At 45.5% G+C, this 72,089-nt stretch overlaps 1 protein-coding gene across 1 annotated transcript; it reads left to right on the top strand.

The window, feature by feature from the left end:
- Nucleotides 1-19,606: 19,606 nt before the first annotated feature.
- Nucleotides 19,607-36,257, top strand: LOC120998905 (vomeronasal type-2 receptor 26-like). Its single transcript, XM_040429784.1, has 3 exons — nucleotides 19,607-19,699; nucleotides 23,266-23,389; nucleotides 35,338-36,257. The coding sequence occupies exons 1-3, from the start codon at nucleotides 19,607-19,609 to the stop codon at nucleotides 36,255-36,257; spliced, it is 1,137 nt and encodes a 378-aa protein (XP_040285718.1).
- The last annotated feature ends 35,832 nt before the right edge of the window (nucleotides 36,258-72,089 follow it).

Here is a 72,089-nt window from a genome sequence, read left to right as displayed (position 1 = left end):
CCTGTCTGCCCTGAACGTACAGGTGGATCAGTGGCTGACCTCGCACCAACTGGAGATCGGCAAAGTGGTGTGTGACAATGGAAGCAATTTGTTGGTGGCATTGAATTTGGGCAAGTTGTCACATGTGCCGTGCATGGCACACGTGTTGAATCTCATCGTACAACGCTTTGTGTCTAAGTACCCAGGCTTACAGGACCTCCTCAAGCAGGCCAGGAAGGTGTGTGGCCATTTCAGGCGTTCCTACACGGCCATGGCGCACTTTTCAGACATTCAGCGCCGAAACAACATGCCAGTGAGGCGCTTGATTTGCGGCAGCCCGACTTGTTGGAATTCAACACTCCTAATGTTCGACCGCCTGCTCCAACAAGAAAAAGCCGTCAACGAGTATTTGTATGACCGGGGTGCTAGGACAGCCTCTGCGCAGCTGGGAATTTTTTTGCCACGTTACTGGACGCTCATGCGCAATGCCTGTAGGCTCATGCGTCCTTTTGAGGAGGTGACAAACCTAGTCAGTCGCACCGAAGGCACCATCAGCGACTTCATCCCATTTGTTTTCTTCCTGGAGCATGCCCTGCGAAGAGTGCTGGATCAGGCTGTAGATGAGCGTGAAGAGGAAGAGTTGTGGTCACCATCACCACCAGAAACAGCCTTGTCATCATCGCTTGCTGGACCTGCGGCAACACTGGAAGAGGTGTGTGATGAAGAGGAGTCAGAGGAGGAATGTGGCTTTGAGGAGGAGGAAGACCAACCACAGCAGGCATCCCAGGGTGCTCGTTGCTGTCACCTATCTGGGACCCGTGGTGTTGTACGTGGCTGGGGTGAAGAACAGACCGTCAATGACATCAGTGAGGACGAGGAACGGGAAATGGGTAGCTCGGCATCCAACCTTGTGCAAATGGGGTCTTTCATGCTGTCATGTCTGTTGAGGGACCCTCGTATAAAAAAGGATGAAGGAGAACGACCTGTACTGGGTGGCCACGCTACTAGACCCCCGGTATAAGCAGAAAGTGGCGGAAATGTTACCAACTTACCGAAAGTCAGAAAGGATGCAGCAGTTCAAAACAAAACTAAAAAATATGCTTTACACAGCTTATAAGGGGGATGTCACAGCACAACGGGAATCTAACAGGGGAAGAGGTGAAAGTAATCCTCCTCCTACCACGGCGGCAAGGACAGGACGCTTTACAGATGTGTTGTTGATAGAGGACATGCAGAGCTTTTTCAGTCCTACACATCGCCACAGCCCTTCGGGATCCAGCCTTAGAGAATGACTCGACCGACAGGTAGCAGACTACCTCGCCTTAACAGCAGATATCGACACTCTGAGGAGCGATGAACCCCTTGACTACTGGGTGTGCAGGCTTGACCTGTGGCCTGAGCTATCCCAGTTTGCGATAGAACTTCTGGCCTGCCCCGCTTCAAGTGTCCTGTCCGAAAGGACCTTCAGTGCAGAAGGAGGCATTGTCACTGACAAAAGAAGTCGCCTCGGTCAAAAAAGTGTTGATTACCTCACCTTCATTAAGAAGAATGAGGCATGGATCCCGAATGGACTGACAGTGGGGGATACGTTTGACTAACAAAGGGCCTGATGACATGCCTTGGCCTCAAAATGGTCCCCACGCTGCTGTATTTAATGTCTGCATACCGGATGACTTTCATGAATTCTCCGCCACCAACTAGGGTTCAAGCCGCAATGTTTTAGTCACCTTTCTGCCTTGAAAACATAAATTTTTCTGGCCGCTGCTACAACAGTAACATTATTTTTCAGGCATGTGTACATGCCTAATTTTTCTGGCCTCTGGTGCTGCACTGTGGCTGCAAAAACAAAACAAACAAAAAAAGGCACATACAAGTGTCAATTCCCCTTCGTGATCGTTACCTTGTTGTGGTGAAGGGGCTTGCATATCACAATGAAGCGATCATCACCTCTATGAGTGTGTTGGCAATGTTGCCACACCCCAGATGATAAGGCCGTTGCTTCATTATGATCAGACCAAAAGCGATCGGCTGGATAATTTTTCATAAAAAAAACATACATTTTTTAATATATTTTTTTTAAGTTGTATGGGTGGGTTTTTAATACATAAAATAAAAAAATCATAATAAAGTCTCTTAATAGTTTATTAGAAATAATGCAGACAATTTAAAAAATCTCCATCAATTCCAATACAAAGCAAGTACAAAGCTCAGAACTAAATTATTCCAGGATGTCGTAATGGTTCGTTAATTCGACAATGGTTAATCAATTCGACACACGTCCCCGGATAGGGGACGTAACAGGGATTAAACTGATAGGAATAGTACTAGTTAAGACACCACTCATATAGGGTGTCACAGTACATTGCTCCGTGCACTCGCAGTGCCCGAACTTGGGACTGAGTAAGAGGACCGACCAAGCTGCTTTTTCCATCTCCCGGTTCCTAAAATCAATTCATTTTGGTGTATCAGAGTTTGGTCTGTGAAGGCAGTCGAAGGTACCCGGCCTAAAATTTTTTTTAACAAAAGGCAATCCCACCCTGATATGGGACGTAACAGGGATTAAACTGATGAGAATAGTACTACAGAAAATAGCACTCATATCGGGTGTGACAGTAAATTGCACGGCGCAGACGCAGTGACCGTGGATTCAAACAAAGAGGAGGGAGCCAGCATTTGTTTAACCATCTCCCCGTTCGAAAAATCTATTTAATAAATTGACCCCAGATTGGGGACGTAACAAGGATTAAACTGATGAGAAGAGATAACTACAGAAAATACCACTCATATCCGGTGGGGCAGTAAATTGCACGGCGCAGACGCAGTGACCGTGGCGTGGATTCAAACAAAAGGGAGGGAGACAGCATTTTTTTTAACCATCTCCCCGTTCGAAAAATCTATTTAATAATTTGACCCCAGATTGGGGACGTAACAGGGATTAAACTGATGAGAATAGTACTACAGAAAATACCACTCATATCCAGGTGGGGTAGTAAATTGCACGGCGCAGACGCAGTGACCGTGGCGTGGATTCAAACAAAGGGGAGGGAGCCAGCATTTTTTTAACCATCTCCCCGTTCGAAAAATCTATTTAATACATTGACCCCAGATTGGGGACGTAACAGGGATTAAACTGATGAGAAGAGAGAACTACATAAAATACCACTCATATCCGGTGGGGCAGTAATCTGCACGGCGCAGACACAGTGACCGTGGCGTGGATTTAAACAAAGGGGAGGGAGCCAGCATTTTTTTTAACCATCTCCCCGTTCGAAAAATCTATTTAATAAATTGACCCCAGATTGGGGACGTAACAGGGATTAAACTGATGAGAAGAGAGAACTACAGAAAATACCACTCATATCCGGTGGGGCAGTAAATTGCACGGCGCAGACGCAGTGACCGTGGCGTGGATTCAAACAAAAGGGAGGGAGACAGCATTTTTTTTAACCATCTCCCCGTTCGAAAAATCTATTTAATAATTTGACCCCAGATTGGGGACGTAACAGGGATTAAACTGATGAGAATAGTACTACAGAAAATACCACTCATATCCAGGTGGGGTAGTAAATTGCACGGCGCAGACGCAGTGACCGTGGCGTGGATTCAAACAAAGGGGAGGGAGCCAGCATTTTTTTAACCATCTCCCCGTTCGAAAAATCTATTTAATACATTGACCCCAGATTGGGGACGTAACAGGGATTAAACTGATGAGAAGAGAGAACTACATAAAATACCACTCATATCCGGTGGGGCAGTAAATTGCACGGCGCAGACACAGTGACCGTGGCGTGGATTTAAACAAAGGGGAGGGAGCCAGCATTTTTTTTAACCATCTCCCCGTTCGAAAAATCTATTTAATAAATTGACCCCAGATTGGGGACGTGACAAAGATTAAACTCATGAGAATAGTACTACAGAAAATACCACTCATATCCGGTGGGGTAGTAAATTGCACGGCACAGACGCAGTGACCGTGGCGTGGATTCAAACAAAGGGGAGGGAGCCAGCATTTTTTTAACCATCTCCCCGTTCGAAAAATCTATTTAATAAATTGACCCCAGATTGGGGACGTAACAGGGATTAAACTGATGAGAAGAGAGAAGTACAGAAAATACCACTCATATCCGGTGGGGCAGTAAATTGCACGGCGCAGACACAGTGACCGTGGCGTGGATTAAAACAAAGGGGAGGGAGCCAGCATTTTTTTTAACCATCTCCCCGTTCGAAAAATTTATTTAATAAATTGACCCCAGATTGGGGACGTAACAGAGTTTAAACTGATGAGAAGAGAGAACTACAGAAAATACCACTCATATCGGGTGGGGCAGTAAATTGCACGGCGCAGACGCAGTGACCGTGGCGTGGATTCAAACAAAGGGGAGGGAGCCAGAATTTTTTTTAACCATCTCCCCGTTCGAAAAATCTATTCAATAATTTGACCCCAGATTGGGGACGTGACAGAGATTAAACTGATGAGAATAGTACTACAGAAAATACCACTCATATCCGGTGGGGTAGTAAATTGCACGGCACAGACGCAGTGACCGTGGCGTGGATTCAAACAAAGGGGAGGGAGCCAGCATTTTTTTAACCATCTCCCCGTTCGAAAAATCTATTTAATAAATTGACCCCAGATTGGGGACGTAACAGGGATTAAACTGATGAGAAGAGAGAACTACAGAAAATACCACTCATATCCGGTGGGGCAGTAAATTGCACGGCGCAGACACAGTGACCGTGGCGTGGATTCAAACAAAGGGGAGGGAGCCAGCATTTTTTTTAACCATCTCCCCGTTCGAAAAATCTATTTAATAAATTGACCCCAGATTGGGGACGTAACAGGGATTAAACTGATGAGAATAGTACTACAGAAAATACCACTCATATCCGGTGGGGTAGTAAATTGCACGGCACAGACGCAGTGACCGTGGCGTGGATTCAAACAAAGGGGAGGGAGCCAGCATTTTTTTAACCATCTCCCCGTTCGAAAAATCTATTTAATAAATTGACCCCAGATTGGGGACGTAACAGGGATTAAACTGATGAGAAGAGAGAACTACAGAAAATACCACTCATATCCGGTGGGGCAGTAAATTGCACGGCGCAGACACAGTGACCGTGGCGTGGATTCAAACAAAGGGGAGGGAGCCAGCATTTTTTTTAACCATCTCCCCGTTCGAAAAATCTATTTAATAAATTGACCCCAGATTGGGGACGTAACAGGGATTAAACTGATGAGAATAGTACTACAGAAAATACCACTCATATCCGGTGGGGTAGTAAATTGCACGGCGCAGAGGCAGTGACCGGGGCGTGGATTCAAACAAAGGGGAGGGAGCCAGCATTTTTTTTAACCATCTCCCCGTTCGAAAAATCTATTTAATAAATTGACCCCAGATTGGGGACGTAACAGGGATTAAACTGATGAGAAGAGAGAACTACAGAAAATACCACTCATATCGGGTGGGGCAGTAATCTGCACGGCGCAGACGCACTGACCGTGGATTCAAACAAAGGGGAGGGAGCCAGAGTTTTTTTAACCATCTCCCTGTTCGAAAAATCAATTCAATTCACCTTTCGGGGACCCTTGGTGTTGTACTTGGCTGGGTGGAGGAAGAAACCTTCAATGACATCAACGGGACATAGCTAGCTTGGTATCCAACCTTGAACAAATGGGGAGTTTGCGGTTGGGCAAATGGACTGTTTGCGGTTGTTTGCGGTGCATTAAAAGGGGAGTTTGGTCTGTCAATGTCTGTGAAACGGGCGTAACCCTTACACTACCTGATCGATACAACATCATACCTGATCGTATACACACAGTGGATGTTTTAAACCACGTTGTTAAAAAAAAAATTGAATTGTTAGGTGATTTATGCCCTTTATGGATTAAAATCCAACTCTGCGTCAACTACATAATTTTCCATGGGAGTTTTGCCATGGATCCCCCTCCGGCATGCCACAGTCCAGGTGTTAGTCCCCTTGAAACAACTTTTCCATCACTACTGTGGCTAGAAAGAGTCCCTGTGGGTTTTAAAATTCGCCTGCCTATTGAAGTCTATGGCGGTTCGCCCGGTTCGCCCATTCGCGAACATTTGCAGAAATTCGCGTTCGGCGTTCGCGAACGGAAAATTTTATGTTCGCGACATCACTAGTCGTGGGCTGTCTTCCGAACAGGCTTGAGCAGATTCACATGATAAACCTGCTCCGGCTTTCGCCTCCCTGGCTGGTGTACCATGTAATCTACCTCTCCGATTTTTTCAAGTACCTCGTAGGGCCCCTGCCACCTAGCTAGGAACTTACTGTCTACAGTCGGTACCAGAACCAACACATGATCATCCGGGTTAAAGTTACGGACCCGAGCCTGCCGATTATAGACCCTACTCTGGGCTAGCTGCGCTGCCTCCATATGCTACCTCACCAATGGTAACACTGTTTCCATCCATCCTTGCATCTGGGTGACGTACTCGACAACACTTTTGTGCGGTGTGGGTTGGTGTTCATACGCCTCTTTGGCGAAGTACAACAGACCGCAAGGGTGTCTACTGTATAGCAGTTCAAAGGAGGAGAACCCAGTAGAGGCCTGGGGCACTGTGAACATTAGATAGGGCAGAAGAAGGTCCCAGTCCCTCCCATCCTTAGACACCGCTCTTTTTAACATATTTTTGAACCCCTTATTGACCACCCATACGAGTTTTTACGGCGGTCACTAAGGGGCCTTGGGCTGGAGCGCCGCCTTTTTACAGTGGCACTTCAGCCCAAGTAAGCGATAAAATCAAGCACTGTAGCTCAGTGCCCGCAGCTACCAGAGGTAGCTGAGGGCTCGGGGCAATGATCAGAGACCATTACAAGCGGTCTCTGATCACGTGATCGCCGTTATACACTTTATCACGGAGATCACAGAAAATGACGGCAGCGGAGCTGCCCTCACTAAACTTTCTCCCTCCTCTCATGTAAGAGAGGAGGGAGAAAGTCTCCGGTGCAGCGATCGGGTCCCCCAGCGTTTCTGTCCCTAAGCTGGGTCCCGATCCTCACCCCCCAACCCCCCCCTTACCCTCAAGAAAGATGGCGGCGGTGGCCTGGCGCATGCACAGACTGAAAGCCGTCCGCCGCCGCTCACCGCTGCTCTCAGTAAGGTCTCTCTCCTCAGGAGAAGAGAGAGAAGTTCAAATTATGCCCCAATCGGGTCCCCCAGTACCCCGATCGGGGCAATATGGCCCCCAGATGTGTTAAATAAAGTTATTAGGGCGCCCCCCCACATCTAAATAAAAAATAAAAAGTTAAAATTTTTGTAAGCGCAGCCAAAATAAAGTAAAGATGTGGAAATATATTTCTGATAAAAATATTGAATAGTATTTATGTATGTACAGTACAGACCAAAAGTTTGGACACACTTTCTCATTCAAAGAGTTTTTTTTTTTTTCATGACTATGAAAATTGTAGATTCACACTGAAGGCATCAAAACTATGAATTAACACATGTGGAATTATATACATAACAAACAAGTGTGAAACAACTGAAAATATGTCATATTCTAGGTTCTTCAAAGTAGCCACCTTTTGCTTTGATTACTGCTTTGCACACTCTTGGCATTCTCTTGATGAGCTTCAAGAGGTAGTCCCCTGAAATGGTTTTCACTTCACAGGTGTGCCCTGTCAGGTTTAATAAGTGGGATTTCTTGCCTTATAAATGGGGTTGGGACCATCAGTTGCGTTGAGGAGACGTCAGGTGGATACACAGCTGATAGTCCTACTGAATAGACTGTTAGAATTTGTATTATGGCAAGAAAAAAGCAGCTAAGTAAAGAAAAACGAGTGGCCATCATTACTTTAAGAAAGTAAGGTCAGTCAGTCAGCCGAAAAATTGGGAAAACTTTGAAAGTAAGGGCTATTTGACCATGAAGGAGAGTGATGGGGTGCTGCTCCAGATGACCTGGCTTCCACAGTCACCGGACCTGAACCCAATCGAGATGGTTTGGGGTGAGCTGGACCGCAGAGCGAAGGCAAAAGGGCCAACAAGTGCTAAGCATCTCTGGGAACTCCTTCAAGACTGTTGGAAGACCATTTCAGGGGACTACCTCTTGAAGCTCATCAAGAGAATGCCAAGAGTGTGCAAAGCAGTAATCAAAGCAAAAGGTGGCTACTTTGAAGAACCTAGAATATGACATATTTTCAATTGTTTCACACTTGTTTGTTGTGTATATAATTCCACATGTGTTAATTCATAGTTTTGATGCCTTCATAGTCATGAAAATAAAGAAAACTCTTTGAATGAGAAGGTGTGTCCAAACTTTTGGTCTGTACTGTATGTGAAATATTGCAGTTGAAAATAGGAAAATATGCCAATTTTTACAAATTTTCATAAATTTTCACTTTTTTAATAAAGATACGCATATTTTATCAGTAGAATTTTACCACCTAAGTAAAGTACAATATGTGACGAGAAAACAATGTCAGAATTACTTTGATGTGCAAAACCGTTACAAAGTTATTCTAAGCCAAAATTACACATGTCAGATTTCCAAAATTTGGCTTGGTCATTAAGGCCCAAACAGGCTTGGTCACTAAGGGGTCAATGTTTGATTAAACCTTTCTACCAGGCCATCCGTTTGCAGATGATACACGGACGTCCGTAACTGTTTTATGTGGAGCAACTTACAGAGTTCCCTCATAACCTTGGACATAAACGGGGTCCCTTGGTCAGTCAGAACCTCCTTAACCAGACCCACTCGAGAAAACATCTCCATTAACTCCTTAGCTATTAGTTTGGCTGATGTATGACGCAGTGGCACCGCCTCCGGGTACCGAGTGGCGTAGTCGAGGATGACCAAGATGTGTTGATGCCCTCTAGCAGACTTCGGTACTGGGCCTATGAGATCCATAGCGATCTGCTCGAATGGAACCTCAATAATCGGGAGAGGGACCAGAAGACTACGGAAATGTGGCTGGGGGCTGGTTATCTGGCAGGTTGGGCAAGACTTGCAATACTCTTTCACCTCTCTGAACACACTGGGCCAGTAGAACCGCTATAGAATCCGGTCCTGTGTTTTCTGCTGGGCCAGGTGTCCCCCAAGAACATGTTGGTGGGCTAACTCCAACACGAGCTTGCGATACGCCTTGTGCACCACCAGCTGTACAATATGCTCACCCCGTAGTTGATTTAACTGGTACAGCATCTCCTGTTGAACCACAAAACGGGAGAACATAGACTCGGCCCCCTGTTGTTGCGGCTCACCCTCAACTACTACCACATTCTCCCAGGCTCGGGATAGAGTCGGGTCCTGGTGCTGTGCTGTTTCAAAATTATCTCCGGAGACATTGAGGTCTGCCAACTTCGGACCCGGTGGCTAGTCCTCCACGTCTCCCACCATCACATTTAAGAGCGTTGTCTCCCCCTCTTCCACCAAAGTGGCGGTCACCCCTACCGCTTGCCCTTCGGACTTAGGTTCCCAGGGTTCTAGTCTCCCCCCTGAGCCGCGCTACTCTGCTAGGTTTACATCTGTCTCCCGGGTACCGATAACTTTCGTATCCTGCCATAGTGCCGGGAAACCGGGTAATTCTCTCCCAATTATGAGTTCATACTGTAATTTTGTGGTGACAGCAACCTCATGAGTCCACCTGCTGGCCACCGTTGCTAGAGAGACCAGGGCGGAGGGATGAATACACACTAGGCCAACCTTTCGGCTCCCTGAATCCAGCAGAGCCACCGCCAGAGTGTCCCCCACTTCCATCTGACACAAGTGGCTATTGTTTATAGTCTCGGAGGTTCCAGTGGCACACAACTTCCTGGTATACTGTATAATGAGTGGCGGTAGCTATAGTTTGTGTCCATGGGTTCAACCCAATGTGGACAATTGGCCCTTATGTGTCCAGGATCCTGACATCGCCAGCAGACCACCGGGGCTGGGTCTACAGGGGGTACATCCCGGGCAGGTTTGGCTGGCACCGGCCACCGGGTCTGGAGTGGATATTTCCGAGGTTTGACTCCCAAAAGAACCCCCCTGTAGATTTCTGGTGTCCTTGTAGCGCTGCACCATATCGACCAGCTCCAAGGCATTACCCGGAGACACCTGGCCGATCCAGTGCTGGAGGGGGTATGGCAAAGCCCTCCAGAACACATCCGCCAAGAGACAGTCCAGCATAGCAGTGGGGGTCAGTACGTCAGGGCATTTACAACCGCCTCCATTTTGTCAGGGGCCTCGGATCGCAACTTTGCCAGCTTAATGTAAGGCATGCACTTGTGCCCGGAAAAACAAAAACTTTTCGGCCTTCAGACCTGCCTCACTGCATCATGCACGCATCCTCCACCAAATGTGGGGATTTGCTCTGGCAGGCAGATTAGCAGACGCAATACAGAGGCAAAAACAAAAGTCTTTAACTTAAACAGTGCAGTGTTTATTCACACATAAACAAAAATGACATGACGGATCAGCTTTACAATAGTATCAGTCAGCACTAGCAGGGCTGGCCTTAGGTGTTCAGGCGCCCTGTGTGAGCTAAGTGCAAGTGCAAACAAGTACAATCATACCCAGTGTAACCCATAGCCAGTCTCCTGCCCATTAATCATACCCTGTCACCTTTATCCAGTCCCCTGCCCTTCTTAATCATACCCAGTCCCCTGCCCCCTCAATTAGACCCTGCCCCCTTAAATTAAGGGTGACAGACACTGGGTATGATTAAGGGGGCAGGGGACTGGATAAGGGTGACACTGGGTATGATTAAGGGGCAGGGGACTGCTCTGGGTGACACTGGGTATGATTAAGGGGGGCAGGGAACTGGGCAAAGGTGACAAGGTTTGATTAAGTGGGGCAGGAGACTGGATATGGGTGACAAGGGGTATGATTAAGGGCCTTATCCCCCAATGTGCCAGTATCATAGTGCCATCTCCCCCCCAATGTGCCGGTATCAAGTGCCTCTCTTCTTCCCACCCCCCATGTGCCAGTATCATAGTGCCAAACCCCCCATGTGCCAGTATCAAGTGCCAAACCCCCCCATGTGCCAGTATCAAGTGCCTCCCCCCCCCCCCCATATGTCCCAGTATCATAGTGCCATCTCCCCCCCACAAAAGTGCCAGTATCAAGTGCCTCTCTCCCCCTATGTCCCATTATCATAGTGCCATCTCCCCCCCAAAAGTGCCAGTATCAAGTGCCTCTCTCCTTCCCCCCATGTGCCAGTATCATAGTGCTATCTCCCCCCAATAAGCCAGTATCAAGTGCCTCTCTCCTTCCCACCCCCTCATGTGCCAGTATCATAGTGCCATCCCTCCCCCCAATGTGCCAGTATTAAGTGCCTCTCTCCTTCCCACCCCCCTCATATGTACCAGTATCATAGTGCCATCTCCCCCCTCCTAATGTGCCAGTATCAAGTGCCTCTCTCCTCCCCCCATGTGCCAGTACCATATTGCCAACCCCCCCATGTGCCAGTATCAAGTGCCTCTCTCCTTCTCCCCATGTGCCAGTATAATAGTGCCATCTCCCCCCTCCCAATGTGCCAGTATAAAGTGCCTCTCTCCTTCCCACCCCCCATGTGACAGTATCATAGTGCCAACCCCCCATGTGCCAGTATCGTGCCTCTCTCCCCCCCATGTGCCAGTATCATAGTGCCATCTCCCCCCTCCCAATGTGCCAGTATCAAGTGCCTCTCTCCTTCCCACCCCCCCATGTGCCAGTATCATAGTGCCAACCCCCCAAGTGCCAGTATCAAGTGCCTCTCTCCTTCCCACCCCCCCATGTGCCAGTATCATAGTGCCAACCCCGCCCCCCAATGCCAGTATCAAGTGCCTCTCTCCTTCCCCCCTATGTGCCAGTATCATAGTGCCAATCCCCCCATGTGCCAGTATCAGGTGCCAACCCCCCTCCCCCCATGTGCCAGTATCAAGTGCCTCCCTCTCCCCCCATGTGGCAGTAACAGTCGGGTATTTAAAAAAAAAAAAAAACACTTCTACTTACCTCCATGTCAGCGATGCGATGCAGCCTCTTCCGGCCTGTGTCCCGCGCTGTATGTCCATATATGGAGTCAGTGCTTGTGTATTCTAATTTTGCTTAACCACACAGCTATAAGAGCTGCATAGCCACTGACTGAAAAAATATGAGACTTCTACTGTAGACTCGTTTATAGCTTTGATAGCTAGTGTATATCCATACACATGACAGCTGCTCCAGCACACTCAGCTCTACTATATCTCTTTATATGATAGCTGCCCCAGCACACCCAGCTCTGCTACATCTATACACATGACAGCTGCCCCTGCACACTCAGCTCTTCTATATCTATACATCTCTAAGTATTACTATACAGTAGATAGATATATAGAGATATAGCAGAGCTGAGTGTGCTGGGGCAGCTGTCATGTGTATAGATGCAGCAGAGATGGGTGTGCTGGGGCAGCTATCATATATAGAGATATAGCAGGCTGAGTGCGCTGGGGAAGCTGTCATGTGTATGGATGTACACTAGCTATCACCATGGTGATGGGTCATGTGATGGACCATGTGATGAGCGCAGTGATGTCATCACAGGTCCTTTACCCAGGTCCTGAAGAAAGAAGACAGAAGAGAAGTCGGGCTGCGCTAACAAGTGGATTAAGGTGAGTAAAAATGTATTTTTATTTTTTTTAACCCCTCCAGCCCTATTGTACTATGCGTTCTGTATTCAGAATGCTATTATTTTCCCTTATAACCATGTTATAAGGGGAAATAATACAATCTACACAACCTTGAACCCAAACTTGAACTTCTGTGAAGAAGTTCGGGTCTGGGTACCATATTCAGTTTTTTATCACACACGTGCAAAACGCATTGCACCCGCGCGATAAAAACTGAACAACATAGAAACATAGAAACATAGAAACATAGAATGTGTCGGCAGATAAGAACCATTTGGCCCATCTAGTCTGCCCAATATACTGAATACTATGGATAGCCCCCAGCCCTATCTTATATGAAGGATGGCCTTATGCCTATCCCATGCATGCTTAAACCCCTTCACTGTATTTGCAGCTACCACTTCTGCAGGAAGGCTATTCCATGCATCCACTACTCTCTCAGTAAAGTAATACTTCCTTATATTACTTTTAAACCTTTGCCCCTCTAATTTAAAACTGTGTCCTCTTGTGGTAGTTTTTCTTCTTTTAAATATGCTCTCTTCCTTTACCGAGTTGATTCCCTTTATGTATTTAAAAGTTTCTATCATATCCCCTCTGTCTCTTCTTTCTTCCAAGCTATACATATTAAGGTCCTTTAACCTTTCCTGGTAAGTTTTATCCTGCAATCCATGTACTAGTTTAGTAGCTCTTCTCTGAACTCTCTCTAGAGTATCTATATCCTTCTGGAGATATGGCCTCCAGTACTGCGCACAATACTCCAAGTGAGGTCTCACCAGTGTTCTGTACAGCGGCATAAGCACTTCACTCTTTCTACTGCTTATACCTCTCCCTATACATCCAAGCATTCTGCTGGCATTTCGTGCTGCTCTATTACATTGTCTTCCCACCTTTAAGTCTTCTGAAATAATTACTCCTAAATCCCTTTCCTCAGATACTGAGGTCAGGACTGTGTCAAATATTCTATATTCTGCCCTTGGGTTTTTACGCCCCAGGTGCATTATCTTGCACTTATCCACATTAAATTTCAGTTTCCAGAGTTCTGACCATTCTTCTAGTTTTCCTAAATCCTTTTCCATTTGGCGTTTCCCTCCAGGAACATCAACCCTGTTACATATCTTTGTGTCATCAGCAAAAAGACAAACCTTACCAGCGAGGCCTTTTGCAATATCACTTATGAAGATATTAAACAAAATCGGTCCCAGTACAGATCCCTGTGGAACCCCACTGGTAACATTACCTTGTTTTGAATGTTCTCCATTGACTACAACCCTCTGTTGTCTGTCACTCAGCCACTGCCTAATCCACTCAACAATATGGGAGTCCATGCTCAATGACTGCAGTTTATTGATAAGTCTTCTATGTGGGACAGTGTCAAAAGCCTTACTAAAATCTAGATATGCGATGTCTACTGCACCTCCACCGTCTATTATTTTATTCACCCAGTCAAAAAAATCTAGAAGATTTGTTTGACATGATCTCCCTGAAGTAAACCCATGTTGTTTTTCATCTTGCAATCCATGGGATTTTAGATGTTCCACAATCCTATCCTTTAATAGGGTTTCCATTAATTTGCCTACTATTGATGTCAGACTCACTGGTCTATAGTTGCTCGATTCCTCCCTACTACCTTTCTTGTGAATGGGCACGACATTTGCCAATTTCCAATCTTCCAGGACGACTCCTGTTACTAATGATTGGTTAAATAAATCTGTTAACGGTTTTGCCAGCTCACCACTAAGCTCTTTTAATAATTTTGGGTGTATCTCATCAGGCCCCTGTGACTTATCTGTCTTCACCTTAGACAGCAAACTTAGAACATCTTCCTCTGTAAAGATACATGCATCAAACGATTTATTAGTCATCCTTTCTAGTGGAGGTCCTTCTCCTTTTTCTTTTGTAAAAACTGAACAGAAGTATTCATTAAGGCAGTCGGCTAGCCCTTTATTCTCTTCTACATACCTTCCGTCCTTTGTTTTTAATTTAGTTATTCCTTGTTTTAATTTCCTTTTTTCATTTATATATCTGAAGAATGTCTTATCCCCTTTTTTCATAGACTGAGCTAGTTTTTCTTCTGCCTGCGCTTTAGAAGTTCTTATAACTTGCTTGGCCTCTCTCTGCCTAATCTTGTAGATTTCCTTATCTTCATTGCTCTGGGTTTTTTTATAATTACAAAATGCTAGCTTTTTATTTTTAATGATTTGGGCCACTTCTGCTGAGTACCACATTGGTCTCCTCCTTTTTTTGCTTTTACTGACAAGTCTAATGCAATTTTCTGTTGCCTTCAATAATGCACCTTTTAAGTAGTCCCATTTCTCCTGGACTCCATGTAATCCGTTCCAGTCTGATAAGGACTCATTTATGACTAATTTCAGAATGCAATCGCAGTCAAAACTGACTGCAATTGCGTACCTACTCGCGCGGGTTTGCCGCAACGCATCCGGACCTTATCCGGACACGCTCGTGTGAAAGAGGCCTAAGAGTTGTTGTTTACGTCCGCTTACCAGAATCATTGCACCATTCTTGGCTCATTTAGTCTGAGGGGTAGTTGCTTAGAGGGTCATTTACTTTCAACCTCTGGGCTTTGAATAAATGGATCCCCGGTTTGAGTTAATATATGAACAAGATTATTTGGTGTGAACAAACAATTGGGTTTTTATTCACCTATTCCTATATTGATTACTGGTCAATAAATATTTTTGTTTTGTCTTTTTAGCATCCCCTGATTTTGTAATTAAAAATATATAATAAAAAATAAATAAAAAGCAATCAATTCATCATAGTGAAAAAACCATAATGTAATCTCATTATGACTACGAAAACCTCGTAGCTCGTCAGATAACAATGAAAAGATGCTTAAAACTAATTTACACCAAAAACTATATTCATGATGTCCATATTCCTGTAAAAAGGGATAGCTCAAGAGGATGTAGATGTCATCAAAGTTTTCCCGTAGGTCTAGAGCTATATTTCGAATGAAAAATCAATTTGTTATAATTAGAGATGAGCGAATCGAGGTTGACGAAGTGGAATTCGATCCGAATTTCAGGAAAAATTTGATTCACACCGAACCCGAATTTCCTCGCGCTTCATGGTAACGAATCGCATTTTTTTTCTAAAATGGCTGCTGCACGTGTTAGGACATGGAGCAAAGAACTCTGGGAACGAGGGAAACCCACAATGCCATGCATGCAGCCCATCAGCAGCCAGTCAGCCCCTGTGCCCTATAAATAGCCTCGGATTCTGCAATTTTCCAGCGTACTTAGTGCAGGGATAGATGTGACAGGCGCTAGGGACAGTGCTAGGAAATACTTTATTGTGCTGGAAAAACAATTTAGAAGCTCAGGGAAAGATTATTCAAGTTGTGGAGAAAGGATGGGGAGGAATAATCTACACTATAAAAGGGGAACAGGGTGCAAAAGGGGAGTGTACAGCCTGGGTAATAGGAGCGATTCTATCACACCTTGCTGCACTAATTGGGGATCCAAATTGCACTAAATGATAGCTCAGTAATTCCAGCAAACCTTGCTTGTTATTGGGGTGCAAGTGGTGGGTGATACAATCATTTACGGGGTGTATTAATAGGAAATATACGTACGTCCTATTAGCCTGTCACGGCCTTGGGTGATACAATCATTTACGGGGTGTATTAATAGGAAATATACGTACGTCCTATTAGCCTGTCACGGCCTATGGTGTACGCCGTGACACTGTTGCCACGCTCGCTGTTGTCGGTGGTAACATGTTGCTGTTTTGGCATGTTGTGGCAGTGTCGCGGGTTTTGCTGTGTGCACAGTGACTTGCTGGTCATGAATGGGTTATTGTGCATTCCCCCGGGGCCTACTTACTCCACATAAAACTCCACCCTTTTTACCCCCCAACCTCTCACACCCCTTAAATGAATACACACAGTCCGAGTTGGATTAAATCGGCCACAGCAGCCGTTTATTAATAAATAAATAAATACATAACATATATAAATATATAACCATAACTTTTCCATACCCCCTGACGAGGGAGGTCATAGAAGCCCCAAATTTCTCACATATATGTATAAACACGGCACTTCCATCTTGCCTCCAGCCGCAAAACTCCAGCTCGGAGACACCAACTGATGGACGCCTCTCTGAACGAACCAAAAATGCCCCAACTATGAGAGTCCAGCCCCCCCTCCTGGGGGCCCTCCCATTTTTCACACCATTCAAGACCACCAGCTTCTATGAGCTTCCCCCGCCAACAACGCGCGGCTTGACTCCTCCCTGAAGCCCGCGCGTTCCACCACATGCAAAGCGCCCTCTCGATGCCTCCCTGCAGGCCCAAAGACCACAAGTCAATCCCCACCGCGTTCAAATGAACACCATCAGCCCTCCAAAATCCTCCTGTACCCGCCTCCAACTCCACATGCCGAACCACCACCGCCCCATTCCTGGCCGCAAACTTACCCACCGCCCTGTTCACCTTCACCCTCGTCTTATCCACCCTCTAAAACGACCTGGCCTCTCACCATGACTGCCTATACACCATATCCGACCAAACCGTGATCATACCAGGAAACAAGGACCACAATCGCAACAAGTCAAACTTGATATCCTTGATCAAATCCCGACAAGACCTCACCCCCAAGTCATTACCACCCACATGCAGCACCAGAATATCCGGGGCCCTATCCAACCTCGCATGTCTATGAACCTCACCCATCACACTCCCCCACAACATCCCCCTGCGTCCAATCCATCTCACCACCGCCTCATCCCTTCCTATCCCCAACTGCCGCCCGTTAGGCCTCACATCCGCCCGCAAAGCACCCCAAAAAACAAACGAATGCCCCAGGATCCAGACTAACGCCGCCTCACCACCTGCAACAAGAAAAAACGAGAATGAAAATACGAACAAGAAAAACCACTGCGCCCTCCAACCCCAACTCACAAGCCCCCCAGACGCACATACGACTTAAAACGGGCCGACTCCCACCGCCCAATCTTCTTAATTACCTCGTCACCCAACCCCAATCTTACAGCCTCCATCGCCGCCCCAATACGAAAGGAATGACCCGTAAAGCCACTAGAGTCCATTCCCAGCACCGCCATACACTTCTTGAATACCGCCACAAACTGGAACCTTGACAAAAAATAACCATCCTGATGCCTCAACAACGGACCCCCCCACCCAACCCCCCCCTCCCTATATACCCTCAAACAATTTACTGGACAAACCAAGCACCCCGCCACTGCATACAGACACACGTTCCGACCCCTTCCTTCCCTGTCCGTCTTAAAAATCCTAATCCGTACAACCACCCTATCCTCGAATAAATCCACATCATCACTCGCCAAACCGCCTCCACACACCGTACTCTTACTCACCAGCTCCCCCAGCCGAAAAGCCCCGAAAAAAGCCAACGCGAATGCAAGCCTGAATAACTTGACCTCACTCTCCGAGCTACAAACCGACTCCACACAAACCCCCACTCTCAACAGCAACTCAAAGGACACCGGCCTCCGCCCGTCCGCCGCCTGGCCCCCACGACGAAAACCCTTCAGTACCTGCTTAACCAAAAACGATTTGGTAACATCCGGAAGGCCCCTCAACCTAAAACCAAAAACTAAACCAGCAAAACACCGGTTAACCCTCGCCACTGACCAACCCTCCTCCACCATATGTCCCAAAAACAACACCAATGGGATCTCCCCCCCATCAACACCAACCCCCATACTCACACACCACTGTTCCCAAGAACGCCACGCCTTACCATAGTCAGACCAAGTACCTTCACTCAAATACCTCCTAAACAAATCCGCTATAGTACCTCCAATAAGTCCCAGAGCCATGCCGGGCACTCCAACCCCTCCTCCACCGCCTCTGGAGCCAGCTGACGAAAACGCTCCCACTGCAAACGAGAAAGAGAGTCAGCCACCCCGTTATGAACCCCCGGCACATGCACTGCCACAACCCACGTATTCAAAGGCAAACACATCAGCACCAAGTGCTGCAATAACCTAACTACTGGAGGCGAAGATGCAGTCAGACTATTAACGGTCTGCACTACACCCAAGTTATCGCAATGCCACCTCACTTTCCTATCCTTAAACTTGCCCCGCCACAGCACCACCGCCAGCACTATCGGGAACAATTCAAGCAACGCCACGTTCCTAACCCAACCCCTCTCAAACCAACTCACCGGCCATTCACACGACCTTCACAATACACCCCAAAACCCACCCCCCCAGCAGCATCTGAAAATAAGTTAAAACTTTCCACCACATCCCCCATAACCAACGTCCTGCCATTAAATTGTCCCAAAAAAAGTCCCAAACCTCCAAGTCCCTCCTCAATTCCTTCCCCAGCCGAATAAAATGGTGACCCGACACCACGCCTGCCGTCGCCGCCAACCTCCTACAAAATATTCTGCCCATCGGAATAATCCTACAAGCAAAATTCAAGTTCCCTAATAATGATTGCAACTCCCTCAAACGAATCTTCGGCCCCACCCTCGCCGACCGCACCGCAAACCGCACATCAATCAATTTGTCCTCAGGTAACCTGCATTCCATCCGAACCGTATCCAGCACTATACCCAAAAACATAACTCTGTAGTGGGGCCAACCGTCTTCTCAGCCGACAACGGAACCCCGAACTCTCTAAACACCGACTGCAACGAGGCCAACAGCAACCCACACACCCCGGAACCAGCCGGCCCCAAACAAAGGAAGTCATCCAAGTAATGAATGAGCGACTGACACCCCGCCACCTCCTTCACCACCCATTCCAAGAAGGAGCTAAACTTCTCAAAATAAGGGCAAGAGATCGAACACCCCATCGGCAAACACCCGTCCACATAATAACCCCCCTCCCAAAAACATCCCAACAAGTGCAAACTATCCGGATGAACCGGTAACAAACGAAAAGCGGCCTCAATGTCCGCCTTTGCTAACATCGCACCCGGCCCCAACTTCCTAACCCAACTAACCGCCGTATCAAAAGAGGTGTAAACAACCGAACACAATTCCGGATCAATCCCATCATTCACCGATGACCCCTTTGGGAAAGACAAATGGTGAATCAGCCGGAAAGCATTCGGCTCCTTCTTTGGAACCACCCCCAACGGCGAAACCACCCCCAAAGGTAACTCCACAAAAGGCCCGGACATTCTCCCTAAACTCTAGCTTAGCTAGCTTCTGAGACACCACTTCCGGGTGCATCAAAGCCGACCTCAAATTCTTACATCTCCCACCCCCAAGATCCCCATGACCAGACGGAATCACAAACCCCTCCTCAAATCCCCTACGCAACAGCTCTGCCCCCACCCTATCCGGGTACCTACTTAAATACGGCCCCATCGCGTCCACCCTGACCGGAGTCCGCCCCTTTTCCAACCGTCTCTCCCCCCCTTTGCCTATTACCCTGGAAACACCTGCTGACCCCGTGGCTCCCCCCCACACCCCGAACACTCGTGCTTAAACTTGCATTTTTGGCCGAACTTGCAACTCCCCTCATTGAACAAAAAGCACAAGCCCTTTGCCGAGGCAGCGGCAAAACCCGACTGCCCGCCCGGGGTCCAGGTTGTTTTGGGGTGGTTATTCCATCTTTGCTGCGGCATGTAAGTGTTTGATGTTCCGTTGTTACATTGTGTTCTTACCTGCCGTGCAGTTGCTGCATTGTCTTTCTCCCTGTCAGCTACTGGGCCGCTGGAGATGCCTTTCATCCGTGGTGATGGATAAACAGGAGGTCTCTTCCCTGTCACGATGTTGAGGGCGATGCAGGGATTCCTAGACTTCTAGGTTCGTTGGTATGAGCCCCCTTACCATTGAAGGCGGCTCATACAGCCAGGAGACTAGGGCTATTTTAGGGAAGCTTTAGGAGGTGACCAGCTCCCTTTTCCCTGCCTATGGCTTAGTACATGGTGACACTGTCAAGGTGGGGAGTGGTGGAAACTCCCCACCGTACAACAGTCTGCAAAAAATGTAGGCAACCCACTGTACTTCAGTGCTGCAGTTCTGCAAAAAAAAAAAAAATAATAGTAAAAAAAAAAGTGTTACACTTGTCCGTTATGTAGAAAAGGATAGGACACTCCTATAAAAGGGAGAAAGAACATGATGACATGTACAGTACACTAGCTTTATGCATGTTTTCAGGATCCATAGTTTGTGGACCACAAAACACATACGGTCATGTGCATGAGGACTAAGTCAAGAACTTTGAAAACTGAATACCTGCTGCATACTGCACATTTTGTAGTCTTGCATGTCTCTTGCACATCTCCTTTACCAGTGTCCGGCAGGCTGATCCGGCAGAAAACAGATTGACAGTCCCATTAACTACAATGGTATCCAATGGAGATCTGACTGCTACCCAGCACATATACATGCAGTGTTTGTCTGAACAGTGCTAAAAACCAACTGACAGCACAGTGCATTGGTGATACCACCATGGAGGCATGTGAGAGTCAGACTGTGAGTTGGTTTTTAGCACTGTTCAGACCTTGTTCACACACCACAAGTAGTTTAGTGGTAGGACCCCATACTTGCTGAGTCACCGTGATGTGGTGCATGAGGGGCTCCGATATGTTCCTGGCTGGAAGATATTGGCAAAGTTCTCAGCTTTTAACATCGGCTTGAGGAATTAGCTAGTATTGTCAGTTGTGTATTTATGTAACTCACAGAAATTGGGACCTGCTTAGAAATCTGCACTCATCTAGTCCCCATTGCTCAGTTCTGACTCTCTCGCTCCAGGGCTCTTCATTGGACTTCTGGTCTCTATATGTCAACTTCCTGCATGGACAGGGTCACTTTCTCCTCTGCTTCCACTGACTGGCCTCAAAGATGACATATCTCCAAGCAGTACATCACCCAGCAGTGATGTGCTACTTTGGGACATATCACTGTTGAGACCAGTAATTGCCTGGGACCAGAAGTGCAGTGTAGACAGCTTGGATGTCAGAGGGCCATAATTGAGTAGCAGGGACTGGATGAGTATGGATTCCTCTACAGGCCCCAATATCTGGAGTTTATACAAACCGGATTCCAAAAAAGTTGGGACACTATACAAATCGTGAATAAAAACTGAATGCAATGATGTGGAGGTGCCAACTTCTAATATTTTATTCAGAATAGAACATAAATCACGGAACAAAAGTTTAAACTGAGAAAATGTACCATTTTAAGGGAAAGATATGTTGAATCAGAATTTCATAGTGTCAACAAATCCCAAAAAAGTTGGGACAAGGCCATTTTCACCACTGTGTGGCATCTCCCCTTTTTCTTACAACACTCAACAGACGTCTGGGGACCGAGGAAACCAGTTTCTCAAGTTTAGAAATAGGAATGCTCTCCCATTCTTGTCTAATACAGGCCTCTAACTGTTCAATCGTCTTGGGCCTAGTTTGTTGTACCTTCCTCTTTATGATGCGCCAAATGTTCTCTATAGGTGAAAGATCTGGACTGCAGACTGGCCATTTCAGTACCCGGATCCTTCTCCTACGCAGCCATGATGTTGTGATTGATGCAGAATGCGGTCTGGCATTATCTTGTTGAATAATGCAGGGTCTTCCCTGAAAGAGATGACGTCTGGATGGGAGCATATGTTGTTCTAGAACCTGAATATATTTTTCTGCATTAATGGTGCCTTTCCAGACATGCAAGCTGCCCATGCCACACGCACTCATGCAACCCCATACCATCAGAGATGCAGGCTTCTGAACTGAGCGTTGATAACAACTTGGGTTGTCCTTGTCCTCTTTGGTCCGGATGACATGACTTCCCAGATTTCCAAAAAGAACTTCGAATCGTGACTCGTCTGACCACAGAACAGTCTTCCATTTTGCCACACTCCATTTTAAATGATCCCTGGCTCCGTGAAAACGCCTGAGCTTGTGGATCTTGCTTAGAAATGGCTTCTTCTTTGCACTGTAGAGTTTCAGCTGGCGGATGGCACGGTGGATGGCACGGTGGATTGTGCTCACTGACAATGGTTTCTGGAAGTATTCCTGAGCCCATTCTGTGATTTCCTTTACAGTAGCATTCCTGTTTGTGGTGCAGTGTCGTTTAAGGGCCCGGAGATCACGTGCATCCAGTATGGTTTTACGGCCTTGACCCTTACGCACAGAGATTGTTCCAGATTCTCTGAATCTTCGGATGATGTTATGCACAGTTGATGATGATAGATGCAAAGTCTTTGCAATTTTTCGCTGGGTAACACCTTTCTGATATTGCTCCACTATCTTTCTGCGCAACATTGTGGGAATTGGTGATCCTCTACCCATCTTGGCTTCTGAGAGACACTGCCACTCTGAGAAGCTCTTTTTATACCCAATCATGTTGCCAATTGACCTAATTAGTGTTAATTGGTCTTCCAGCTCTTCGTTATGCTCAAATTTACTTTTTCCAGCCTCTTATTGCTACTTGTCCCAACTTTTTTGGGATTTGTTGACACCGTGAAAATTGGAATCAACGTATTTTTCCTTTAAAATTATACATTTACTCGGATTAAACGTTTGATCTGTCATCTACGTTCTATTACAAATAAAATATTGACATTTGCCATCTCCACATCATTGCATTCAGTTTTTATTCACAATTTGTTTAGTGTCCCAACTTTTTTGGAATCCGGTTTGTATATTATAAAAGGGACAGCACCGTTATGTCTCAAAAGGCAAGCATTAAATACGGTATATGTTTATATGACTTTTCCAGACACCGCGCTCCACCTGTAGTGAGAGTTGCCTCCATGGATACTGGAAAGTCCTACTGGAAGGAAAACAGAAATGCTGCTACTACTGTGCCCCCTGTGCAGAAGGCGAAATCTCCAACCAGACTGGTGAGTAGGGACAATTTCACATGAAAGTACAAATCTACAAGATGGGCATTAGCACCGATCAGACAACATTCATTTTGAGCTCATGTCTTCTAATGTAGCCAACATTATCCTGGCTCCAGGCATGCCAGGAGGGTCACTGTAACATGATCACTGTAATACCATTTTGTTGCATTCACACGTTAAGCCAGTCAAGATAACATTGGCTACATCTGTATGTCGGGTAGATCAGTCATATTTTGGAAGGGGCCATTTTGCTAGTTTCCATTCCTCCAGGTGTTTAAGGCTACATTCACACGTCAGTATATTTTCTTTCCAGATTTACGTTCCTTTTTTTTGCGGATCCGTGTTCCGTTTTTTTGCAGATCCGTGTTCCTTTTTTTTTCCAAAAGTGCATCCGCATCTTTTCCGTGTTTCCGTGTTTCAGCAAAAATTAGAAAAAGAAGGCGGAAAAGATGTTGCTAGGGTACCATAGAAAAAAAAAAAAGTCTATAAGAACAGAGGACATGTGCTTGTACAGTCACAATTTTATTGTGCTTTTGGTGTCGTTCAGAGCTGTGTAAGAAACCTCTGTTTGGCTGGCATATTTTTCTACCGATTTCTCAGCGATCATCATGGCAGAAGACATGGATAACGTACTATTTTACTGGCTTCTCTCTCGGCGATTCAGACGGCCGCCATCTATGCTGGATGAAGAACCGGGGAGGAAGAGGAGACGGCAGTGGGTCCATCCCATTGTTGCTCAGCGCCTTCAGAAAGGACAATTTCATAAGTTATACAACGATCTGCGACAAGACCCTATAAAGTTCAAAACCTATTGCCGGATGTCCACGGAAGCATTCGATCATCTGCTGGTCTCTCTACATCCTGACCTTAATTTCCTGGACACCAGCATGAGGCGCTGCATATCTGCTGAACAACGCTTGCTTGTCCCCCTGAGGTAAGTGAATGTGCCATTTTTAGATACTATATATCAGTGATGGCGACCCTTTTAGAGATTGAGTGCCCAAAACCGCAACCCCAAAACCCTCTTATTTATCGTAAAGTGCCAACGTGGCAAGTTAACCTGAATCCTACAGTCCAATGTAGTATATCTTTCATGTACTTTATCATGTAGTAGCTATAATAGCCTGTCTACATTCAGTGCGCTGCCTGTGCTGTTCATGATGCGTCCTGCGCTGATGAATGGCAGGAAAGGTCATATTGGTACAGTCAGACTTTTTCCAGGGTGTGGGTGCCCACAGAGAGGGCTCCGAGTGGCGCCTCTGGCACCCGTGCAGTAGGTTCACCACCACTGATATATATTCAATATCAATATATTATAATGAAAGTTTGAACTTATTTTTCTTTCCTTTTTTGTATTTTTCAGATTCCTTGCTACTGGAAATTAATTCGCTTCGTTGCATTTTGAGTTTCTGCTTGGCATCTCTACAATCTCTGGGATCGTCTGTCATACCTGTACAGTTATATGGCAGCGTCTCAGAGAAGCGGTGATGCCCACCCCCCAAGGCGGAAGATTGGCTACGGATTGCCGAGGGATTTTACCAATCTGGGTTTCCTAACTGCATTGGGGCGCTGGACGGTAAGCATATCCGTGTGAAGAAGCCGCCTCACTCAGGGTCCCGGTACTTCAATTACAAGCAATATTTTTCTGTAGTGCTGATGGCCTTGGCTGACAGTAACTACAGGTTTGTAATTGTGGATATCGGGGCCTATGGGAGCACTTCAGACAGCCGCATCTTTAGTGCTTCCAGAATGGGTGAACGGCTTCACACAAACCAGCTTGCCCTGCCAGAACCAAGAAGACTTCCCGGATCTGCAGGTCCGCCGGCTCCATTTGTGATCGTGGCAGACGAAGGATTTGCATTGGCACCCCACCTGATGCGGCCCTTCCCTAGACGCGATCTGGATGACAGGAAGCGCATTTTCAACTATCGATTGTCTCGCGCCCGTCTGTATGTGGAGTACGCTTTCGGAATACTGTCCACTAAGTGGAGAGTATTCATGTCATCCATACAGATGAATCCGGACAATGCCACCCTGGTGATACAGGCTTGTGTACTGCTGCACAACTTCACCAGGATTCACGATGCCTCAACAGATGCAGATTTGGGCCTAAATATGACATCTTCAGTCAGTTTAGACCTGAGCCGGCCTGGACGCCCTGGATCAGCTGGACTAGCTGTTCGGGAACTCTATGCCGACTACTTCTGCAGTCCTGAGGGGGCATTGTCGTGGCAGTTGGATGCCATCCGTGGAAGATGCTGATTTCAGCTGGAATCTGGTTTAAATTTTTAAAAAATGGAAATTACTTAGTTTAGTTAGATCCCCTGTTGTTAGTTTAGATTAGGGACTCGCAAGATAATGAGGACCCTTGACGTGGGCTTGCGGGCTGGGGTATTGTGCCAAATCCAAATTTTAAGTGAAATTTGGGGTAAATACCTTCTAATACCTCATCTCTAATTACGTGTATAAAAAAATTTTGGGCAACTTTTACATTTGTTCATGTCCTCACAGCTGAATACGAACATGTCCCATTTTTAATAATAAAATGGTATATGTATGCGTTTAGCTTTCAACAAGGACAACAACAGACGTAATCAGGGCCGCAATCCACAGAGCAAATCCTTCTACGCAGAAAAGGTAAGTATATTACATCATAATTTCATCCATGTAGACACTGCGATGTGAGAATTGGAGCATTTCATACTCCAATGCTCTCATTTGCACATCACTTGATCGGGCATGGAAATGGGTACCTTGATGCTTCTACCAGGCACTGTGTTTGGTGATGTCAATAGCACTAATATGTGTGCCTTCTGCGCTGACCTGGTCCGTTAAAAGGCTAGGGCTGTGCGAGTGCCAGCCCATTAGAGCTAGTGACATCTTTAAAAAGACTACTTGCCAGAAGCATCTGCATAACTTTTTAATTTTTTAAATAGTCATTTCCATGCACTAGCAAGCAAATAGCAATGGAGAATATTTGACCATTAAAAACCTCTGATGGTCACGCAGGGTGAGCATGGATGAAAATATGGATCCAAATATTATTTTTTTAGCAAATGACCGTAACCTACTCGTTGCAGTATTGCAGCCCTCACGATACAATTTCGCAATACACGGGCACCTGTCCCTGTGGTCTTCACTGATGTGGATCCATTCACTTGAATGGATCCTCAATCACTTTGATGCAGAACGGACGGATCACGGACTCATTCAAGTAGAATGGGTCTGGATCAGTCCCGACTGCTGAACTTTAGTTTTCTGTGTATTGGGGACCACAAATTGCGGTACCAAATGCATGGAGCAGAAGCATCAACTTTCGTGTGCATTAGACCATTTTTAATACAAATGACCTAAATTTATAATAGGTCATCAATATTAATTTTTTATTAAGAACAAACCAAAAAAAAATTAGAGGTCATATAAATCCCTCATGAAAGGGCCTTGAGGATGGACCATAGGGGGATCAGGACGGTGACTTGAATAAGGAGTGACCTGAAGCATGGCATTTTGGGAATTCATCATATAGTCCATCAGATGATGTGGCTCCTGGGGGCCAGAAAAAAGGTCCATAAGCATTGCAATAGCCGAAACGGCAACGTGTTTGCCGTTCTTCAGGCACATGGCGGAAGCAAGGAGCCAGCCCTTTTAATGTAATTTCTTCCTTCCCGTCAGACCGATTCCGGTTTAGATACTCCATCACCATCATATCTACTCGTTGACGGAGATCTACACCGGAATCGGTATTGACTCTTCTAGCTCGTCTGCCCGAAGAACGGCAAACGGGTTCCTCTGCTGCTTCGTTGCTGGGAGGGATTTGTGGTACTTCCACATTTTCTGAGGTTGGTTCTTCTGTGCTCAGAAGCTGAGAACATGAGGTTTCTTCAGTGCCTTCTTGTTCTTCCATCACCAGTGGTTGGTCCTCCACCATTGTTGAAGTGTGTGGCCTCTCAGCCACTTCTCCAGATGTGGTTTGCGAACCAGAATTTTCTGTTAAGTTGTCTACCGTGCTATATTAAAAAATAAAAACATAAATTAACAAATGACAAAAATTATTAACATAGTACCTTTCACCAGTTAAAACTCTTTAAATGTGGTACCTCACACTGTAGCACATGTACCCTAATGCCAGATAGAAGAATCACCCTGTGAGAAAAGCAGATGTCTCCTCCTCCCTGTTCCCATGCTAGGTATTTACATACAGGGCGCATAAATCTAATGGGGACTACTGCACCGCAACGGAGGATATAATGAAGATTCTTTACTACATGACATGTAGGGCACATGTGCTACTGTGTAAGGTTCCACATTTTAATGAGTACAAACTGGTGAAAGGTGCACCCAAAAAATATATAACTTAAAAACTACTTACGGTCTTACGTCCATTATTTGCTTGAGAAATTGGAGCTGCCTCGTAAACATATATGGCTTCTTGCGTTTGGCTCCATCAACGCTCTTTTGGGAACTATTGAGTTCTCTCCGGAACTGATCCCGGCATGTGTACCACCTTTTTTTTGTTTGCTCAACTGTAAAAAAAAGAAAAAAATGTATTCATTAAATAATCTAAAATTGTGCTAACAAAAATTTAAAAGGACATTTATCTCATGTACACAGAATCAGTGTTTTTCTTGGACATATGGCCGAATCACAGACCATGTGACTCAGACGCATACGGTCATGTGTAGGAGTGAAAATTCAAAACAAAAATGAGTATTATGGCACATGCACATGACCGTATTGCGCCCAGCATATGGCACTCCACAAGGCCATTTCCAGGAGCAAGAATAATCATTTCTGACAAAGAGGCCTATTAAAAATTAATATATACGATAGTTTTAGTTAGAAACTTTAAAAATTTGATATGGACTTTGTTAAAAAAGACAATTTCGGAATAAGCCTTTTGGACAAAAACAAAAAAAAGTGATTGAACATCTGTCATGTACAAGCATAGACTATGTGCAAAATTATACAGTCTCTGCTGTTCCAGGACATATGGCGCACTCATGGAACAAGTCGTGACGCACACATCCCTGGAGCACGGTCCATGTATAGGCAGCCTGCCATGCTCTGAAGTACAGGAGCCCACAGCGTCATAGCAAGTAATGAGGCTATGCACTCCTGCACGCCAGTGCATGGCAGGCTGCCTATACACACACCATGAAACATGAATGTGTGTATTAACCAATATTAAATACACATAACTTTAAAGTAAAGTAATTACTCACGCATTTTAATTTGCTTGTCTTTTGATGCAGAGGTCCATGCAGTGGACAGCAACTCTACGCATACTTCATTCCATGAACGATCTTTGATGTTCCGTTCATGGTATATTTCAGTCCTGGAGTCCCACAGGGCTGGCCTCTCTTGTATGAGGACTATCAGTTTTTCCACTTCAAAATTGCACATACTGTCTGCAGATATATGTGCTGGTCGGCTCAGAAGATGAATCCTGTCTTCCTCCCACCTGTCTCCCTGGAGATTCAAGTCACATTTTTCTATTTCCTGCAGATCTGCAATTCACGATCCACAATTGCGGATGACATGCGGATGACATTTGACATCTTTCCGCATGTCATCCGTTTTTTTGCGGACCCATTCACTTCAATGGGGCAACGGTCCGCAATTTGCGGACAAAAGTAGGACATGCAGTACTTTTTTGACGGATCCGCATTGCGGAACGGTACGGATTTGCGGATGCGGACAGCATACTGAATGCTGTCCACATCTTTTGCGGACCCATTGAAATGAATGGGTCTGCATATATTCCGCAACTATTCCGCATTTTTGCGGAAAAGATGTGGAGAAAAAATGCGGACGTGTGAATGGAGCCTAATATGAATATCATATAGAGGAATCCATATTTTTATCATTCTCCATAGAAAGTTTTTTGTAAAAGGGATAAAAGTAGTGAAGATGGAATTGATTGTAAATTATTCGATATAAACTTCACAAAAATTCTTCTGCCAAACAAATCCGTAGTTCAGGCAATTTGCTTTTTAGGAATTGCCAAAACTGTGGTTGAAATTTTACTGTTAAAATGCAAGAGAAATAGAGCGGGGAAGATGGGGAAGACAGATCACATGACTCTGGGGGAAACCCTGGCTGGCGGGCTTTGCAGACAGCCTATCATGGGGCTTGATAGATATTGTCCCATCAGGCTCTGTGGTATGTCTGAAGCACAGATGCCATTGTGAACTTGTGTCACATGAGTCTGTCTGACTGGTAAGCATCCGACTGTATAAGGAGGGTTATTAGGGACTGATGGTCCCCCCTCCCCTTTCCCCCCTTAGGGCGTTTAGGGAGCTGGCCCCTTTACATTAGTGCTTAAGAAGGTGGTTGTTTAGGGCCATTAAGGGTTAATGCACTGGGGAGCCTTCTTAGACAGGATGTGGGCGGTTCAGGGGATCCTGGAGATACTTATACTCCCTCCCGGTGCTGGCACTTCCTCTCTCTGTGGTGATCCTTGGGAGACAGATCAGGGTTCGGGGTTATGTTTGGCTATGGAGACTTGGTTATTCTGTTTTTGTTTTTTCTATTCTTAAGAATCCACGCTGGGAGTCCAGCATTTTGGACATCGCTCCGATGATTACGGCTTTGGAGAAAGACGGTCAAGTTTATGAAGTCACAGCTGGCGGCATTTGAGTTCAGCAGAGATATGGTGGTGGCATATGGCGTACGTGCCCGCTGGGAGTCCAGCGTTTGGCATACCGCTCTGATGATTATGGATTAACTTGCCCGCTGGGAGTCCGGCGTTTGGCATACGGCTCCGATATTATGGTTTATTAAGGTTTGCCGCTTTAATAAAGAAGCTGTGGCCGATCACCATCCAGCAATAAAGTGACACAGTTGTCAGTGTTTTTGTTATGGGTCAAGGTCGGGTAAAGGGGCCAGAGGTGAGTAAATGGTGGTCCCCTTCCCCTTCTTCCCTAGATACCAGCAGTCTCGGCAGACCCCAATTACAAACTCAGGCCAGCCATCTTAGGGTATTGCAGGGATAGTATAGGGACATACTTAGTTTGGTAGATTGAACTAATAGGTAGAGAAATGTCAGGGTTTTATCAGTAGAGGAGGAGAACATAGGGGCAATGTTCTGTGTGATTACCTTACAGTGAGGGCATCTAGAGCTGTTCATGTAATGCACTGCAATCACAAAAATCTTGCAGAGCCTCCAAAAAGATATGTTTATTCTGTGCATGAGTAGCTAGCCTTTTTATCTTTATTCATAAAACCTCACCATCAATAGTTAGTGTTTTATAGTCCTATGCACAGTACCCCCAGCAGCACACGTTTTACTGGATATTCTGTGCAGTTGCACTTTTTTATTTTTTACAAACCAGTTGATATTTTGCTCCTGTTCAGCACATTTCAGTGCATCAATATCAGTGTGTTTCTAGAAAGGCCTTCTCCCCACCCACCCAAGGCTTCTTCCCTGCATCACTGTGATGTCGGGGGAGGCAGCCTTGGGAAGTTAGGGGAATAGCAGACAGCGGGGAAATGTGGCGGACTTAGGCACTTTCAAAAGGAAAGCCTGCCCAATGGGAACTTGGAAGCTGCTTTTCATAGGAATAAAAGTGCTTTTCCTGGACATGAAAACACATCCAGATGACATAAAGGTATGGTTATAATGTTTTTGCAATGTTCTGATGGCCATTGCTGGTAGCTATATTAGTGACATTTACATGACAGACTCAGTTAGTAGGTGGGGACAAACATGGACAGTGAGCCCTTAGGCTAGAACCCAGCCCGCTGTCCCTACCTACTTGCAGTAGAAGACCTATATAGCTAGACCGCAACGGGTCGACAGTCCCTACGCTATTTAAGTGCAGAGATGCACTAACAAACAAGACAGACAAACAAAATACCAGAGTCGTACATAGATGGGTCAGAACCAGACAAGCTATGGAGTACCAAACCAGATACAGAGAGTGGTCAGAAGAGTCAGAGGAACGAGCAATCCAATAAGCACAGAAACAAGGAACCAGGGGCACAGCTAGTGAGTCAGAGACTATCACTGCACTGGTGTATGGTAACTTCTAGCCATCTGTACAGTTTTATGTACATTCAAATTGTTTAAAATTGTCTCGTTGTCTACATGACTGTGTGTGCCCTTCCTCCAGCACATACTCTGTTACCATGCAGTCGGTGTGGATCCATTTTACCAATGAACCGGTTTGGTTAGGAGTAACACTAAGGCTGAGTTCACACGGGCGTTGCGGGAAAAGGTGCGGGTGCGTTGCGGGAACATGCGTGATTTTTCTGCGTGAGTGCAAAACATTGTAATGCGTTTTGCGCGCGCGTGAGAAAAATCAGCATATTTGGTACCCAAACCCGAACTTCTTCACAGAAGTTCGGGCTTGGGATCGGTGTTCTGTAGACTGTATTATTTTCCCTTTTACTGAATACAGAATGCATAGTAAAATAGCGCTGGAGGGGTTAAATAAAAAAATAAAAAAATTTAACTCACTTTAATCCAATTGCTCAGGCAGCCCGGCATCTCTTCTGTCTTCATCTTAGCTGTGTGCAGGAAAAGGACCTGTGGTGACGTCACTCCGGTCATCACATGGTCCGTCACATGATCTTTTACAATGGTGTTGTATCATGTGAAGACCGGAGAGACGTCACCACAGGTCCTTTTCCTGCACACAGCTAAGATGAAGACAGAAGAGATGCCGGCTGCGCGAGTAATTGGATTAAGGTGAGTTAAATTATTTATTTATTTTAACCCCTCCAGCGCTTTTGTACTATGCATTCTGTATTCAGAATGCTATTATTTTCCCTTATAACCATGTTTTAAGGGAAAATAATAATGATCGGGTCTCCATCCCGATCGTCTCCTAGCAACCGTGCGTGAAAATCGCACCGCATCCGCACTTGCCTGCGGATGCTTGCGATTTTCAGGCAGCCCCATTTACTTCTATGGGGCCTGCGTTGCGTGGAAAACGCACAATATAGAGCAAGCTGCGATTTTCACGCAACGTATAAGTGATGCGTGAAAATCACAGCTCATGTGCACAGCCCCATAGAAATGAATGGGTCCAGATTCAGTGCGGGTGCAATGCGTTCACCTCCCGCATTGCACCTGCGCGGAATACTCGCCCATGTGAACTCAGCCTAAGGGCATGATCCTGTTAGTCCTGTGGTCTTCACTCTTTAACCCCTGGATCCGGACTTTGCTGAGGAGGAGCCACCAAACTACTACCAATTAAGATAGTTCTAGTGCATTTGGTGGCTGACCAACAGGGTCGGACACACCAGTGAAAAGCACTGAAGTATCAGGTAATATGTGTAGTCAGGAGATGGGCCGAGGTTAGAGCAGGCAGCATACAAGGATATCCGTGAGACAAGGCTGAGATCAGGACAGGTGGCAGTAGGGTAATCCAAGAAACAGGTTTAGGTCAGGGAAGGCAACTAGAAGTCAGAGTCGGTAGTCAGGCTGGAGAAAGGTAAATGGGTAGTCAGACAAACCTAAAATTCAAGCTCCCTTTCAGAGGGGAGGGCAACTTAAATACCTAGGGAGAGGGTGGGAAAGGGTTTGGACGTGCGCATGCTGACCTTTCAAGAGGCTGAGAGTAAGCATGCATGTGCACTATCGAGCAGGCCTGGAAGCCTTTAAAGGGTTTCTACCACCACATTTTGACCTAATTAGCTGTCAGACACTAGCGATCTGCTAGTGTCTGCTGGACCTAACCATGCTATTGTAATTCCTTTCTCTGCAGCGGTTACCCTAAAAAACGTAGTTTTATTGGTATGCAAATGAGCCTCTAGGTGCTATGGGGCCGTCTTTTCAGCACCTAGAGGCTCCGTCCACTCACCATTTCTGCCGCCCAGCGCGCTCCAGCCCGCCCCTCTCCTCTAGATTGACAGCCTACTCGCGCCTGCGCCGTGTGCTTCTGTATTCGGCGCAGGCGCAGTGACTGTTGGACTGCTCCCTGCGCCAGTAATCGGCGCCGGAGCAGTGAAGATGCCGGCGCAGGGAGACAGTCACTGTGCCTGCGCCAAATACAGAAGCACACGGCGCAGGCACATGTAGGCTGTCAATCTAGAGGAGAGGGGCGGGCTGGAGCGCGCTGGGCGGCAGAAATGGTGAGTGGACGGAGCCTCTAGGCGCTGAAAAGACGCCCCCATAGCACCTACGTTTTTTAGGGTAACCGCTGCAGAGAAAGGAATTACAATAGCATGGTTAGGTACAGCAGACACTAGCAGATCGCTAGTGTCTGACAGCAAATTGGGTCAAAATGTGGTGGTAGAAACTCTTTAAAGTAGGATTGGCTCGCAGAAGACCATGGTGGGTGGTACCAGAGCTGTGGAAGGACGAGGAGTGGGGCCACTGTGAGTAGGGCAGTGTCTGGGCCTACAGGAAGGAGTGAGGCAGCGGTGGGCAAAGGATATCAGTACAACACTATTTCCTGACCCCATGGACTTCTGGGGAGGAAAATTGAAACAGTGACTAGAAGTTGCCCACTTTGCTATTGCTGAATTGTCTTGTCAATACTTCACTGTGATTTCAGAGAGAGGTTTCAGCTCAGCAGGTGCCGTTATTACACCCAAATAGGCAACATTGTCCTGCACCATTGTCGAAAACATTACCTTTATCAAAATGAATCCGACACATGGATGCCTGAGGATTTGCACACATTTTACCATGATGACAATGAATAATCTGCTATTGTTGACAGTAGATGTTTATCACCAACCTAATGAAGCAACTGCTGATAAATGTATATGTATCCTAAGATAAATGTGAATAAATGGGCCAGTTGTTCTAACACCATAACATGTCAGTATAAAAACTGGCCATGAAATACAAAGAAATTGTAATCAAGGGAATGTTATGGCAGTTGGTGTGGAAACACTGTACCAACCAACCGGTTTGACTTTGGGCTAGATCTAAGGGTGTTATTCAGCCAGTCCGCAGGTATTCACCCTTTATCCCCAAACAGGGATTTAGACTTCACTGCAGGGAACCACCAGGCCGCTACCTTCTGGAATAATCCCAATGTGGTTGGGTAGCTGACATTTTGGGAGTCAGAGACACTGGTGCAGGGCACCGAGAGATCAATCAAACTCATAGTCAGTGACAGGCCAAGGTCAGGACAGGCAGAATCCATGCAAATCTGAGAACCATAACCAAGGTCACGGCAAGCGGCTCTGGATCAATATGAAAAATCCTGCACAGATCAGGTTAGGCAACAGAGAAACAATCAAGAAACAGGCAGAGGTACGCACCACTACCAGGGAAGATACCTTAAATATCTACTGGTTGCTAGTCATTGGTTGGTGAAGATTAGGATGTAAAGCAGCAGCAGTGAGCTTGAGCCGCCCGTGTAACAGGGGAATTATCATATAATTAGGTTTAGTAAAAATTATGTATAGCTATTGAAGGTCCGCAGTGCAGTGTCCAGATGTCCTCTCCAAATATCACAACAACCAATTACATACTATCAGAACACTTGTATATTTCATTATAGTCATAAAATAAGTATCACAATTAAAATTTCCTTTTGAGATTAAAAATAAAAATACATGTAATGAAAGGATATTTAATCCAGCTCAGCACCATGGGAAAGTTCATCTAATCCTATTAAAAAACAAAACCTCATGAAGCTTTATAAGGGTAAAGGTTCAAAGAATCTGGAGCCCCAATGCAAAGAGGCAAAATGAGAAAACCTGGCTACATCCTCAAAGGATACAAAATGTGGGTCATTAAAGGGGTTCTGTAGCTTTTTATTACTGGTCATGTATCCTTTGCAGAGATCATCAGCATCTGATCGGTGGGGGTCCGACACCGGGAATATTGCCGATCAGCTGTTTGAGAAGGCAGTGGCGCTGGATGTAGCACCGCGGCCTTCTTGCTGTTTCCCGCAGGCCAGTGATGTCATGAATACTACTATAAATTTACATTTCCGCCAAATTTACAATGGTAAAATATAATCATTTCTTGATTGCAGATATGGGAACATGCTTAGTGTGTCCTAACGATCACTGGTCAAATGGAAGAAGAGATTCCTGCGTACCAAGACCGATTGAATTCCTGTCTTATGGAGACACACTGGGGTCATCTCTAATTATTATAAATCTTACATTTTGCCTTGTGACTATAGTTGTGTTGGGGATATTTATAAAAAATAAAGATTCTCCAATTGTGAAAGCCAATAACCAGAATCTCAGTTTCATACTTCTCCTCTCACTCATCTTCTCATTTTTATGTCCTCTCTTATTTATTGGACGTCCCTCAGATATATCATGTCTCCTCAGACAAGTGGCTTTTGGAATCATTTTTAGCCTTGCGGTTTCTTCAGTCTTAGCTAAAACAGTGACTGTAGTCTTAGCTTTTCAAGCCATTAAACCAGGCAGGACATTGAGGCAGTGGATGAAGAGACACCTCTCCACATCCTTACTTGTTATATGTTCATCTGGAGAAGTTTTGATCTGTGTCCTTTGGTTGTTTTATTCTCCACCATTCCCAGATTATAACACTGGACTAGAGGTTGGAAAGATAATCTTACAATGTATTGAGGGATCTGCCATTGCTTTCTACTTGTCCATCGGCTACATTGGATTTCTGGCAATGATGAGCTTTATTGTAGCTTTCTTGGCCAGAAGACTTCCAGACACCTTCAATGAGGCTCAGTACATCACTTTCAGCATGCTGGTGTTCTGCAGTGTGTGGATCTCCTTCATCCCGGCCTATCTCAGCACCAAGGGGAAGTACATGGTGGCTGTGGAAGTTTTTGCCATCTCATGTTCCAGTGCTGGACTTCTGGGCTGTATCTTCATTCCCAAATGTTACATTATCCTACTGAGACCAGAACTCAACACAAAGTCCAATATAAGGGTCATAAGAAGACATTGTACAGGAGAATTTTGATTTGTGTTTCAATGTACAGTTGTAGCCGAGCTAAACTTGACTCTGATAACACATGGCACAGTCTTATCCTGGTTTTCTCGTGACAAAAGCCATTGAAATCCATTGAAAAGTTAGTTACATTTCTCTTCCTATTATTTACTTAATGCGTTAACCATCAAGTTTAGCTCGGCTGCATCTGTATTTATTACTTTTTTAAATTTGTATTATTTAGTTATATATCTACTCTCGTATCGGTCTGGATCTTCCTCAATCAATTTTTTTATTAAAGGAGTTATCCGAGTTAAATCAATATATGTTAAGGTGGCTTAAAACATTATTAAAAACACATTTCTAATGTACATTCATTATTTATTCTGCTGTGTTTCCACACGCCCGATGCGGGTCACGTGACCCCTGACGTCACTCACCAGGCTCCGGCGGTGATGTCTCGTTTACAGGCTTCTCCCTGCTTGAGGTAGGGGCCTGGCTCTGTAAAGGAAACGTCAGAGCCTTTGGTGCCCGCCCCGTGTCTCTCTGTATCTGGCTGCCGCGGCTCCTGTGCGGGATCGCTCATGTGCGATCCTTATCAGTGCCGGCAGCCGTGAAGAAAGATTCCATGGATTCCAAAGCTCCCTCCCTCCGGTCCACCAGTGTGCCCGCTGCCCTGCGTCTGGCGATCTTTACTAGCCCCAGCTGGTAGCTCAAAACCACCCCCAGGAACATCACAGAGGAAATCATTGTCCATAATATAGATATTGCTGTGATATAGCTTAGATACATGTAGGTGCCATATAGTTTAGATACATAAAGTTGTCACAGAGCTTAGATACATATAAGTGTCATAAAGCTTAGATACATATAGCAGTCATATAGCTTAGATACATATAAGTGTCATAGAGCTTAGATACATATAGCAGTCATATAGCTTAGATACATATAGGTGTCACATAGCTTAGATACATATAGGTGTCGTAGAGCTTAGATACATATAGGTGTCATAGAGCTTAGATACATATAGGTGTCATAGAGCTTAGATACATATAGGTGTCATATAGCTTAGATACATATAGTTGTCACAGAGCTAAGATACATATAAGTGTCATATAGCTTAGATACATATAAGTGTCATATAGCTTAGATACATATAGCCGTCATATAGTTTAGATACATATAGGTGTCATAGAGCTTAGATGCATATAGGGGTCATATAGATTAGATACATATAGCCGATATATAACTTAGAAACATATAGGTGTCATAGAGCTTAGATACATGTATCTGTCATATAGCTTAGATACATATAGCAGTCATAAAGCTTAGATACATATAGCTGTCATAGAGCTTAGATACATATAGGTGCCATATAGCTTAGATACAAATAGCAGTCAAAAAGCTTAGATACATATAGGTGTCATATAGCTTAAATACATATAGGTTTCATATAGCTTAGATACATATATCAGTCATAGAGCTTAGATACATATAGCAGTCATATATGACCCCTATATGCATCTAAGCTCTATGACACCTATATGTATCTAAACTATATGACGGCTATATGTATCTAAGCTATATGACACTTATATGTATCTAAGCTATATGACACTTATATGTATCTTAGCTCTGTGACAACTATATGTATCTAAGCTATATGACACCTATATGTATATGACTGATATATGTATCTAAGCTATATGACACCTATATGTATCTAAGCTATATGACACCTATATGTATCTAAGCTCTATGACTGCTATTTGTATCTAAGCTATATGGCACCTATATGTATCTAAGCTATACGACAGCTATATGTATCTAAGCTTTATGACTGCTATATGTATCTAAGCTATACGACAGCTATATGTATCTAAGCTTTATGACTGCTATATGTATCTAAGCTATATGACAGCTATATGTATTTAAGCTATATGACACCTATATGTTTCTAAGTTATATATCGGCTATATGTATCTAATCTATATGACTGCTATATGTATCTAAGCTCTATCAATGATATATGTATCTAAGCTATATGACACCTATATGTATCTAAGCAATATGGCTGCTATATGTATCTAAATTATATGACACCTATATGTATCTAAGCTATATGACACCTATATGTATCTAAGCTATACGACTGCTATATGTATCTAATGTATATGACTGCTATATGTATCTAAGCTCTATGACACCTATATGTATCTAAGCTATATGAGAACCTATATGTATCTAAGCTATATGACACCTATATGTATCTAAGCACTATGAATGCTATATGTATCTAAGGTATATGACATCTATATGTATCTAAACAATATGACAGCTAACATTTTTTATTACTCATTCCAAAAACAGTGCATCTTAAGAGTCCTGTATTGGTATTTATCGCCACTTGCTCCACGAGTCGGGAGTGTGTGATTTGCCCCCCACCCGCTTGCCTTCCTTGGATGTGATAGCCGTTTCTCAGGATCCCTCTCCGGAATTAAACACTGATTCCCCGTTAGCCGTAGTTTACAATGGTTTTGAGCAGACAATTACATCGAAAGTTGATAGGCCTGACGTCCGAATAGATCGTCACCGTCACGGGGACGTGCCATCGGCACCAGGTTAACTAGAGTCACCAAAGCGGCAGCAGGCCCTCGCCCCTAAGGTTTTAGATGGTCAGATCAGCAGGCCCTTACTCCAAATGTTTTTGAGGGTCACCAGCAGGCCATCAATCATAACATTTAAAGAGTGTGTAGGGTGCCCTCCTTTATGTGTAACTAAGGGTGTATCGGAGTGCCTCTTCCTTGTACTTGCACTTTATATTCAGGAAAGAATGTTTTCTATCAATTTTTCCTCTAAAATCTTTTTTTTCCCCCTTGTTTTTGTGCGTATTATTGTCATTATGTAAAAGTGGCGTACTATTTGGACAACATATTTCCCAGCAGCGACCAGCGAGTCCCAGATGCATCCATACATCCGCCCCATGCTGTTACAGAACCATTTCGGTGGTGTTACCAACAGTTTCTGACATTTTCTTATGAACCAGGCCCCCTCCCCTCTTCAGAGCAGGGGGTACCTGGTTTAATGCTCGGGTTCTCCCATTGACTTCCATTATACTCAGGTTCTCGGTTGAGCACCTGAATATCACGATGTGTTCGCCCCGAGCCCCGAGCACTAAGGTGCTCGATCAACACTAGTAGTTATATCAGTGAAATGTGTATGACAGAAACCCTTTAAATTTGTCTCCTTTTCTAAATGATTATGCCCTTTGTCTGGCACATACCCTGTTTCCTCACCCCATGGACTTCTGGGGAGGCATTGTCTTGTCTTGTCCAGCCTCCATTGTACTGTCGTAGAGAGTATTCAGTGAGGCAAATGGCATCTTCCACCAAATGTAATGAATTATTAATAGCTGCAGGTAAAGATTGTCTCATTTTTTAAATATTGCCCAGTTCCATGTCTTCACCAAATCTAATTCTGCTGTATATTTCTGGAAACCTTTCTGTAAAAAATGTCTAGTTTTCAAAAAGGTTGCACGGTTCCGTGATTTCTCCCAAAATGTATTCGTCTCTATGGCAGTATTACTTCTTGACAGCTGTCTGTAAAATTTGTTTAATTTTGAAATTCATTCTTCTTCTTAATTCATTCTTCTGCCCCTTCACCCACATTGTATTCTTCTCTATGGCATTGGTACTTATGGCCATTTGTGTGTAAATACTGCTTCATTTTCAAAATGTTGCGCAGTTCTGCGCCTTCAACCACATTTTATTCTGCTACATAATATTTGCACTTCTGGCCGGCTGTCTATTTTTTAATTATTTAAAATGGTCTTGTGTTGTACATGACTGTGTGCCCTTTCTCTGACACATACACTGTTTATGGGCAGTGGGTGTGAACCTACTATACCAACAGACCGGTTTGGCTTAGGGGTAACACTAAGGGCATTATCCAGTCAATCCTCTGGTATTAACCCTTTAACCCCTGACAGGGACAAACTTTGATGCAGACAGGTAAGAGACTCCAGTGAAACGCAGCGAAGGATGAGATAATATGTGTAGTCTGGAGATAGGCCAAGGTTAGGGCAAGCAGTATACAAGGGTATAGGAGAGACAAAGCCAAGGTCAGGACAGGCCGCAGGAGGGCAATCCGAGAAACAGGCTAAGGTCAGGAATGGCAATTAGAAATCAGAGTAGGTAGTCAGACTGGAGTAAGGTACATGGGTAGTAAGACAGAAAATACACCTTTGCATTTTCACCCGTTTAGGCCACTGTTTTCAGTGAGTTTTCTGTCTTTATGTGTATGGAATGTGCCACTTTATTTTGTTGGTAACATTCTTTTGCACCTGGTAGCTTCTGTGTCACGTGGTCTGTTGTGGGGGCGGCTCACAGCTTTATCCTACCTCAAAGTAGAAAATGGTATAAAAACAGCTCCAGAAAGCAATTTTCATCCTCTTAAAAACTTCTCCTTTAATTCATGATATTCAACAGCAGATACCGTCACTTCATATGCAGCTCGTTTACCCGTTTCAGACAATTCGTCCTTAATCGTAACATGGTATCATGGTGGAAAGCATGGTTTAAATGTTACACTTGTCCCACCTCCCTGCAGGGGGGGGGGGGGGTCCTTCATTGGTTAATCCACCATGGTAACACCTGTCACCCATTTACATATTGGATTTCATGTTTCCTTCACACTGGGGTTTCATCCTACGCCCTATTAACCTCTGCCACTCTTGTTCCTCTACATAACACATTAGGGCTTGACATGCACAGATTAGTCCATGGTCAGGACCAGAAAACGCACAGTGTGAACGGCTACATGTTACATAAATCACAGGTAATAACAATCCACATTTGGTTTTTCACCACATTATATGTAACTCCACTGGGACATGACATGAAGGTCTCAATGCTGGATCCATAACATATATTGCAGTCATTGGTATATATACATTAATTCCTTCTTCAGGTTCAGGCCCGCAGGAACCCTCGTGTTTAACCTAAAAATCCAATATGCTTCACGGAGGAGAAGTTTCTGATGAAAGTCTCCTCCGCGTAGGGGTGCACTCACTTTTTCTATCCCATAGGCACAAAAGGATCTAGTTCGGCGGGCGTGAACCTGAACAAAGTGTTTGGGCTCCCACCCTGTCTAATTCCCTTTCCCCATTCCTCTTTTCATCAAGAATAGGTGTCAGAAATGGAGGGGGGGGGGGGCAATTGGCTGAGTTACATTGGTTTTACTAAATGTGGGGGCAGCCCATGCAAGACATGCAGTTTTGTTGTCCCCAAAAAACATTTTGACAACTTTGATCACTCCCTTAGTTTTGCTATAAAAAGCTATAAAACTGCAATACCAGGGTCGTGGTGTCCATTATTGTATGTACTGAGTGTGATCTCATGTATGTGGGAAGCACCACACGGAAATGAATAGGGTATTAGATCACCCCAATTATATTGCTAACTCCGCTCTGATAAAGATCTCTAATGCGGCCAAACACTTTGTTCAGGTTCACGCCCGCCGAACTAGATCCTTTTGTGTCTATGGGATAGAAAAAGTGAGTGCACCCCTACGCGGAGGAGACTTTCATCAGAAACTTCTCCTCCGTGAAGCATATTGGATTTTTAGGTTAAACACGAGGGTTCCTGCGGGCCTGAACCTGAAGAAGGAATTAATGTACATATACCAATGACTGCAATATATGTTATGGATCCAGCATTGAGACCTTCATGTCATGTCCCAGTGTAGTTACATATAATGTGGTGAAAAACCAAATGTGGATGGTTATTACCTGTGATTTATGTAACATGTAGCCGTTCACACTGTGCGTTTTCTGGTCCTGACCAGGCACTAATCTGTGCAAGTCAAGCCCTTAATGTGTTATGTAGAGGAACAAGAGTGGCAGAGGTTAATAGGGCGTAGGATGAAACCCCAGTGTGAAGGAAACATGAAATCCAATATGCAAATGCTTATTATGAATTAAAGGAGAAGTTTTTAAGAGGACGAAAATTGCTTTCTGGAGCTGTTTTTCTACTATTTTCTACTTTACCGTACCTGGGGACTCACCCAAAGACTCCTGAATACGGGCAGAAAGGCCAGATACAAGGTGAGCTGGAAAAAAGTGTGCTTCTTTATCCTACCTCACAGTGCATTGGTGATACCACTATGGAGGCATGTGAGAGCCTGGCTGTGAGTTGGTTTCTAGCACTGATTCAGACCCTGTTCACACACAACGGGCAGTTGAGTGGAAGGACCCCAAGCGTGCTGAGACACCGTGACGTGGGGCATGAGGGGCTCCGATATGTTCCTGACTGGAAGATATTGGCAAAGTTCTCAGCTTTTAACATCGGCCTGGGGAATTAGCTAGTATTGTCAGTTGCGTATCATTTTGGTGCATTTTTTGCATTTTTTTTGGTATGTATATATTTTTTCATCTGCACAATGTATCATTTTGTGTAAGATGTTCTTGTGGTGCATGCTGTCTGCGCCAGCATCCTCCATTGTACGCATTTTTTGCTGGGGATCGCAGTTGTCTGCGGACCGCATGCGGAGGAATTGCTCACCCGATTATAGACACGCTACAGTGTCTGGGTTTGGAGTATTTTCACCCGTTTAGGCTTTTTTCAGCAAGTTTTTTATACGAGAGACAAAGCCAAGGTCAGGACAGGCAGCAGGAGGGCAATCCGAGAAACAGGGTAAGGTCAGGAATGGCAACTAGAAATCAGAGTTGGTAGTCAGACTGGAGTAAGGTACATGGGTAGTCAGACAGAAAATACACCTTTTCTTTTTACTAGACACTAGAAAAACTAAAACTCAGACACTCTCCCAAAGGGAAGGGCACCTTAACTACCTAGAGAAACCAATCTATTGGCTAGGGAAGGATTTGGACGTGCGCAAGCTGACCTTGCAAGAGGCCAAGAAGAAGCACACATGTCCTATAGAGCAGGGATGGAGACCTGTAAAGTAGACACCAAGGCTTGGCTCACAGAGGATGCCAGAGGATGGCGGAACCAGAGTTGTGGAAGAAAGGGGAGTGGGGCTGGTCACTGTGAGTAGTGCAACATCTGTGCCAACAGAAAGAAGTGAGACAGCAGGGGCAATGTTATCTCCTGATCCCAAGGAATCCTGGGAAGGCAGATTGAAACAGTGGCTGGAACTGGCCCAGTTTGCTATCGCTGAACTGTCTTGTCCAGCCTTCAGTGTAATTTCAACTCGGCAGGTGCCGTCTTTACACTCAAGTGGGCAAAATTATCCTGTGTAAATGTCCAACACATTACCTTTGTTAAAATAAATCAGACTCATGGAGGATTTTTACACATTTCCGCCTGATCACAATGAAAAGATATTTATCGCCAAACCAAAGAAGCGAATGCTGATAAATATATATCTAGGATTAACTTATAAAAATATGTAAATCTTTTGACGACCTAATGTATTGAATGGATAACTAGATTAATAAGTGTCGCTAAAATATAACCTTTATTTGGTATCTCCTAAAATGATTGGGGAAGTTTTTATATATCATAAAATATAGTCCTACCCCCTTTGTTACTCAGGGATACTACACCAGATGGACAGCTAGCAAACTGCAGGCTCCGCTATCCACCTGGGGATTTATTTTTTCCGTAACGAGTGACCAATATATATGTGTTATGACATGTCTTCCAATGGTGTCAGGTAATGGTTCACACTGTGCCCCATATCTATATTGCGTCTGATGGTACTTGTAGTGCGTGCATTGAGCACAATAGATAGTAGAATTGATCCGTACTTGTACAATCTGCACTGTAAGCGAGCTGATGATAACCCCAGTTAATTCCTTGGCTTGGTATGGGGGGTTATACAGTCACTGTATGAGTCTTTTGAGCCGCCTGTAGTTACTTCATATATCACTTACCCTCTGGTGCTCCAGCGATGAAGAGGTGGGGCAGGGGAGTGCCTGACCGGACACTCCCCCGAAGCTGATTGGATCTCATAGGTCTGCATAAAGAGGCACATTGAGCGGCCGTAGGCTTTGTCTCTGTGTGCTGCACGCTTGTGTCACGACCGCTATCCCAGCAGCAGTCGTGTCGCACCAGACGGAGGGGAAGGGGGACCCTTATCTACGGATGGGAAATAGAATGGCCACCCCTGACTAACCCTAAGCTGGCACCTGTCTGCCCTGATACCCTAGACGGGGTGTGAACCCGTGCGGCGAGCAGGATGCCTAAACCCTCAGTTGCCCTAACAAGATTGGACTGGGGAAAGGCCGATGGGAGCACTAGTCACCATCACTCACGTCTAGGAAAACAACAGGGGAAGACAGCAACAAACAAACAACAGCAGAGATAGACTTATCCAGTCACGAGCAGAGAAGGCGATCCCAAACCCGACAGTCCACGCCGGACAAGAGCTCCACAGCAATACCATCAAACGATCTCCTTCCAAGGTCAGAGTAGCACTGGAAGTAAGGACTATATCTGGCAATGACTGCAAGTGAAACTGAAACTAATATAGTAGCTGGGAGTGGCAGACAGGACTCACCTGAGAAGGATGTCTACAAACTCCCAGTCAGGACAAAAAGGTTCACAAGGCAAAACCCAGATGACATACCCTGAACCACGGAGCAAACTCACAAGCTATCGCGAGTAGCAAGTCGCTGTGACCTTCTCCTCCCAGACCTGTCTGGATCAGTCACAGTCGTGACAGTACCCCCCTTTCTACGAGGGGCCCCTGGACCCTCAAGACCAGGCCTCTCCGGATGGGAGCTATGAAAAGCCTGAATGAGTCTGTCCGCTTTTATCTCTGATGCTGGAACCCACATTCTCTCTTTGGAACCATAACCTCTCCAGTGCACCAGGTACTGAAGAGAGCGGCGAACATGTCGTGAATCAACAATCTTTTCTACCTGAAACTCAAGACTGCCATCAACAACCACCGGTGGAGGCGGTAGTGGCAATGGTTCAGGAGGTTCTACATATCTCTTAAGCAGAGATCTGTGGAAGACATTATGGATCCTAAGAGTCTGAGGTAGCTCCAGACGAAAAGCCACCGGGTTAATGATCTTAATTACCCTATAAGGACCAATAAATCTCGGACCTAATTTCCACGAGGGAACCTTCAACTTGATATTTCTGGTAGAAAACCACACCAAGTCATTCACCCCAAGGTCCGGACCTTCAGAGCGCTTCCTATCAGCCGCACGTTTGTATCTACCACCAATTCTCTTCAAACTTTCTTGCACACTCTGCCACACTGAAGAAAGTGAAGACGCAAATCGTTCCTCCTCGGGAATCCCAGACGGCCCCCCCTCACTAAACGTACAAAACTGAGGATGGAAACCATACGCACCAAAAAATGGTGACTTATCGGTGGATTCTTGACGACGATTATTAATGGCAAACTCGGCTAACGGTAAATAAGATGACCATTCCTCCTGATTTTCGGAAACAAAGCATCTCAAATATGTCTCTAGGTTTTGATTGGTATGTTCAGTCTGACCGTTGGACTGTGGATGGAAAGATGAAGAAAACGACAGATGAACCCCTAAACGAGAACAAAAAGCTTTCCAAAATTTAGAAACAAATTGGGTACCACGATCCAAAACAATATTGGAAGGGACCCCGTGAAGCTTCACAATGTGGTCAATAAAAATCTGAGCCAGTGTGTTAGCATTAGACAATGCGGCAAGAGCAATAAAGTGCACCATTTTACTGAATCTGTCAACAACTACAAGAATAACAGTCTTCCCCGCTGATACTGGTAGATCCGTAATGAAATCCATTGACAGGTGCGTCCAAGGCCTGTTGGGGATGGCCAGAGGTAAAAGACGCCCTGCCGGACGAGTATGATCTACCTTAGAACGAGCACAGGTAGCACATGCAGACACAAAATTCAACACCTCCTGGTGCCATTTAGGCCACCAGAACCGACGAGACACTAACTCAGAGGTTGCCCTACTACCTGGGTGTCCTGCCAGTGTGGAGTTATGGTGTTCTTTTAGTATCTCCAGTCGTAAATTTTCTGGCACAAACAGTTTACCCGAGGGGCAGGAGGCCGGGGCGTCCCCCTGAGCTTCCAACACCCTCCCCTCCAAACCTGAGTGTAATGCAGAGACCACCACCCCCTTTTGCAAAATGGGTTCTGGTACCTCAACATCACCCCCTCCAGGAAAACTTCGAGACAATGCATCCGCCTTAGTATTTTTTGCCCCCGGGCGATAGGTTATTACAAAATTATTACAAAATTAAACCTAGTAAAAAATAACGACCACCGAGCCTGTCACCGTGACGGGATGAACCGCCCCCTCCAAAAAATGACGCCACTCCTCAAAAGCCAACTTAATAGCCAAAAGTTCCCTGTTGCCAATATCATAGTTCCTTTCTGCAGTAGACAATTTCTTTGAAAAGAAAGCACACGGACGCCATTCACCAGGGGACGGGCCCTGAGATAGTACCGCTCCCACCCCCACCTCTGATGCGTCAACCTCTACAATAAAAGGAAGCGAGACATCTGGCTGTACAAGAATAGGGGCCGAGGTGAATCTCTCCTTCAGAGATGCAAAGGCAGTTTTGGCTGCATGTGACCATTTGGAAAAATCGGATCCCTTTCGGGTCATGTCCGTCAGTGGTTTGACCACCAAGGAATAGTTCTTTATAAACTTTCTATAAAAATTGGCAAACCCCAGGAAGCGTTGCAATGCCTTCAGGTTCTCAGGCAGATCCCAGTCCATAATCGCCCAGACTTTCTCTGGATCCATGCGGAAACCTGAATATGACAACACATACCCCAGAAATGGCAGTTCTTTTGCGGCGAACACACATTTTTCTAACTTTGCAAACAATTTGTTGGCCCTTAATATCTGCAGCACTTGTCTCACATGGAACTTATGTGTATCCAGATCCGGGGAATAGACCAGGATGTCATCAAGATATATCACAACAAATCTCCCGATAAGGTGACTAAAAATATCGTTGACAAAATGTTGGAATACCGCAGGCGCATTAGTAAGACCAAATGGCATGACTAGATTTTCATAATGCCCTTCCGGAGTATTAAAAGCCGTCTTCCACTCATCCCCCTCTTTGATGCGAACCAGGTTATAGGCTCCTCTGAGATCCATTTTGGAGAACCATTTAGCACCAGCAACCTGATTAAAGAGGTCGGGAATGAGAGGAAGAGGATAGGGATCTCGGATAGTTATCCGGTTTAATTCCTGGAAATCCAGGCAAGGACGTAGGCCCCCATCTTTCTTTTTAACGAAAAAGAACCCTGCAGCCACAGGTGAAGAAGAGGGTCTGATGTGTTCCTTAGCCAAACTCTCCGAAATATAATCTTTCATAGCCTTCCTCTCCGGGCCGGAAAGATTGTATAAACGGGTTTTAGGTAGTTTTGCCCCAGGTAATAGATTAATCGGGCAATCATATGGACGATGAGGTGGTAACCCCTGACAACCCTTCTCAGAGAACACATCCATAAAATGTGACAGAAAGGCAGGTAAAGATGTTACAGAGAGTGTAGAGCACCTACTACTCAAGCAGTTGTCCTTACAATGTTCACTCCACTCCACAATCTCCCCGGCCTGCCAATCCACCACTGGATTGTGAGTCACCAGCCAGGGAAGCCCCAATACCATAGGAGCCGGAAGACCGTCCAGGACATAACAAGAGATATGCTCTTTAAGGAGGTCCCCTACCTGCAGATGGATATTATGGATGATCTGAGTCAACTCTCTCTGAGTAAGAGGGGAGGAGTCGATGGCAAAAACAGGAATAGTTCTGCATACCGGTTCCGGAGTAAAACCCAGAGCCTGAGCAAACCGTGAATCCACCAAGTTGACCCCCGCCCCACTGTCCAAAAAGACGGAACAGATCTCAGTTTTATTGCCCGCCTCAACGGTAGCGGACAACAAAAACTGAGACATGCGTATGGAGGAAACGAATACGCCCAGACTGTTCTCCTCCGCACAATCTGGGGACTCTAGTTTTCCGGCGGCTCCTTTGTTTGTGGTCTCTTGGGTTCTGAGGGACAAACCTTTACAAAATGACCCCTCCCCCCACAACGAAAACAAACCTCTGACCTACGGCGGAACTTAGGAGGATTCACCCGTCTAGTGGCGCCCCCTATTTGCATTCGTTCGACTGGACCATAACAGACCGATCCCTGCCCTATAGAGGCCTCCGTAAAATTTAATAGTCTCTCCCTGAGTCGTCTGTCGATTCTTATGGACAGAGACATAGCAGCCTCAAGAGACCCAGGGACCTCGTATACCGCCAGCGCGTCTTTTAATTTTTCAGACAACCCCTGGCAGAACTGACTCCTAAGGGCCGAGTCGTTCCATAATGTATCAGTAGCCCACCTACGGAATTCAGAACAATATAGTTCAGCAGACCGGTTCTCTTGCCGAAGTCTACGTAGTTTAGACTCAGCCAGTGAGACCCTGTCCGGGTCATCATATACGAGACCCAGGGCTTCAAAAAACTCCTCCACTGATCGGAAGGCCGGAGAGTCTGATGGTAGGGAGAAAGCCCAAGCCTGCGGATCTCCTTGCAGGAGAGAAATTACAATGCCGACCCTTTGTTCCTCACCGCCGGAGGATCTAGGGAGTAACCTGAAGAACAATTTGCAAGCTTCTCTGAAGGTTACAAATTGGTCTCTCCCTCCTGAGAACCTATCAGGTAAAGCAACTTTTGGCTCAGGAGTACCTTGGTTTCCCGTAGCAACGGTGGAACCCAAGGATTGCTGCTGCAGCACTGTTGCTTTTAATCCTGCCACTTCAAGGGATAACCCCTGTAATTGTTTCGCCAAAACCGAAACCGGATCCATAGTGGAACAGACAAAACACAAAGCAAAACAGCAAGCAAAAAAAAAGAAAAAAAAAAAAGAAATGTCACTTTTTTTTTTTTTTAAAAGGCCAGATATACTGTCACGACCGCTATCCCAGCAGCAGTCGTGTCGCACCAGACGGAGGGGAAGGGGGACCCTTATCTACGGATGGGAAATAGAATGGCCACCCCTGACTAACCCTAAGCTGGCACCTGTCTGCCCTGATACCCTAGATGACATACCCTGAACCACGGAGCAAACTCACAAGCTATCGCGAGTAGCAAGTCGCTGTGACCTTCTCCTCCCAGACCTGTCTGGATCAGTCACAGTCGTGACAGCTTGATACTAACAGTGTGCAGCATGTCTGAATGTTTGTCTGTCTGCTGCTGAAACAAACCGCTCCTGATGAAGAGGCTAATGTTTAATAGTTGCCTAGGAAACGCGTTGAGGGTTTAAGTATAGGACAGCAGTAATACAGTCCTAATCAAAAGTTTAGGACCACTTGAAAAATGGCAAAAAAATCATAATTTACATTGTTGGATTTTAACAAGGTTCCAAGTAGAGCTTCAACATGCAACAAGAAGAAATGAGAGTGAGACAAAACATTTTTGGAGCATTCAATTAATTGAAAATAACGATTAAACTGAAACAGGCTGTTTTTCAGCTGATCCAAATTTTAGGACCACATGCCTTTAAAAGGCCAAATCTGTGCACAGATGTGGATTCATTGTCATGTTCTGTCAAGTAGTCACACGTTGTGATGGCAAAGGCAGAAAAACTCTCCCTTTTTGAACGTGGTCGAGTTGTTGAACTGCATACGCAGGGTCTCTCACAGCGCGCCATCGCTGCTGAGGTGGGACGCAGTAAGACAGTGATTTGGAATTTCTTAAATGATCCTGAGGGTTATGGAACAAAAAAGTCAAGTGGAAGACCCAAAAAAAATTCATCAGCACTGAGCCGGAGGATCCAATTAGCTGTCCGTCAAGACACTGGATGATCCTCGACCCAAATTAAGGCCCTTACTGGTGCTGACTGCAGCCCCATAACCATCAGACGGCATCTGAGACTGAAGGGTTTAAAAAACAAAAAACGTCTTCAAAGACCTCGTCTCCTTGAACGCCACTGAACTGCTCGTTTGTGACTTTGCAAGTGAGAACCAAACATGGGACATTCAAAGGTGGAAGAAAGTTTTATTCTCTGCTGAGAAAAAATGTAACCTTGATGGTCCTGATGGTTTCCAACGTTACTGGCATGACAAGCAGATCCCACCTGAGATGTTTTCTACGCGCCACAGTGGAGGAGGCGCCATAATGGTCTGGGGTGCTTTTTCCTTCAGTGGAACAATGGAAATTCAGGAAGTGCAGGGGCGTCAAACGGCCGCTGACTATGTCCAGATGTTGCAAAGTGCATTCCTCATGACTGAGGGCCCTCGTATGTGTGGTAACGACTGGGTTTTTCAACAGGACAATGCTACTGTACACAATGCCCGCAGGACAAGGGACTTCTTCCAGGAGAATAACATCACTCTTTTCGGCCCATCGTGCGTTTTCCCCTGATCAAAATCCAATTGAGAACCTTTCGGGAAAAATGGACAACAGTTCCAGACAGTAGATGCGGCCGTCTTCACCACTTGGAGAAATGTTCCCACTCACCTAATGGAAACGCTTGCATCAAGCATGCCGAAAAGAATTTTGGAAGTGATAAACAATAACGGCGGAGCTACTCATTACTGAGTTCATGTTTGGAAGTTAGATTTCTGTTTTGGGGGGTTTAGTTTTTTTTGGAGGTGTGGTCCTAAACTTTTGATCAGCTGAAAAACAGCCTGTTTCAGTTTATTCGTTGTTTTCATTAAATTGAATTCTCAAAAAATGTTTTGTCTCGCTCCCATTTCTTCTTGCTGCATGTTGAAGCTCTACTTGGATCCTTTGGTGCCCTGTGGAAAAGCCAGTGAGCGAAACGGACGTCGGGCCGCCCCTCCAGCCACGTTGGTTATCTGTTATGTAATTAGTATGCTAGTGTCGCTGCTTGGGGGTTGTCACCGTGGGCAAGCTGTTTTCTGCACTGATTTATGCTCTTTGGTCTTTTCAAGCCACCCAGGGTTGGTAATTTCAGACCTCTGGTGTGTTTGTGCATTTTTTGAGGAGACTGATATTTGAGCACACTCATTGTTCCATCTTTCTTTGATACAGTTTTCGGTGCACCACACAGGCAGCGGGAACTTTATACAACAACAATGTATTGATATACGTACTGGCTCTGGGGGGGGGGGTTTTCATCCACACTTTTCTGCATTTCCCTACTGGGTTTTAATTACTCAGTCATTTATTTATCTTGTTTGTATGCATATGTGTTTAATAAAGATTTGTATGAACATTACCGCTGGTGTGTTTTGCATTTGTAGGAGTTTCAACCTTGTTAAGATCCAGCCATGCTAAATATGATTTTTTGCCATTTTTCAAGTGGTCTTAAACTTTTGATCTGGACAGTATCTGAATTTTTCATAGCGCACATGAGACAGCTAGAACTAATATGTTATAGCCAGCAAAGCTAATTTGGCATAGCCAGCATTAGTTAATTGGTGGGTGGATAAAATTGGAGGCTCACAAAGAAACAGGTGTGTGAGAGACTGTTGGTGACTGCTTGTTTGTTGAATGATATGAGCGACAACACTAGGTCCAGGTGCACATATTAGGTAACATAGTTACCAGATACACAGGGTGGTGACGATCATGAACCACCTGTGCTGTCTGCACTGAATATATACTCCTCCTCCCCCACATTAACACTAGTTCCCAGGTGGATAGCGGAGCCTGCAGTTTGCTAGCTGTCCATCTGGTGTAGTATCCCTGAGTAACAAAGGGGATAGGACTATATTTTATGATATATAAAAACTTCCCCAATCATTTTAAGAGATACCAAATAAAGGTTATATTTTAGCGACACTTATTAATCTAGTTAACCATAAATGTTTATCTATCCTAAGATAAATCTAAAAATGAAATAATAGAAGGACAGAGTAGATGGACCATGTGGTCTTTTTTACTGTCAATCTTCAGTGTTTTTATGTTCTCATCTGGTTTCATGGGGATAGAATATTAGAGTGATGGAAAGCAATGAGATGTCAGGTTTTGTTATCAGAGACAAAAAAATCTATGAATATACTGTGCAGGTCATTTAATTATTCATAAACTAGACATTAAGCCCGTTACAATAACGGGCGCTAGAACAGTAGTGCATAAACTTTAGTAGGAACAGTCTATATTAAATAGTAAGATCATTTAACCACATTGTATTTCTTGTCTTATTTTTTTTTGTCGAAAATATTTTGGAAAGAAGTCAAAAGTAAATTAATAATAAAATTAAAATGGAAACGTATATATCACAATACAATAAGTATAGTTTGTAACAATCTGCAATATACAATACCTGAAGCAGATATTCAGGAAAAATGTTGTATTTTTTTACCTCTTGAAAATTTTTTGGGAAAATTTCTTTATACACAACATTTCTTGTAAATATTCTATCTGAATTTGGCAACAGTTTGCCTTGTTCAGGACCACCTACACCTACAACCTTTACAACCACATCAGAAAAAGTTTTAACTCTAGATAATGCAACATATAACTGACCGTGGCAGAATACTGGTTCTGGCAAGTAAATGCCAACTTTTTTTAAGGTTTGCCCCTGAGCTTTATTAATTGTCATGGCAAAGGCTAATGCAACTGGAAATTGTCGCCTTCTTAAGGTAAATGGCAAATTAGTAAAGGATGGAGCTAAATCAATACGTGGAATAAAGACCATGTCCCCTTCAACTGAACCTGTTATTACTTAAGCAATAATGAGGTTTCTTTTCAAGTCTTTAACAAAGAGGCGGGTTCCATTGCACAATCCTCTTTCAGTGTTTATATGGCTAAGGACCATAATTACTGCTCCCTTTTTAAGATTCAGTTTATGCCTCGGCATTCCTGTTGAAGTTAGCACATTAAGAAACTCAATAGGATAGTTCTACATATCTTCCTCAGTTGAGTCATCAATTGAGTTTAAGCTAAGGAATGTCACAGTATCTCCTTCCAAAATGTTCAACATCAGAGTTCTTTGGGCAAAGAATACATTTTTTTGTTATCTTTGAGACATCAGCAACTAAAATTCTTTCTCCAAATAAGTCGTTGACAATATTCCCTGTACATAAAATTTTGAAGGGATTTCAATTATGTCTCCAGGCAAACCATCAATGTGTGGTGTATCATCATTGCCAACTTGGATCAACCGATTGCTGAATTCAGTATCAACTGAACGGATATTGTTTGTAAGGTTAAGTATTTGGAATTTTTGCCACAGTTTATTATTCTTTATACATGCTTCAACAATTTTTGTCCGGTCACCATGAGGAACCACTGGAAGTGTTTGCCGAAAATCTCCACCAAGTAATAAAACTTTTCCTCCAACTTTCTAGTTATCCATTATTTCTTTTAGCAGTTTGTTAACCACTGTAAGAGCAATAGAAGGGGCCATTGTACACTCAACCCAAATGAGTACTGTAGATGATCTCAAACTTTTAGCATCATCAGAATTGAGAAGCATATTTGATATTGAGTTCTCAACTATCGGAACAGACAATTTGAACTGAGAGTGGTATGTCCTTCCACCCTCAAGAAGATTGGCTGCTATACCTGTTGAGGCTACAGGGAGTGCAATGTGACCTTCTCCACGAACTGTGTTGAGAAGAGTTTTGTAAAGATAGGTTTTACCACTGCCTCCTGGACCATCCAAGAAAAAACAATGGTTGCAAAGGTTGTCATTTCTGCTTGCAGACAATATTTTTTCTGAAGCTCTCTTTTGTTCTATGTTTAATGTTTTCTCCATTTCTTCAGCTTTGTATTTTTGTAATTCCTTGTCATAGATATTCCAAAGTTGATCAGTATTTGGCATTGTGGAAGGCAATCCAAAATCTTCACAGTTTTTGCCATGTAGTACCGGAATGTTGGCTATTTCTGTAAGTGCGATCTTACGACAAATTGTGCAATCATCATTGTGTTGTTTATGTTTGTGAACTAAATCTTTGATGAGATATTGCTCATATTTTAAAAAAAGTGCATTCACATTTTGTAATGATGCAAAAACGCAGACATTTGCAAATAACCCCCTAAGTTGTTTAGGCATTGTGAAGTGGACAGCATCTTCCAGAGTGTTTTCCCACACGTCATCATCATTAATAAGTCCTTTTGCTTTTGCAGCATCTTGGAAAGTGGGATAGACATTTCCATGTACCGTCCTCAGATCTTTAAAGGATACTGCACCAGCCACATGCAGCAATAGTAGACGCAGACAGTAACGCTCTGCATCTGATATTAAGTTGACAGAATACATTTGTCCAATAGTTTTTTCTGCACCACGTTGACGCAATTTCCAACAACAATTTTGAGATTCAAACACATAGTGCAAAGGAATGTCAGAATATAATATACTAGACATTAAGCCCGTTACAATAACGGGCGCTAGAACAGTAGTGCTGGCACTGTGATGGGGGTCTCTGGATGGAACTGTTATGGGGGATCTGTGGATGACACTGTTATGGGGGATCTGTGGATGGCACTGTTATGGGGGCATCTGTGGATGGCACTGTTATGGAGGATCTGTGGATGACACTGTTATGGAGGGGATCTGTGGATGGCACTGTTATGGGGAATCTGTGAATGGTACTGTTATGGGGGATCTCTGGATGGCACTGTTATGGGGGACCTGTGGATGGCAATGTTATGGGGGGATCTGTGGATGACACTCTTATGGGGGATCTGTGGATGATATTGTTATGGGGGATCTGTGGATGGCACTGTTATGGGGGGATCTGTGGATGGCACTGTTATAGGGGATCTGTGGATGATACTGTTATGGGGATCTGTGGATGACACTGTTATGAGGGATCTGTTGGTTGGCACTGTTATGGGGGAGATCTGTGGATGACACTATTATGGGGGATCTGTGGATGACACTGTTATGGGGGATCTGTGGATGGCACTGTTATGGTGGATCTGTGGATGGCACTGTTATAGGGGATCTGTGGATGATACTGTTATGGGGATCTGTGGATGGCACTGTTATGGGGGGATCTGTGGATTACACTGTTATGGGGGATCTGTGGATGATACTGTTATGGGGGAATCTGTGGATGGCACTGTTATGGGGGATCTGTGGATGGCACTGTTATGGGGGATCTGTGTATGGCACTGTTATGGGGAGATATGTGGATGGCACTGTTATGGGGGATCTGTGGATGATGCTGTTATGGGGGATCTGTGGATGGCACTGTTATGGGGGGATCTGTGGATGGCACTGTTATAGGGGGGAACTGTGGATGACAGTGTTATAGGGGATCTGTTGATGACAGTGTTATAGGGGATCTGTGGATGACACTGTTATGGGGGATCTGTGGATGGCACTGGTATGGGGGGATCTGTGGATGACACTGTTATGGGGGAACTGTGGATGACACTGTTATGGGGGGATCTGTTGATGACAGTGTTATAGGGGATCTGTGGATGACACTGTTATGGGGGATCTGTGGATGGCACTGGTATGGGGGGATCTGTGGATGGCACTGTTATGGGGATCTGTGGATGACACTGTTATTGGGCATCTGTGGATGTCACTGTTATGGGGATATGTGGATGGCACTCTTATGGGGGCGCTGTGGCTGACACTGTTATGGGGCTGGTCTGTGGCTGACACTTATTGGGGTCTGTGGCTGACACTGTTATGGGGGTATCTGTGGATGACACTGTTATGGGGTATCTGTGGATGACACTGTTATGGGGGATATGTGGATGACACTGTTATGGGGGATATGTGAATGATACTGTTATGGGGGATCTGTGGATGGCACTGTTATGGGGGGAACTGTGGATGACAGTGTTATAGGGGATCTGTGGATGACACTGTTATGGGGGATCTGTGGATGACAATGTTATGGGGGATCTGTGGATGACACTGTTATGGGGGGATCTCTGGATGACAATGTTATAGGGGATCTATGGATGACACTGTTATGGGGATCTGTGGATGGCACTGGTATCGGGGGATCTGTGGATGGCACTGTTATGGGGGATCTGTGGATGACACTGTTATGGGGGATCTGTGGATGGCACTGTTATGTGGGATCTGTGGATGGCACTCTTATGGGGGCGCTGTGGCTGACACTGTTATGGGGCTGGTCTGTGGCTGACACTTATTGGGGTCTGTGGCTGACACTGTTATGGAGGTTTATGTGGCTGACACTGTTATGGGGGTATCTGTGGATGACACTGTTATGGGGCTGGTCTGTGGCTGACACTTATTGGGGTCTGTGGGTGACACTTATTGGGGTCTGTGGCCGACACTGTTATGGGGGTATCTGTGGATGACACATAGCATCTTATGCTATGTGTCATCCACAGATCCCCCCATAACAGTGTCGCTGTTTAGTGTGAATGTAATGGCAGCGGGGCCCGGTGCAGTCACTGTATTGCACCGGCCCCGCTCAGAGTAGTAATACTTTGAATAACTGTAATAATAATAATGATCTTCACTTACTACATGGTGAGGCAGGAGGCCGGGCGGGCGGCCAGGCACTGGCAGCTTAACTCACTACGTCATGCCCCTGATCCGCCTGCTTCATTCATGCAGTGGGCGGAGCAGGGGCGTCACTTTGTGAGTTACGCTACCAGTGCCTGGCCGGCCGCCAGGCCTCCTGCCTCACCATGTATTAAGTGAGAGGGGCCAGTGCAATACAGTGACTGCCCCCCGCTGCCATTACAAAAGGATGCTGCACATGTAGTGTCCGTGGAGTGTGTGCCAATGGAGCAGCGTCTGGCCGCACTGCGGGTGTGGGGAAGCGGGCGCATGCGCAGTGTGGCATAATGAGTAAGATAGCCGGCTCTCAGTGTGGATGGGTCCCCGGGATCTGTGACGGCTGCGCTGTCCCGTGTGCTCCGGGCAGAGTACAACTCTGAAAGCCGCAGTGCCCGGCTCATGGCGTCCTCCTCCCTGAGCGCTGCTGTCCCGCTGCTGTGCCCCCGAGCCACGGCGCTGCGACCTGGATTGTCCTGTGTGTGTGTGTGTGTCCGTCCGCTGCGCATGCGCACTTCTATCATCGGCACACACGCACGGACACCAGCCCTGAGCACGTACACAGTTTATTTTTTAGTATAGATAATATTTTCTCTTACTGTAATACTGACTTATATGTAGCTGTAATATGCGTCACTGGCACTGACTTTTGGCTGAGACTGCAGGCACTGTGACTGGTGGCTGATATGACTGCCACTGACTGGTAGTGCTGAGACCACTTGCATTGTGACTGGTGACTGATACAGCTGTCACCGACTGGTAGTGCTGAGACCACTGGCACTGTGACTGGTGACTGATACAGCAGTCACTGACTGGTGTTGCTGAGAGCACTGGCACTGTGACTGGTGGCCGATACTGCAGGCACTGATTGCTGGCACTGACTGCTGGCACTGACTGGTGGTGCTGAGACTGCAGCTGATGGCTGAAACAGCTGGGACTTACCGGTGGCTGAGACGACTGGCAGTGCCACGTGGTGCTGAGACTGCTGGAGCTTTTTGGTGTCCGCCTGGCGGTGCGGAGCCGAACGGATCCGTCCTGACTTACAATGTAAGTCAATGGGGACGGATCCGTTTACATTGACACAATATTGGTGCAATTGTAAAACTGATCCGTCCCCCATTGGCTTTCAATGTAAAGTCAGGAGTCCCTATTTTAGGGTACTTTCTGCATAGACGGATCCGCACCTATAAATGCAAACGATGGTATACGTTCAGTGCAGATCCGTCTGCATAACAGCTTTTTCAGATCTGAGTTTTCACTATCGTGAAAACTCAGATCCGACAGTATATTCTAACAAAGAGGCGTTCCCATGGTGATGGGGACGCTTCAAGTTAGAATATACTAAGAACTGTGTACATAAATGCCCCCTTCTGCCTGGCAGCACCCTATCTCTTACAGAGGGCTGTGATCTGCACAATTAACCCCTCAGGTGCCGCACTGGCCACCACTGCTTTTAATACTGGGAAGGGAGGGAGGGGGGGCGCACTGGCCACCAATGCTTTTAATACTGGGGAGGGAGGGAGGGGGGGCCCCCCTCCCTCCCTCCCTCCCCAGTATTAAAAGCATTGGTGGCCAGTGCGCCCCCCCTTCCTCCCTCACCAGTATTAAAAGCATTGGTGGCCAGTGCGGCCCCCCTCCTCCCTCCCTCCCCAGTATTAAAAGCATTGGTGGCCAGTGCGGCCCCCCTCCCTCCCCAGTATTAAAAGCATTAGTGGCCAGTGTGGCCCCCCCTCCCTCCCCAGTATTAAAAGCATTAGTGGCCAGTGCGGCCCCCCCCTCCCCAGTATTAAAAGCATTGGTGGTCAGTGAGGCCCCCCCTCGCTCCCTCCCCAGTATTAAAAGCATTGGTGGCCAGTGCGGACCCCCCTCCCTCCCCAGTATTAAAAGCATTGGTGGCCAGTGCGGCCCCCCCTCCCTCCCCAGTATTAAAAGCATTGGTGGCCAGTGCGACACCCCTCCCTCCCCAGTATGCAAAGCATTGGTGGCCAGTGCGGCCCTCCCCTCTTCCCTCCCCAGTATTAAAAGCATTGGTGGCCAGTGCGGCCCCCCTCCTCCATCCCTCCCCAGTATTAAAAGCATTGGTGGCCAGTGCGGCCCCCCTCCCTCCCCAGTATTAAAAGCATTAGTGGCCAGTGTGGCCCCCCCTCCCTCCCCAGTATTAAAAGCATTGGTGGCCAGTGCGGCCCCCCCCTCCCCAGTATTAAAAGCATTGGTGGCCAGTGCGGCCCCCCCTCCCCAGTATTAAAAGCATTGGTGGTCAGTGAGGCCCCCCCTCGCTCCCTCCCCAGTATTAAAAGCATTGGTGGCCAGTGCGGCCCCCCTCCCTCCCTCCCCAGTATTAAAAGCATTGGTGGCCAGTGCGGCCCCCCTCCCTCCCCAGTATTAAAAGCATTGGTGGCCAGTGTGCCCCACCTCCCTCCCTCCCTCCCTCCCCAGTATTAAAAGCAATTGTGGCCAGTGCGTCCCCCCCTCCTTCCCTCCCCAGTATTAAAAGCATTGGTAGCTAGTGCGGCCCCCCTCCCTCCCTCCCCAGTATAAAAAGCATTGGTGGCCAGTGCGGACTTCCCCTCCCTCCCTCCCCAGTATTAAAAGCATTGGTGGCCAGTGCGGCCCCCCCCTCCCTTCCCAGTTTTAAAAGCATTGGTGGCCAGTGCGGCCCCCCCTTCCTTCCTTTCTCCCCAGTATTAAAAGCATTGGTGGCCAGTGCGGCCCCCCTCCCTTCCTCCCCAGTATCAAAAGCATTTGTGGCCAGTGTGGCCCCCTCCATCCCTCCCCAGTATTAAAAGCATTAGTGGCCAGTGCGGCCCTCCCCTCTTCCCTCCCCAGTATTAAAAGCATTTGTGGCCAGTGCGCCCCCCCCCCTCCCTCCCTCCCTCCCTCCCCAGTATTAAAAGCATTGGTGGCCACACACCAGCAACAGCGGGGACAAACCTCTTGGGCTGATCTGGGTGCTGTTGTCAGACTGCTGAGTGGTGGCTGTTGCTACCTCCTCTTCCTGATCCGATGCCAAGAATGGCTGTGCATCGGAAATGTCTTGTGATGGATCTGAAAATAATTCCTGTGACTCAAGTGGAGGGTATATGGTGGTGGTGGTGTTGGTGGTGGTGCCTTTGGGGGTGCACACAACAGAGAGTGAAGAGGGAGCAGATAGAGAGGATGATGAGGGTGCAGAAGCGGAAGGCTGAGTGAGCCACTCAACCAAGTCTGGTGTGTACTTTGACGTAATCGAACACACCTTCTGCAACTTACGACTTTGGCTCCAGCCTGGTGCTCCTGCCCTACCCCTACCACCCCTCCGGAAGGGCCACAATGCTGCACTATACAAATCTTCTATAATATGCTTTCTATATTAGAAAGTACACTGCTCAAAAAAAATAAAGGGAACACTTAAACAACACAATGTAACTCCAAGTCAATCATACTTCTGTGAAATCAAACTGTCCACTTAGGAAGCAACACTGAGTGACAATCAGTTTCACATGCTGTTGTGCAAATGGAATAGACAACAGGTGGAAATTATAGGCAATTAGCAAGACACCCCCAATAAAGAAGTGGTTCTGCAGGTGGTAACCACAGACCACTTCTCAGTTCCTATGCTTCCTGACTGATGTTTTGGTCACTTTTGAATGCTGTCGGTGCTTTCACTCTAGTGGTAGCATCAGACGGAGTCTACAACCCACACAAGTGGCTCAGGTAGTGCAGCTTATCCGCAATTGGTAAAGTTTTCCGCGAACCGACCGCAGGGCGAACCGCAAGGCCATCTCTAGTCAGGAGATGGGCCGAGGTTAGAGCAGGCAGCATACAAGGATATCCGTGAGACAAGGCTGAGATCAGGACAAGTGGCAGTAGGGTAATCCAAGAAACCGGTATAGGTCAGGGAAGGCAACTAGAAGTCAGAGTCGGTAGTCAGGCTGGAGTAAGGTAAATGGGTAGTCAGACAGAAAATACACTTTTGCGTTTTGCTAGAGACTAGAAAACCTAAAACTCAAGCTCCCTTTCAGAGGGGAGGGCAACTTATATACCTAGGGACAGGGTGGGAAAGGATTTGGACGTGTGCATGCTGACCTTTTAAGAGGCTGAGAGTAAGCATGCATGTGCACTATAGAGCAGGCCTGGAAGCCTTTAAAGTAGGATTGGTACCATGGTGGGTGGAACCAGAGCTGTGGAAGGAAGAGGAGTGGGGCCACTGTGAGTAGGGCAATGCCTGTGCCTACAGGAAGGAGTGAGGCAGCAGTGGGTGAAGGATATCAGTACAACACTATTTCCTGACCCCATGGACTTCTGGGGAGGAAAATTGAAACAGTGACTAGAAGTAGCCCACTTTGCTATTGCTGAATAGGGTTGAGCGCGAATATTCTAATAACGAATATTTTTTGCGAATATCGCAACTTTGAGAATTTGCAAATATTTTGAATATAGTGCTATATATTCGCTATATCAAATATTCGTGATTTTTAAACATCTGAAAACATGATTCCTCACTGCTTCTTGCTTGTGGGCCAATGATTCATTGGTCCACAAGCAAATTAAGCTGGAAGGAATAATTTTTTCATATTGAAAAAAACTGACAAATATTCAAAATAACAAATATATTCGCTATATTGTTATATCAGGAAAGTTATGAATGATCGCATGAGGACACGATCTTATCAGTGACGTAATCGTGTCACGTGTCATGTGCCCTGGTTTCGGTTTCGGTTTTGCTACCAGTGGAGTTTGGCAGTCTGGCTGTAGTAAAATCGGCTATCGAAAATGGGGTGAATTCGATTTCTAAAAGAAGAAGAAGTTCTTCTCACTGTAAGTAATATTGTATTACAGCTCTGTAATTTATTTCATATTGCATGCATGGCAGAACAAAATTTAGCAACACTTAATCTACGTATAAATTATTTATATGTAGATTGAATGTTGCTAAATATTCGTGTATGCGAATAAGAACTACATTGATACAAATTTTTTATTTATTTTTTCCGCACCAGCATATGGTCTCATAAGGGGTCTGAGGATCTCATCTCGGTACCTAATGGCAGTCCGGCTACCTCTGGCGAGCACATGGCGGGCTGTGCGGCCCTCCAAAGAAATGCCACCCCACACCATTACTGACCCAATGCCAAACCGGTCATGCTGGAGGATGTTGCAGGCAGCAGAACGTTCTCCACGGCGTCTCCAGACTCTGTCACATCTGTCACATGTGCTCAGTGTGAACCTGCTTTCATCTGTGAAGAGCACAGGGCGCCAGTGGCGAATTTGCCAATCTTGGTGTTCTCTGGCAAATGCCAAACGTCCTGCACGGTGTTGGGCTGTAAGCACAACCCCCACCTGTGGACGTCGGGCCCTCATATCACCCTCATGGAGTCTGTTTCTGACCGTTTGAGCAGACACATGCACATTTGTGGCCTGCTGGAGGTCATTTTGCAGGGCTCTGGCAGTGCTCCTCCTGTTCCTCCTTGCACAAAGGCAGAGGTAGCGGTCCTGCTGCTGGGTTGTTGCCCTCCTACGGCCTCCTCCATGTCTCCTGATGTACTGGCCTGTCTCCTGGTAGCACCTCCATGCTCTGGACGCTACGCTGACAGACACAGCAAACCTTCTTGCCACAACTCGCATTGAAGTGCCATCCTGGATAAGCTGCACTACCTGAGCCACTTGTGTGGGTTGTAGACTCCGTCTCATGCTACCACTAGAGTGAAAGCACCGCCAGCATTCAAAAGTGACCAAAACATCAGCCAGGAAGCATAGGAACTGAGAAGTGGTCTGTGGTTACCACCTGCAGAACCACTCCTTTATTGGGGGTGTCTTGCTAATTGCCTATAATTTCCACCTGTTGTCTATCCCATTTGCACAACAGCATGTGAAATTGACTGTCACTCAGTGTTGCTTCCTAAGTGGACAGTTTGATTTCACAGAAGTGTGATTGACTTGGAGTTACATTGTGTTGTTTAAGTGTTCCCTTTATTTTTTTGAGCAGTGTATATATATATATATTTATATATATATATATATATATATATATATATAAAGGATGTATGTGTGTATGTTCCGCAAAAACACAAAAACGCAACCATTGATTTCAACGAAACTTGGTATACACATCCCTTGCTACCTGGAAAGAAATCTTGCGGGGTCTCGGCTCAAAAAATTACCTGTATTATCCAATACAAGCCTGCCAGCCTTTTACTTAAATCCTAACTGCCAACTGACGGGCGCTGTGGAATTCACAGTTAAAGGGCCGGTCACCGTGAAAGTTACTATTAAAGAGCCGGTCACCGGGAAAGTCACTGTTAAAGGGGCGGTCACCATCAAAGTCACTGTTAAAGGGGAGACTTTAAGCCTCCTTCTAATTATAAAGTTCCCATGACAACTAAATGAACAGGGAGGGAGGGCGGGTTGGCAGCAGATCTTCAAAATGTGGCTTGGCAGACAGTCTAATGCTGGCAGCCACCAAAAATTATATACCCAACATAACACCATCCAATAACCCCTTATCTAATTTCCGAACTGTTGTTTTGTTTCCCTAAATGTCAATTACCCAGTCACAATACCCTGTAGGGCACCTTCCTAACAAATTCCATGTTACCTCATCCTACCTTGTAACTTAGAATAGTTCCACCCATCTATAACACTTTTTTATTACTAACAAAATGAGGCAAATCCACTGTTGGTATAATTCATAATCCCTTGCAGATTCCTCCATATAGAAATTTCTTGATCTTTACCTTTGTTATGATTTCTGAGTTGTTTGTATAAATTCTTAAAATTGTGTCATTATTACAGGTCAACCCGTTCCCTCTGTCCTCTAACCCAAAAAAACACACAAAAAAAGAAACTGAGGAGGTGCCCATGGAGGAGGAGGAGTGAGAGGAGCAGGAGAAGGGAAAAAATGTGGAGGCCAATTCCCCCCAAGATGTTGGCAAGACAGAGGCGACTGAGTAGGAGGCTGGACCTTCCCGGCCACCAGATTCTGCCCCCCCAGCTCTAGAACAGGAGGAAGAGGTGGTCTACACCCCCCACTTGGAGGGTAAATATGTGCACACATTACTATAATTTGGTATACATAACATATTCACAAGCATCCCACGATCCCCCCACCACCCTGCATCTCCGGAGCTGCAATGCACATGTGTAATGAATCTGAAAAATAGCAGCCCTTAGTTAACATGGCTGCCTGTTTAGCTGAGCAGCATTTGCAGCCCGGTTCACAAACGTTTATGCCTGGGGGCAGGGTGTCTGTTGGTCCGTAATAGACTGTCCCTCTGCGTCAAGTCACGTCCCACTGAGACCTACTCTTAATGGCCGGCTGTGAAGTAGTTAAAAGTGGCAACAATGAGGGGACAACAGAAACTAGTGTAATAGAAAAAAATAAATAATGAACCATTCTTTGTAAACTACCAAAAAACTATTCACTAACCAAATAAATAACATTATACTCTATCCGAACTATCACTAAGAAAACCAAAATATAATTAACATAAAGATCTATAGTTATTGTATTTAGATGTAAATAGGCAGTGTTTAAACACATACTAAACACAATGCACTAATTGTCTTGCAAGTAACCGTAATTGAAATAATATTTTTTTTTTTTCAGTAGTGAAGAAGTGCAGAAAGCACTTTGAAGAGCTTAAACAAGAATACTGCAAAGACATGCTGGAATTGAAAATGATGCGTCAGCGAGTCAATAAGAAATAGAGGGAAATGGAGAAAAAGTACCTTCTCAGATTCAAACAAATGGACGAGCTATTATCGAAGCTCCAAAAGTTGTCCTAGAGGCATGTTTTGTTATTATGTTTGTTATAAATACCGTTTTTCAGTTTGATACAGCGTGCTTTCGTTTTTTATAATGTAATGTTACGGTGTAATTTTATAAGTTAGTTGTAAGGCCACTTTATTCCAGGGTCAAACTCATCTTGATCTGGACAGACAGCAGAACAGACAGCAGTAGGTACATGGTAACACTGTAGTATACGGCCCTCACATAACTCAGCAGTGTCAGGACCTACAACAGCAAGTATCGGTAACGGTGGAGTATAAGGCCCACACATAAGTCATCAGGGTCAGGACAGACTTTAGCATCAGCAGCAGGTAGATGTTAAGGGTCCAGTATAAGGCCTACACATAGCTTGGCCTAACTCAGCACGACAGCCAGCAGCAGGTTCGAAGTGTGCAGCAGGAATTTGTTCCCAGGAATGGGCCCCCACCAGACCAGGAGAGCACCAAAAATAAACCAAGACACCTCTGACAGCATCATGTTGTAAGTGTGCAGCAGGAATGGGCTAACATGAAAAAAAATGTACTATTTGATTTCCCAAATTTTTGTTTAACTAAATATTTTTTTTTTTTTAAACAAGAAAAAGAAGTACAAAATTAGCTACACACGACATGACACGTTCCTCCGACTGCTAGAACTTTCAAGATCGGGCACATCGAGTCTGTGGCAGATAAATATTTTTAATAACATTTTAACAATAACAATTTACAACATTTTAACAATAACTGTCCTTTCGGGCTACTTTGTTAGTTTGTCATGGAAATCCACTATATCTTTCATTATTTGACGGTTCCTCTTATCCATCTTTCCGAACCTTCTTCGAAACCCGCCGCAGCAGCTTATGGAGAGCCAATTGATCCTTTAGAAGCTCCTTCTGGAACTTGGCCATTCGTTTATGGCATTTAGAGATTACTGTATGTTTAAAATAAAATATGAATGCAATTTTGTTTAGCAGACAATTAGTGCATTGTGTGGAGTAGGTGTATAAACACTTCAGATTTACATCAAAATCCAGAAGTTACACATGTTTATGGTCATTATAGTGTTTTTTGGATTAGAGATAGTTCGGATACAGTTTAATGATATTTTTTTGGGTAGTTTATATTTTTTGCTACTTTAGACACTTACGCCACTTTAACACGACCGTATGCCCTTCGAGACATACGGTCCATGAGCATACCATATGTCCCGGAGCGCCATACATCGTGCACATGGGAGAGCACAGAAGCAGAGGTTACTACGATACTCTCCGCATCGTCTGCCCGTGGGACTATAGTCCTGTGTTCATATGAGTGCAGGACAATCGTCCCGCTGGTGGCCGATGCGCACAGCATCAATAGTAACCTATAGTTAATATACATTATTGGCATGGTAACCTATGATGCTGCGCGCTCCCGTGAGCACGTTGTATGCCGCTCTGGGACATATGGTATTGTCATGGACCGTATGTCTCGAAGGGCATATGGTCATGTGCAAGTGGCGTAAGTGTCTAAAGTAGTTAAAAAATATAAACTATAAATGAATATAATAAATAGAATATTATTCGAAGAAAAAAAAAATCTAAATCATGATTTCGATTATTGCACCCGGCCGTTGCCGTACTGGTGTTTATTCCTGCTTGGCCTGCCTGACCGAGGTAATCGTCTAAGTCCGTCTAGCCACAATTTCGTTCATTCAACTATTAGAGATCGGCTGAATATTGCTATATATTCTTCTTATTGGAATATCTACGAATATTCTAAAAAACGAATATATAACAATATAGCGAATATATTCGTTATTCAGAATATTCACTTTTTTTCCCCCAATCTGTACAGCTGTTCTCATACTCCTCCACGAAAATCGTCCCCGTCACCATGGGAACGCCTGTGGGTTAGAAAATACCATCGGATCTGAGTTTTTCCTGAGATCGTGAAAACTCAATTCCGATGGTATATTCTAAACCACAGGCGTTCCCATAGTGACGGGGATGCTTGTCGGGGAGCAGTATGACAAAGTGGAATAACAGTACAGATTGAAAAAAAAAACTACGAATATTCAAAATAACGAATATATTCACTATATTGCTACAACTTAGTTTTTTAGAATATTTGTCATATTCGTCATATTCTAAAACAAGAATATATAGCAATATAGGAAATATTCGTAAAATACACATTTAGACTGCAATTTAGCTAATATAGTGCTGTAGTATTTTTTTTTAATAGTGCAAATTTTTTCCACATCTGAAGTTCAGAAGAGACAAAAAAATTTAGACAAGTCTATATGTGTATTTTACGAATATTCGCTATATTGCTCTAACTTTGTTTTTTAGAATATTCGTCATATTCTAAAACAAGAATATATAGCAATATAGCGAATATTAGTAAAATACACATATTAGCCATAGCCATAGCCAACCAATAGGAAAGTTGCCTTATACAGTTAAAAGAAAATCGCAATACGCAAATAATTAAATCGCATATTATTCGCGATAAATAGAATAATGATGAATATTCGTCTTATATTCGTCGAAAATCGAATATTCGTCATTATTCTATTTATCGCGAATAATATGCGATTTAATTATTTGCGTATTGCGATTTTCTTTCTAAATCTCGCTAAATCGAATATGGCACCTCCCGCTCATCACTAGTCCCTCTCGCACACCTGCAAATGGAATACAATTGTCTTATTGATACAAGCTTTCCCGTTGTTCAGTTCTAAATTATTTTGCCAAAAGATCAATATGACAAAATATTTTTAGCAAAATACAGTAATTAAGAACGGCACAAGGCAAAGCTCGTATCAATAAGACATTATTTTCCATTTAATACCGCTGTGGAATCTGTTAATAGAGAGACCGAGATTATATTTTATACTGCACCTTATATTATGTTAATTTTTATTTTTTTCAGTGTTTTTATATAAGGTTATGGTATTTTGTGGATATATTATATATAAAAAGCCGGCCATTTATTATTACTGAATAAGCAGCTGAGTGGTAGAGCAGCCCGAGCTATATCTCAGTGAGCTCCTTCCTTGGTATTGTTACTGTAGTAGATCCACCAAAACTGTTGGCACACGACCAGATCTGCCCACACACTCTCTGTAACTGAGAGCCAAAGGAGTGACCCTACTGCGAGAAGATCATAAGAGCTGATCATCTGCGCATCCCGGGAACCTTTCACAAACCACCACCAAAGTGACAAGCCCCCCCCCCATCCCCCCCAGTACCAAGCACCCACCAAAGGAAACACAGACATAATGTACAGTGATTTATTATTTTATTTAATCAGAGATCAATTACAACAAATCACGCATTAGGGTTATATGAGGTATAAATGTAACTTAGTCAGTCCATAAACTCTAAACTCTGAAGGGTTAAAATATGAAAGGCCCATTTTATATGTTATACATAGGCAGGGGCGGACTGAGAACCCTCAGGGCCCCCGGGCAAAATAAATCAAGGGCCCCCTTCCAGGCCCCACCCATGTTCCACCTTCAGCCACGCCCATGCCCCACCTCCAGTCATGCCCCTATCCCGCCTCCAGCCACGCACTACACTGGTTTCCTATTGGGAGATCTAATGCGTGCATGTCATTTGGCAAGCATTAGCACCTGCTCGTTGTGGGACGTCGGAGGGTGCGAAGCATCAACCCAGTGCTGAGGGATATTGGTGCAGGGATCAGTTAAATAAATAAAGGGTCTTTATTTAACAGGGAGGGGGGTACGAGGCAGAGGCAATGATCGTGGGCCATCGAGGGCGGCCTTTCTGGCAGAGGCTATCTCAGTGTCCTTTAGAGAGTGTGTTAGAAAGAATCCCCTCCAGGCCCCATTACAATGGAGTCAGTCTAATAGACTTGGATGGGGGTATTTCTAACAGAGGCCATCTCAGTGTCCATTAGAAAGAATCCCCTCCAGCCCCCATTAGAGACTACAACGGAGGGGACTCTTTCTAATGGGCCATCAAGGGCGGCCTTTCTGGCAGAGGACATCTCAGAGAGTGTTTTAGAAAGAGTCCTCCCCAGGTCACATTAGAGACTACAATGGCGTCTAATGGGTCCTGGAGGGGGGTCTATCCAACACTATGGTTCCTATTCACAATATAACAACACAACATAGCTCACTGCTACCTAGGCCAAGTTGGCTTCTACCTTAATTACGGTTGGTGGATGGCAGGCTGTGGCTTCCTGATTGGTAGGCTCTGGGCTTGCTGGCTGTGGGCTCGCTGGTTGGCAGGCTGTGGGCTTGCTGGCTGGAGACCTGTGGCTGGCTGGCTCTGACTGGGCCTGAGGCCTGGCTGGCTCTGGAGCTGACTGGCTCTGGTGCTGGGGCTGGCTATAATTAAAAATATAAATACCTAAATAACAATAAAATATAAACATCATGGGTATCACCCCGACTGAAAATGCCCATACTATTAAAATTGAACAAAAAAAATGGAACTTGGTCTAGGGTCTTCACTCACAGAGGTCAGCAGGGAGACCATGACCGGTCTGTGGGCTATATAGCCCCATCTACAGCAAGTCATGATGCCTTGTGTGTTCTTAGGTGGCCGTGGCCTAAGAAGAACACATCACAAGGCAATAAGACATCATGACTTGCTGTATGGGGCTGTATAGCCCACAGACCAGTCATGGTCCCTCTACTGACCTCTGTCCCCAGCAAAAAGCCCCTCCAATGACCTAAGTTGGCCCATAACCAACATTAACTTTGTTTTTCTTTTAAGCAATTTACGCTGCCTGCCTGCAGTAGCTTGTGCCAGAATGGAACTTGGTCTAGTGGGTCTTCACTAGTCACCAGGTCCATACACATCAATCAGCCATGGCACACCATTCACCCCCCCCCCCCCCGGCCGACCCTTCCTGGCGGCCTGGCTCCATTCCCATGTCACATACAGTGACATACTCAGGCTACTTTCACACTAGCGTTCAGAGCGGATCCGCCTGATGTTTCATCAGACGGATCCGCTACTATAATGCAGACGTTTGCATCCGTTCAGAACGGATCCGTCTGCATTATAACTTAGAAAATTTTCTAAGTGTGAAAGTAGCCTGAGCGGATCCGTTCAGACTTTACATTGAAAGTCAATGGGGGACGGATCCGTTTGAAGATTGAGCCATATTGTGTCATCTTCAAACGGATCCATCCCCATTGACTTACATTGTAAGTCTGGACGGATCCGCTCGCCTCCGCACGGCCAGGCGGACACCCGAACGCTGCAAGCAGCATTCAGGTGTCCGCTCACTGAGCGGAGCGGAGGCTGAACGCCACCAGACTGATGCATTCTGAGCGGATCCGCCTCCACTCAGAATGCATCAGGGCTGGACGGCTGCGTTCGGGGCCGCTTGTGAGCCCCTTCAAACGGAGCTCACGAGCGGACACCCGAACGCAGGTGTGAAAGTAGCCTTAGAGTACAGATATTTACATTGTCCCCCCGGCCCTCCCTCCAGGCTCCATCATGTCAGTGTCATGGTCACACAAACTAGCGCCAGAGCAGAGGCGCTCAGGATTAGCAATAGCACGGCATCACCCCCCCATAAAAAAATGTAAACACATCATTGATGCTGTGCAGTGCTAATCCTAAATGCCTATTAATTTTAAATCATTAAAATGATCATATTAATTATTATAAAATAACATTTAAAAATTCTATTGGGACCTACCCTAAGTAACAAGTCCTGACCAAGTCTGCCGAGTGCTGTTGTCTCCTGAGCTGCTGCTGATGCTGCTGGCTGCCGTCTCTGCCAGAGTGCCAGTGACCGTGTGCGTCTGTCACCTGTCAGATGGTCTAACTCTGCTGAATTTTTATGACTGACTACTGAATGGATCAGGTCTGATTCTGATCTAATCTGATAATTCTCACACAGCCAGCAGCCACGGCCCGCACCCGCCAGGGCCGGCCTTAGGTGTTCAGGCGCCCTGTGCGAGCTAACCTTGTGGCGCCCCCCCCCCCAAAAAAAACAAACAAACACTGCTTGTTGCTGGCATCATGGCATAGGCTGGCTGACTATCCAACCAAGTAGTTACCAGCCCGCACACCCCAAAGGCCGGTGTAATGTCATACTTCCCTACTTCGTGAGATTTCCCTACCCTCGTCACTTCCGGTCGCACCGGACATGACGTGAGGAGGTGTGCAGCGCCGCGCAGGCGCACAACGACAGGTTAGGGAAATTTCACAGCAGAGTGCGCATGCGCCAGGAGTCTCGCCGGCGGTTAGGGTAGGGAAAAACTATGGGCCAGTGCGCAGGCGCAGTGATCGGATGGATGTTCTCAGCTGAACACCGGCCGACACTGCGCATGCACCGGGAGCCTCACCAGCGGTTAGGGAAGGGAAAAATTACGTACGGGCCAGTGCTTTTTCCCTACCCTAACCGCTGGTGAGGCTCCCAGCGCATGCGCAGTGTCGGCCGGTGTCCTGCTGAGAACATCCATCCGATCACCGCACCTGTGCACTGGCCCATAATTTTTCCCTACCCTAACCGCCGGCGAGGCTCCCAGCGCATGCGCACTCTGCTGTGAAATTTCCCTAACCCATCGTTGTGCGCAGTGCGCCCCCCCAATATAATAAACATTGGTGGCACAGTGCGCCCCCCCCCCAACACCCCAGTATAATAAACATTGGTGGCGCAGTGCGCCCCCCCAACACCCCAGTATAATAAACATTGGTGGCACAGTGTGCCCCCCCTCAATATAATAAACATTGGTGGCGCAGTGCGCTCCCCCCTCAATATAATAAACATTGGTGGCGCAGTGCGCCCCCCCTCAATATAATAAACATTCGTGGCACAGTGTGCCCCCCCTCAATATAATAAACATTGGTGGCGCAGTGCGCCCCCCCAACACCCCAGTATAATAAACATTGGTGGCGCAGTGTGCCCCCCCTCAATATAATAAACATTGGTGGCACAGTGCGCCCCCCCTCAATATAATAAACATTGGTGGCGCAGTGCGCCCCCCCTCAATATAATAAACATTGGTGGCGCAGTGCGCCCCCCCCTCAATATAATAAACATTGGTGGCGCAGTGCGCCCCCCCTCAATATAATAAACATTGGTGGCGCAGTGCGCTCCCCCCTCAATATAATAAACATTGGTGGCGCAGTGGGCAGTGCCAATGAGGGTTAAAAAATAAAAAAATAATTAACTCACCTCCTCCAATTGATCGTCTTCTGTTCTTTCTTCATGACCTGTCAAAGGACCTGTGGTGACATCACTGGGCTCATCACATGATCCATCACCATGGTAATGGGTCATGTGATCAGCTCAGTGACGTCACCACAGGTCCTGAAGAAAGACCGGCAGCTACGCGATCAACTGGAGGAGGTGAGTTAATTTTTTTAAATTATTTTTTAACCCTCATTGGCACTTCCCACTGTGCCACCAACGTTTCTTATACTGGGGGGGGGGGCGCACTGAGCCACCAATTATGATTCTGCCCGCCATTTAATTGAATCAGAATTATCAGATTAGATCAGATGATTCATTAAGTCACTGACTTAATGAATCATCTGATCTAATCTGATAATTCTGATTCAATTAATTCGGGCGCGGGCCGCGGCTGCTGGCTGTGTGTGTCTAGTCACGCCCCCTGTGCAGAGGCAGCCTGAGCGGCGCGCTGAGCGCCAATGAATGAATCTCAGACAGACTCTGCCTCAGACGCACACGCAGGCTGGGGGGGCGGGCGGAAGGTAGCCCTGACTGTTGTCCTGACTA

The sequence above is a fragment of the Bufo bufo genome, chromosome 4 (genome assembly GCF_905171765.1).
Source record: "Bufo bufo chromosome 4, aBufBuf1.1, whole genome shotgun sequence".
Taxonomy (NCBI): Eukaryota; Metazoa; Chordata; class Amphibia; order Anura; family Bufonidae; genus Bufo; species Bufo bufo.
Note: the sequence above shows the minus strand (reverse complement) of the source record. Positions and strands in the feature narration are given on the sequence as shown.

What these genes read in the sequence shown, in the direction of transcription:
- LOC120998905 (XM_040429784.1), top strand. Translation starts at nt 19,607, where the DNA reads ATGACCCCTTTGGGAAAGACAAATGGTGAATCAGCCGGAAAGCATTCG. An exon ending in CGGCGAAACCACCCCCAAAG is followed by an intron (nt 19,700 to 23,265) that starts GTAACTCCACAA and finishes TGACTTTTCCAG; the next exon opens with ACACCGCGCTCCACCTGTAG. An exon ending in CGAAATCTCCAACCAGACTG is followed by an intron (nt 23,390 to 35,337) that starts GTGAGTAGGGAC and finishes TCTTGATTGCAG; the next exon opens with ATATGGGAACATGCTTAGTG.